This window comes from Bos mutus, chromosome 20 (genome assembly GCF_027580195.1).
Source record: "Bos mutus isolate GX-2022 chromosome 20, NWIPB_WYAK_1.1, whole genome shotgun sequence".
Classification (NCBI taxonomy): domain Eukaryota; kingdom Metazoa; phylum Chordata; class Mammalia; order Artiodactyla; family Bovidae; genus Bos; species Bos mutus.
This window is the reverse complement of record NC_091636.1, coordinates 16,856-88,944: the sequence shown is the minus strand read 5'-3', so window position 1 is coordinate 88,944 and position 72,089 is coordinate 16,856. Positions and strand designations below refer to the sequence as shown.

Genomic DNA, 72,089 nt, shown 5'->3' with positions numbered 1-72,089 from the left:
CTGCAGTTCATGGAGTCACAAAGAGTCAGACACAACTTAGCAAGTGAACAACAGTAACAATCTATAACCAGAACAAATAATTTCAGTAGTTTATATAACATCAAATTTTTGAATGTGTGACAATGAGCATAAATAACTTTAAAAATTATAAGAAGTCACTAAAAACTAAATTAAAATGTACTAAAATGATATGCTTCGGAATCAGAAAGAATTAGGTTCAAATCTTGGTTGGCAGGCTTCCCTGGTGGCTCAGTGGTAAAGAATTTGCCAGCCAATGCAGGAGACACAGGCTTGATCCCCGATCCGAGATCCCACATGCCGTGGAGCAACTAAGCCCATGCGCCTCAACTACCGAGCCTATGCTCCAGAGCCCAGGAGCTGCAACTGATGAGCCCACAGGCGTCAACTTCTGCAGCCCGTGTGCCTTACAGCCATGTGCCACAGAGCCCGTGCTCCACAGGAGAAACCAAGGCAGGAGGTAGATGGGCCCACCAGGGCAAAGTGATTAGAGATTCATTCCCTATGGACTGAAACTCCAAGGGGAGAACAGCAGGACAATTAAGGAGAGGAGGCTGGGCCCTGCCAGGACCACATATTTTTCATTCTTGAAGTCAGGAAGACCTCGCTGACCACGCAAGCGCAGAAAAGCACCTTGGATGCCAAAAGGGGGTTATTATGTTCTACCTAGACTCCTTTTCAGTAAAATCCATCTTGGCTAAGAGATGCATGCACACACATGGGAGGATCCTGAGATACACCAAATACGGATTGTGAACTAGGCAAATCAAAATGATCGGCCAAAGGAAAACCAGAAGAAATACCCCATAAAAGTAATTGAAACTGCCATGAGGGTGTGACTCAGTGACTCTCTCTTTCTCTCCCTGAGTCTGCCCATGTGCCTATCTACACTTACTGCACCTTTTTTCTGTTAATAAATACTTTACTTATTTCACTACTTTTCGTCCTTGTGGAAATTCTTTTCTGCAAAGCCCAGGGCCAGGGCCCTTCTCACTGACCACTGGTCTAGTGGCTAGGATCTGGTGCTTTCACCACTGTGACCCAGCCCAATCTCTGGTTGGGAATTCAAGCCTCCCCACCCCCCCACCAGCTGTTGCATGCTGGAGCCATCTGAGATCAAAACCACCACAATGAGAAGCACCCACAACACAGCAACTAGAGAACAGTCCACACAGCAACAAAGACCCAGCACAGCCAAAAATAAATAAGTAAATAAAATTACTTAAAAAAAAATCTTAGTTGGCATCCTGTTAGACGTATAACATTAGATAAGTTACTTAGCCTCTATGATTTCCAGTTTCTTTCTCATTAAAATAGTTTAAAACAAGAACACCTATTGTCTAAGGTCATTGTGAGCTTTAAAATCAGAGAATAAAGGTAAATCCCTTAGCCCAGTATCTGGTACATAGTTGCTCAATACACAGCTATTTACAGTAGGCAGGTAGCTAGGTATGAACAGAGAAATGGGGGCAGAGGCCAGGCTGCAGGAAAGCACACATCTTGTAAGGGGGAGGGGGAGGTCCTTAGGCAAACAAATGAAAGCAGAAACTTTTAAACTGACAGGAAACCATACATTTTGTGTGATAAGGCAAGAGGAGAAGGGGATGACAGAGGTTGAGATGGTTGGATGGCATCACGGACTCAATGGACATGAGTTTGAGCAAACTCTGGGAGATAGTGAAGGACAGGGAAGCCTGGAGTGCTGCAGCCCATGGGGCTGCAAAGATGATGGGCAGGACTGAGGGACTCAACAACAACAACAAAGGGTGATAAGAGTAGCAGACAAAGAAAGGTAGGGAAGGTGGGCATTCCCTGCATCCAAATACAACCTTTTGCTCACTGTGCTTTTACTACCGTAAGATTAGCCTTACAGGCTAACAATGAGAACAGTAACAGACTTTATTTCCTTGGGCTCCAAAATCACTGCAGATGGTGACTGCAGCCATGAAATTAAAAGACGCTTACTCCTTGGAAGAAAACCTATGACCAACCTAGATAGCATATTAAAAAGCAGAGACATTACTTTGTCAACAAAGGTCCATCTAATCAAAGCTATGGTGTTTCCAGTAGTCATGTATGGATGTGAGAGTTGGACTATAAAGAAAGCTGAGCACCGAAGAATTGGTGCTTTTGAACTGTGGTGTTGGACAAGACTCTTAAGAGTCCCTTGGAATGCAAAGGAGATCAAACCAGTCAATCCTAAAGGAAATTAGTCCCGAATATTCATTGGAAGGACTGATGCTGAAGCTGAAACTCCAATACTTTGGCCACCTGATGCAAAGACCTGACTCACTGGAAAAGACCCAGATGCTGGGAAAGATTGAAGGCGAGAGGAGAAGGGGATGACAGAGGAGGAGATAGTTGGACGGCATCACTGACTCGATTGACATGAGTTTGTGCAAGCTCTGGGAGATGCGGAAGGACAGGGAAGCCTGGCGTGCTGCAGTCCATGGGGTCGCAAAGAGTCGAACACAACTGAGACTGAACAACAACAACAAGCCTTCAGGACAGAAGTACCCATCATGCACCAAGGCCATGACACTTCTGATTTAAGCTAAATAAGGACAAAAATCCCTCTTCCCCTTGGAAAAATGGAGCTGGGATGAAAATCAAGGAAGATGACCCCCAAACTCCTCCTTCCCCAGGAATATTTTACCCCTTCATGTGTATGCTCTTCATAACCAGTTTGCAAAAGAAACAGGATGGCAGCTCCTCACTTGTCTGCCTACTCTACCTCTGAGAGTGTTATCTTTGCTTAAATAAGCTCTCACTTTCTCTTTTTTTTCCACTTTACTTTCTTAACCTCTCTGCACTGTCTCTGAATTCCTTTCCACAAAGAAATAACCTTACATTCACTGGGAATATCACCATTGTTACCAACATGATGGATATATAGGCCTCTGGTAATTGTCAACTACAAACTGGCACTTGCCAAGAGCATGGTCAATGACTGAACAACAAGGGATTTGCCATTTGCCTCTGTGGAGACTGAACCCTGTGTTCTGCAGCTGTTGACCTTCAGCACCCCTGAGGGAGTTGAGGGTGGAGTGAGGCACTCTGTGACCCAGGGAATATGGTGGGACAGGTCTTAGATAGTTGGATATTTTTAGGGAAAGATTTTATGATCCCAATCCCTGCATCTCCTCATATCTAGAACAGCACTAAAGGATGAAGGGATTCTTCATGGTGACATCAGATCCTTGTGACTAGGAGAAAACCTCTTGTAACATAAACGCTTGATTGCACTGACATTCCCCTTCACCAAAACCTTATATATTGACTTCCCCCCACTACCTTTTCAGAGCAGTCTCTCAGAACTCTCTCAGGTGCTGCCTCCTGGGCTGCAGTCCTCATTTTTCCCCAAATAAAACTTAACAATTCTCAAGTTGTGCATCTTTTTCAGTCGACATAGTGAACAGGCCTTCTCTCATATAAGAGCTCTAACAATTCTTTTTTTTTTTTTTCTGCTAATAGAATGTATTTTATTTCTACTTAGTTTTGATGCTTTAACAATGCTATTAATACTTGGATACCTGTTCTGTAGGAACTCTCTCCCAAAGAACTTCATATGTGTCTAACAATTCTTTTAAGTGGGCTGGCCAAGTGCCAATTTGCCTTGTGCAACACTGGTTGGAAGACTCTGGAAATACACAGTCCAAACAGGGCTTAGGCATTTGTTTGGGTCCAGATGGAAATCACTCCTGAACAGTTACTACTGGAAATAGACACACTTTCTGTACTTGAGCATTGGTGGGTATGAAAGTAAACAGGTGAGAAGCGAGCAAGGTAAAGGAGACAGACTTTTATACCACAGACAAGATCAACACTGTACAAATGGAGTCAGTTTCTGAAGAGCAGATGGACGATCTAGTGTGATTTTACATTAGCTACCCAATTCAGCTGTCACTGAGTCCAAGCTCACCCTGCTTGCTTCACGACAGGCCAATAAATCAGAAATGAGGTGCTGAGGAGATGAATCCAGCTAACCAAGAAGATGGCAGACTAATGTCTCAAAATAACCGTCCTATGGGGTCTGGATGCCAGGTTCTTTTATTGATCAGAGATGCAGGGAGGTAAGGAAATAAAGTAAAAAGCCATTAATCTTGCAAATATCTCAGAATGGCAGGCCTCAGGCAGTGTATAGTGTTAGTCACTCAGTTGTACTAGACTCTTTGAGACCCCATGGACTGCAGCATGCCAGGCTCCTCTGTCCATGCAATTTTCCAGGCAAGAATACTGGAGTGGGTTGCCATTTCCTTCTTCAGGAGATCTTCCTGACCCAGGGATCAAACCCAGGTCTCCCACGACTGCAGGCAGATTCTTTACCATCTGAGCCACCAGGGGAGCTTCAGGCAGGGGATGTGTTAATTTCTCCTTTCCTGCTGTCTACAGTGGACAGGGTTATGAACAAAGGCACTTTAGCTTAACAGTCAGGCAAAGGGGCAGGATTCTCTGATGTGTACCATTATGTATGATTAAATTAGAAAAGCAAGTCAAAGAAACAATTCCAACAGGGAGTCATAATTGGCTCTTTCCTGAAACAAGCTAGTAGAACTTCAATTAAATATTGAATTTTCACAAAGTCCTAAAGTTTATGTCACAGAACATCCAAAGCAAGAGACAGTGGGGCTCATAACATAAGGAAGCATACGATCCAGTTCGATGTTAATTTAGTCATTCTTAACATTTCTTCACTCATTCCACTTCCAGAATGTGTTCCCTTGCTGGTTTCTTTGTCTCAAGTCCCACCTAAGCTGTTACCTTTACCTCTGCCCAAGTAGAGTTTGTAAAATATGATTCTAATCCTGACACTCCCAAGCTTTTAAATCTCTGGTGGGTCCCTGTTTTTTGGACAAAGTCCAAACTCTTTAACACAGTTCAGAAAAAAAACTTTACAGTCTGGGCTTCAAACCCTCCAATGGTATCACATTGCTTTGAGTATGTGTTTGTGTGTTCAGTTGCTAAGTGGAGTCAGACTCTTTTTGGCCCCATGGACTGTAGCCTGCCAGGCTCCTCTGTCCATGGGATTTCCAAGGCAAGAATACTGGAGTGAGTTGTCATGCCCCTCTTCAGGTGAACTTTCTAACCCAGAGATCAAACTCACATCTCCTGTGTCTCCTGTATTGCAGGTGGATTCTTTACTGCTGAGCCACTGGGGAAGCCCTTGCTTCTAGAATGGAATCCAAATTCTTCCCAGCACCCTGCTAAGTCACTTCAGTCGTCTCCGACTCTGTGCGACCCCACAGACGGCAGCCCACCAGGCTCCACCGTCCCTGGGATTCTCCAGGCAAGAACACTGGAGTGGGTTGCCATTTCCTTCTCCAAAGCATGAAAGTGAAAAGTGAAAGTGAAGTCACTCAGTTGTGTCCGACTCCTAGCGACCCCATGGACTGCAGCCCACCAGGCTCCTCCATCCATGGGATTTTCCAGGCAAGAGTACTGGAGTGGGGTGCCATCACCTTCTCTGTCCCTGCATCCTGCTGCTGCTGCTGCTAAGTTGCGTCAGTCGTGTCCAACTCTGTGCGACCCCATAGATGGCAGCCCACCAGGCTCCCCCGTCCCTGGGATTCTCCAGGCAAGAACACTGGAGTGGGTTGCCATTTCCTTCTCCAATGCATGAAAGTGAAAAGCAAAAGTGAAGTCACTCAGTTGTGTTTGACTCCTAGCGACCCCATGGACTGCAGCCCACCAGGCTCCTCCGCCCATGGGATTTTCCAGGCAAGAGTACTGGAGTGGGGTGCCATTGCCCTCTCCGTCCCTGCATCCTACCAGGTCCCAAATGAACTGGATCCTCTCTGACCTCACCTCTCCCCACATTCTTTCTCCCCTCCCTCATTCAATTCCAGACACACTGACCATCTTCTTTCCCTAACATGCCTCAGAGCCTTTGCACTGGCTCTCATCTCTGCTTAGAGAACTTTTTCTTGAGTTCTTTGCATAGCTGATTCCTTCTTAAACCTTCCGAACCACGCAATCTGTTACACACACATCAAAGAGTCAGCTGACTTTCTTAACTGTGTTGCATAGGAGCCATTTCTGACTCTGCTCCAGAGAAGACAATTATGACTCCATGTTGGAAACTGTTTCTTGGACTTGCTTTTCATCACATTTGTTACTGTAATCCTACATAATGGCTTGCCTCAAAGGACCCTGCCCCTTTGCCTGACTGTAAACTGAAGTGCTTAGAGAGATAATCTGACCCTACCCACCTGTGTACAGCTACAACAACAAAAAAAGAGATTAACACACCCCTTTCAATGGCTAACCCTTCTTAGAGATGTTTTGCAAGACTAAAGACCCTTTTTACTTTACTTCTTCACTGTTTCTCCCTCTCTATTCTGCCTTTTCACTTTGGTTCCTCATTGCTTTTCTCTCTCAGACTCTGTAACAGAAACTAGTATCCAGACCCCAACAAGATGGTTACTCTGAGACATTAGTCTGCCATCTTCTTGGTCAGCAGGCTTTCTGAATAAAGTCATATTCTTTGTCTCAACAGCTCACCTCTTGGATTCACTGGCTTGTGGTGCAGCGAGCAGAGTGAAATTGGACTCAGTAACAAAAGCACTTATTATAAGCTGTAATTGTCTCACTTCTTTATCTGCAGGCCCCATGAATGCAGGAATCCTATCAGTCAGGGTCACTGCGTTATCCTCAACTCAGGGAACAGTGCTTAGCATAGAGTATGTGCTCAAAAATTTTGTTGGGCATGAATGAATTTCCATTTTCCAGACTTGGAATCAGACAGCTTAGGAGATTCACTTAAAGCAGCAGTGAGCCAAGTCTGATTTTGAAATCCAGGATCTAGACCAGTGCTGTTCAAAGCAGCAGGTCAACAAACAACTTGTTACTGGTATAAGCCTAAGGCAGTGACAGATTGTGCCCAAATGGGGAACAGTACAATGCTACCTTCATCAAGCTTGTGCGTGATTGTTCAGTCGCTCAGTCATGTCTGACTCTTTGCAACTCTCTGCACTGTAGCCTTCCAGGTTCCTCTGTCCATGGGATTCTTCAGGCAAGAATACCGGAGTGGTTTGCCATTCCCTCCTCCAGAGAATCTTCTCGACCTAGGGATGGAACCCACATCTCCTGTGTCTCCTGCATTGCCGGCAGATTCTTTGCCATGAAGCCATCAGGGAAGCATGTTGAGCATGTCTTGCTATGAAAAAAAATATCCACTGAACCAGAAACAGTGTGCCTAGCAGTGTAGTTGATGTACATTCTGCAGTAAGCTCCTATCACATTGGGAATTCATCACAGACAGATGGGACTGGCACCCACCTGCGCCCCACACTTAGATTAGCATTAGTCTGGTGACCACACCGAACTCCTTACTCTTCATGTCTTAGCCAATAACTTCCTATGAAGCACCTGGTTTATTCCTTGCTCCTGCTTCCTCTCATCTGTGGGCTTGTGCACAGGAAGTGCCTGATCATTTGTATTGCAGATGAAGACAATATTGAGAAGGTTTTTTCTTTCTTTCTTTTTTTAATCCTGCTTTTCAAAGACAGCAAATAAACCTTTTTTTTTTTTTTAATAATTCCCCAGTTTTGGAATTTTCACGAGGCTCCAATCTTCAGAAAGCTATTCTTGCTGGCTAGCTGGCTAAGCTCTCAGTCAGAGCTCTGATTTCTGAAGCAGAACTGTGCAAACTATTCTTATTATACACACTGGCCTCACAGTCTAAGGCAGTGACAGCTTTAAAAATCTTGTGATGCTGGGGCCTGTCCTTAAGTGCTCTTAGTCTCTCATTATACTGGTGCAGAGCTCCCTAACCAGAGCCTGCCCCTCCTCTTGATCACTGTGGACTTTCTACCCATGCTTTCTCTTCTAAAACACACACACACACATACACACACACTCCACGCCAAGGTAGCGTGCCAGTAAGAAAGATGTTCTCATTCAAATATTCAGTGAGAGCTTCCTCTGTGTGAGGAACCGTCTTAAGGATTAAAAGATATAGTCCTTGCCCTCTGGGATCTTTCTGAGCTGAGTGAGGAAGTCAGATGAAATATGACGCAAATAGTATCATGATGAATGCTATGAACAAAAGTCCTAAAGTTTTCTAAGATAGCCAAACAGGCACCCTAGTCTAGTCTGCTTGTGTTCACCAATAAGAGCAATGTGACTGCTAAACCACAGTTGTTTCCGACTCTTGGCGACCCTACAGACTATAGCTTACCAGGCTCCCCTATCCATGGGATTCTCCAGGCAAGAATACCAAAATGGGTTGCCATGCCCTCCTCCAGGGGATCTTCCTGACCCAGGGATCGAACCCGAGTCTCTTATGTCTTCTGCTTTAGTGGGCATATTCTTTACCACTAGGCCACCTGGGAAGCCAGAAGAGACATTTAAACAAAGACTTAACTATCAGCATGAATGCTCTGTCCTTCTAATAGTCACCAACAAAGCTCTCCTGTGTCAAGCACTTTAGATGTAGAAAGTCACTTCATTTTCACAAAGGCTGAAGAACCATTTATTTTGGGGCTTGCCTCCCAGCTTGTGGGATCTTAGTTCCCTAACCAGGGATTGAACCTGCACCTCTGACAGTAAAAGGGCAGCGGAGTCCTAATCCAGAGATTTGAGAGTAATTTTTATCCTCATTTTACAGATGAGGAAACCAAGACATAGAGAGGAAAAACTGCCACTCCCAAGTTTCACAACCAATTAGAGATCAGGACCTAGCCCTGTTGGATTGTGATATCTAGATTTTAACCATTGCACTCTGCTCTAATTTTGAAAAAGCTTTGATGAATACCCCTGCGTAGGTGTCCCAGGCCTGGAAGAGACCCATCTGTAATTAGAGTTGGCCCTGATTAAACACAGTGTTAGGAAATACATGATGGCTCCCAGGCCATATGTTCTTCTCCCTCATAAAGTACAATGATTCACTCCTACTAAATTGCCTTTGTTGCCAATAATTCTTGGTTGCTGGAAGTTTCTAGAAGAATGAGAGTTCCCAGGTTGCATCTGAAGGACTTAAACCCAAACTCATCCAGTCTAATTATTTGTGAGCCAACTTTCTGGATGAGACTCCATGCTAGGCTTGTGGATACTAAGCAGGATAAGCCACAACCCAAGCCCTTGAAGAGTTCATCAGGCATTAAATAGACAGGAGAGTAAATGGATCACTGTATTATTGTACTGAAGCCTGTACAGGGACTGGAAGTAGCAAAGAGGAAGTCTTTCCAAAGGAGGGGATTTCTGGGTTGGGTTTTAAAGTATAAATAGGTGGTCAATAGGAACTCAAGAAGAGAGGCTATACATGCAGAGCGTCGAGCAGCAGCATGTACTCGGTTTGCTACAAGCAGTTTTGTCTTATCAGAGTATATAGTGAGGGTTGCGCAGATGCAAGAGATACAGCTAGAGGTTCCCAGCATCACAATGCGTCTTATGTCCTAGGATAGGATTTTATCCAGAGGAATGCACCATGGGACAGGCAAGGTTCTAAGCCCCGAAAATAAAACTGTCTGGTGTGCTTTGGAGAAAACTCATTCTGGCATCTCTAAGGAGGGCAGATGGGATAAAGCCAGCCAAGAGGCAGGAAGGACCTTTAAGAGTATAAATGTGAGACGCAGAGGCTGGTGCTCAGGCGAGAGCAGTGAGGTTAGACAGGAAGGAATAGATATGAGGATAACAGCAAAAGGATGGGGTGACTGGCTGATGCGGACTGTGCGGGGGACAGAGGAGTCCAGGATGACTCCCAACTCTCTGTGTTGGGTGAGCAGGTGGAAGCTGGTATCACCGACTGAGGCAGGGCCTTCAGGAAAGTGAACAGGCAAGAAAGGAGGTGGTAGGAGGATCACGAGCTCCTATCTGAACTTGTTGAGGTTAATGAGCCAGGGGGTGGGGATCAGCAGGCAGAGCAGAGCTCCAGAGAAAGGCACTTCCCTGTTCCCACAAGGAAATACCCAGGAGGACCTGTACCTGGGCAGGGCAGGAGTATGTGACACCCTAGCTGGGGAAGCCTCTAAAATGCAAACCATCAACTACTAAAACCTATGACAAAGCCTGCATTACATCTCCCATCTGAGGAGAGGATGATCCTGGAGGATCAATAGGGCCAAGGCAGAACTCCTAATTTTTCATCCATTTACTCCTCATGACCCCTTTCTTTGAAAGTGACACTACCATACACCCCAGAGCCCTTCAAGCCTCCCTTTTCCTTCTCCCTATCCACTTCATCTAATTTATCCTCAACTACCACTCTGTCTCAAACAGCCCATCATTCTCGATCCCTCATACTGCGTTAGTATCTTCATAGCATTTATACTATCTAAAATGAAAGTCACTCAGTCATGTCCAACTCTACACAGTCCATGGATTTCTCCAGGCCAGAATACTGGAGTGGGTAGCCATATCCTTCTCCAAGGTATCTTCCCAACCCAGGGGTCCAATCCAGGTCTCCCATATTCTAGGCGGATTCTTTACCATCTGAGCCACCAGAGAAGCCCAAGAGTACTGAAGTGGGTTGGCCTATCCCTTCTTCGGCAGATTTCCCTGACCCAGGGATCGAACCAGAGTCTCCTGCATTGCAAGTGGATTCTTTACAAGCTGAATTATCAGGGAAGATCCATACTATTTAAATATACTTTCAAAGTTATATTCTCGAACATACTACTATATAGCAACCTCCTTGTTTACCGTCTATGTCCCTCAGTAGAGTATAAGCTCCAGGACAGTGGGGGCTTTGTCCTGATCTTCACTGTATCCCTCACTGCTAGAACTGTGCCTGGCACACTGTAGGAGCTCCATAAGCATTGGTTAAATGAAGTTCTTGATTGGAGCACTTCTCTCCCTCTTTGCTGCCACCACAGATTCAAGCTTATCCTCCCCTACAGTTCCCAGAGTGCTCTGGGAGCTCCCCACTCCACTATAGACTTGGTAACTGATTCCATGATTCCAGAAGCTTGAGGTGACCAGTCTTTACAAGTCATGGCACGTCTCCAATCCACTCATTTTTCACAAAGCAGCCCTCAGAGTAGCCTTCTATAATCATAGGTCATGTCACTCCCCTGCTTAAAGTCCTCCAGAGGTCCTCCAGGCCCAGCACACCCATGTCTCCAACTCCACTTCTGATCACTTTACTTCTTGCTCTCTACTCCCCACATTCTGCTTCTGTCTCTCCAACCAAAACTATCTTTAGCAGCATCTACAACTCTGTCCTCCCGAGCAGTTTACAAGAATCTCAGCTCATATGCCGTCTCCTCAGAGAAGCCTTCTCTGACCATCCAAACTAAAATGCAGCCCTCCTCTTCTCCTGAAACCCCAGGCACCCTCCAGCACATTATCCTGGTTACTTCCTTCACATCACTTATCACAGCATATTCCTGTTTACTGATTTAACTTATTGTTTCTCTCTTTCTTACCTCCCCCTCAGCCAGCATGTACTGCAGTATTCGGAACATAGTCAAAACTCAATTAATATTTGTTGGACAGAACTGTGTTTCCACTATCATGATGGTGATTATGGTGATGCCGATGACGCTCATACAAATGATGCTCCGCATGGTGAGATGCTGGTTTGATTCTGTAGATTCAAGGACTGACTGGAGCTTGTTCTTAACCATGTAATTAGAGACAGAATCCATTGTTACAAGCTTGGTCTGGGCTTTGCAGCTAGAATGTGTGTGTATTTGTGTGTGTGTGTGTTTTCTTCATACCAGGAGACCCCATAATCATCACTAGGTACCACCTACCACCTGTCTCCATGGAGACACACTCATTAAAGCAGGATGAGGGTGTGTCAGGTCTCCTCTATCACGCTGCATGATGGGGTGGATTGTTTTCGGGACACATATACATATTGAGACAGGAAGTACTCAGGTCAAGAACTTCTCTTGGGGTCTTCCCTGGTGGTCCAGTGATTAAGAAGCCGCCTTGTAATGTAGCGGACACCGGCTCAATCCCTGGTCTAGGAATATCCCACATGCTGCAGGGCAACTGAGCCCTTGATCCACAATTATTGAGCCCAGGCTCTGGAGCCCGGGAGCCACAACTACTGAAACCCATGAGCACTACAGCCTGTGCTCTGCAACAAGAGAAGCCACCACAATGAGAAGCCTGTGAAACATAAGTAAAGAGTAGCCCCTGCTTGCCACAACTACAGAAAGCATGCTCAGAGCAACAAAGACCCAGCACAGCCAAATTAAATCAACAAATATTAAAAAACAAGAACTTCTCTTGGACCTTTTAGATTTTCCTTGCAGCTCCTGCACTTACTCTGCCAGGATGGGTGCTGAGGACATGCTAGGGAAAAGAGAAAATGCAGTGAACCCGACAGCCCGAGGGAGGGATTGGGGCCAACAGCCGAAGGGGCTGCAGAAGATTCTGGCCAGAAACTGAAGCAACATGACCTTTCAGTTTCAGTAACACTGGAGAAAACTTAAAAGAAAAACATAGTGGAACTTACCTCCTATTAGTCCTAAAAAAGGGATATATGTTAATGAACTTTAATTCAGAGAGGGAAGAAATCTCAAACAATTGTTTCATTTTACAGATGAGTAACTTGAACCCAGAGAGGAGCAAGGACTTTCCCAGGGTCATACAGAAATTCCAAGGCTGATCTAAGACTAGAATTCTACTTGTATTTGAAAGTCAAGTGTTTTTCTCACACGTGACATCACAAATGTAAGCCTAATGTTAAAGCTAAATTAAACTAAGCCATCCATGTATGGCCACAGAAACTAGCAAAAGCCTGTATCCAAATTCCTGTGACTCTCATTTCCAGCTCACTTTCCTTCTGGTCCATGGGCAGCCTATCACAAGGCAAAGGTGTCACTTCCCCTTTGACTTCCAAGCTGATGCCACAAAATAAGGCCCGAACCAACAAAAGATGTCTGTTGGTAGACAACAGTATGCACACTAGGCTTAAGCAGACAGTGAATCATATTAGATAGTGAACACTCCTTGGAACCATGTCAAACCAGAAGTCATGGCTCTCACTCAAAAAAAAAAAAAAAAAATTGGGAAAACAGGACTATTCTGTATAGAATTCTGCATTGCAGGTGGATTCTTTACAAGCTGAATTATTAGGGAAGATCACCTCAGGGGTGTGTGTGTGTAATGGGGGGTGGGGGAGGTTAAAGTCTACTACTCAAGGTTCTAAGTTACCAGGTCACATATCTGGGAGCTCAGAAAAATGTATCTACTAAAAATACACATAAAAATATATTTCTAAATAATAAACGTGGAAACAGGGATCAAAATAACAAAAGATAAGGAACTGCAAAGCACCAATCAGACCTGGAATCCAATTCTAAGTAATTACCTTGGACAAAGAGTCTAGATATTTAACCTTTCTCCCTTATCTTTACAATAAGCATAATGATGGCAATAAAAACACAGTCATCCTTTGCTGATCACTTCCTATTGGACAGATAATGAGGTAAGCATTTTACATGCCTTCTTCCATCTCAGCCCTCATCCCTATCCTATTTTTTAGGCATCATTATTCCCAAGGAGCGGAGAAGGCAATGGCACCCCACTCCAGTACTCTTGCCTGGAAAATCCCATGGACAGGGGAGCCTGGTGGGCTGCAGTCCATGGGGTCGCTAACAGTCGGAGACGACTGAGCGACTTCACTTTCACTTTTCACTTTTCACTTTCATGCATTGGAGAAGGAAATGGCAACCCACTCCAGTGTTCTTGCCTGGAGAATCCCAGGGACGGGGGAGCCTGGTGGGCTGCCGTCTACGGGGTCGCACAGAGTCGGACACAACTGAAGCGACTTAGCAGCAGCAGCAGCATTCCCAAGGAGAGTCAAAGAGATGAAGTAATTTGTCCACATTTATAATCAATTTGTAGAACCAAGAAGTGAACAAGTTTGAATTTTTAATCATTATATTTCAAAGGGTGATAAGGATTAAACTTAAGTTAAAATTTAAGAAAAGCAACTTGTAAAGTGCTATCTCTTCGTATCTGCTCCCTAAATGATGGTTTGTGTCCCTTCCAGTTCTTATTCACAATCCTTGTCATAATCTCCACAAAGAAGGTGCAGTAAGGCTCAGTCCTCCATTGCCAACTCTCAAATCATTTACTGCCACAATCACTAAATTCCTGATCAGCTAATTGGGGGAGGGGAGGCCAGGAGAAGACCGTCCCCCGCAAGCTGTCCCTTCCCATTCCAGAGGACTCAGAACCTAGAAGGCACAGGGGAAGGAGTGCAAACAAGGGCATTTTTTTCTCTGGGAGTTAGTCTTCCCTTTGGAAGAAGGGAGCTGAGGGGACATGGAACCACAGCAAAGGGCGCCTTCTCTGCAAGTGACAACTTCTCAGATCCTGTCTCTTCTTCAAAATGAGTGATAAATAATTGCACACACTTCACAAAGATACTGAATTAAATAATTCCCCCAAAGTGCTTAGCAGAGTGCGCATGACTGTTGGTAGAATGGTTACTGAATGGTAAACATTCAGTAAATGGTACTTATTATTGTTATTGCCATTACTATGACTCCCATCATCATCCCAACTCCAGCATTCGAAGTGTCTATTAAGCCAGCGGATTTCTTCGTGAATAACTTTAATTTACAAATGTATTCAGCGGCATTTTTTAAAGAGCGACTCTAGAGCCCTGTACTTATAGCGTTTTTTCTGGCACACTGACCACATTTTCTGCCTCCAGGGGAAGTCTGCAACTTGCAGGACAGCCATGACAGCACCAGCACAGAGTTCCTTCCCCTTCTCTCTCCCCTGCCGGGCGAGGCTAGCGAGTTGGACTTCCGAAGCCCGCCCACATCAGTCTCCATTGGTTGCCTCGTCGCTGGCGTGATTAAAGCCCCGCCCCCTTCTCTCTGGGACCACTCTGAGGCCACCTCCGGAAGGGCAGGGGCCTCGGAGGAGGGCCCGCGATGCATCCTGGGTTTTGTAGTACATCTACAGGACTGTAGCCTGAGAGTGGGTCCTCGACACTCGGGAAACTACAATCCCCAGCAGCCGGGCGGAGAGCGGAGGGAGTGGGGGCTTGCATCACGTGGGAGCTGGGCCTGGGCGGGCTGGTTCTCCGTGCGGCGGCGGCGGCTCAGGGGACCGGGGCCTTTTGTTTGGAGCGGCGGCGGGGGCCCCGGATCGGCGAGGCCGGCGGCCTGCTCCTACTTGCTCGGTCCCGGCCGCCCCTCGAGGGGGTGGGGGGCCGCCCCTTGGGCCGGGCCTAGCTTTAGGCGCCGCCGCCCCGCCCTTGGCCCGCCCAGCCCGGCCCGAGGGGAGGAACTGGCCCGGCCTCCCCGCGCGGCCCAGAGCCACCTCTGGAGTCGTAGCTACTGCCCTCCGCGCGCCGGACTAGAGGCTACCCCTCGCCCCTCAGGCAGACGCCATGAAGATCAAGGATGCCAAGAAACCCTGTAAGATGGGGGTTTGGGTTCGTCGGGTTGGGAGAGCACGTCAGGCCGCGTCTCGAAAGCCCTTGGCCGGGCGGCCTGCTTCGAAACCGGTTGCTCCCGCCGGCACCGCGCGGGATGGGGGCGGAGGGACGTTTTCAGCACCAGGTTCCAGGCTCTCTTCCCATCCCCCTAAGCTCGGCTGGCGAGCACTTGCCGCCCCCCCTGGCCTTTTCTCGCACTTCCTCCCTGAGATCTGGGAGGTGCAAGCGGGAATTTTTGTTTCGGGGTTTGGCAGGCAAGATTAGAGCTACCAGTCCGCGTTCCCAGTTTCCTCTGAAGTAAAGCTGCAAACTGGTGGTCACGGCTGTCAAATTGCGCGGGGACATTCATAACTTTTTTTTTTTTTCAATCTCTGAGTTTTTTGCTTGTGTCCTTGAAATCCACGGTTCCCGGGAGTTGTCACTGTTGTTACAATTAGAGCTTTTAAACACACGTGCGTGTAACCTGCCGGTGGGTGATTACCATAGTGTGTTTTTATTTAGAATGACAAATAGTTCTTCGTTGTTAAAAGAGCAAAACTACCGGTATTCCCGCCACTCAGAGCAGACCTCTAAGAATGTTTTGGTGACTACTCATATAGAGATTTTTTTAAGACTATAGAGCATGTACGTAAAATTTTTTCCCCTATATTTAAAGAGAGTAGGTCGCTTTTATTTGCTTCCTTTTATTTTTAGACTATTTAAAACTTCTATAAATGCCTTATTTAATCACTCAGCCATTGTCATACTTGAAATCCATTCTTCAGGGCCACTAGGAATACGGGATGCATGCTTCTGTCTTAGAAATGTATTGGTATTTTGCCACTTTACAGTGTCATTTGATTCTCCTAACAGTTCTAGGAAATCTCTTGCTGTAAAAACGGAGCGCTATCTTGCCTTTTACCGCCCCTCCGGTTTTTTGAAAACCTCCGTGGAGAGTCAACATACCAAAGCTCTCTGAAATCTGCTTATTGTCATTTAAATGTGAGATAATTTAGTTTTAATTTAATGCTGAGGAAATTGAACTTACTGGGCACCAGAGTAACTTTTCCGAGGCTGCACCGACCTACTCTATGCTAAATAAGGTTCGATGCCCTCGGGCTCCTGACTCAAAGTCCTTCGTTTTTTTGTTTTTTGTTTTGCACCTGTAGGGCATAGTCTGAATACTTAAGGAAGCACAAACCTTTCTGATCTGGTGGTTTTATCTGCCAACTAAAACACGTTTGTTTGTTGTTTTTTTTTTTAATGTTTATTTGGCTGCTCTGGGTCATCATTGCAGCTGGGTCTCAAGTTTCCCAACCACTGGTTGGACCCTGGCCTGCTGCATTGTGGGTGCAGAGTCTTAACCACTGAGCCACCAGCGAAGTCCCCTAAAACATTTTTTAAACAATGATTTTTTTTAAAAGAATGGTAGATAAAGAGTTCTCCTTTATCAGTGTATACAATAGTGATGTGAAGGCTTTAATGACAGTAATATAGAAACACTTCTAATTTAACATTTGCTAAATCAAATGAATCTTAAACAGATGCTGTAAAGTAGAACAGTTGGACATCTTCCTTCAACACATACGTTTTCTCAGCCTGTTTTAGAATTTCCATTTAGGAAAGTGAGTTTAACCTTGACAAGCATATATTCTGACCCCGTGGTATTTTATTTTTGCCACAACAGTTTGATTACTTAGATTGGGCAAACTTGTAATCAGGTGTGGATACCATCTCTGTCAAAGGTGTTTCATATTTAGCAAAGATGATAATTTAGAGTTTATAAAATAAACAGGTTTGAGGACTAATAACCTATTTTTATATGTTTATTTTTTTATCTTTTAACTTTTTGTAGTGGGGTATAACCCTCTGACAAAGTTGTGGTAGTTTCTGGTGCACAGCAGAGCAGCTCGGCCATTCTCCCCCAAACCCACCTCCCATCTAGGCTGCTGCATAACGTTGAGCAGAATTCCATGCCCTATACAGTAGATCCTTGTTGGTTATCCATTTTAAATACAGCAATGTGTATGTGTCCATCCCAAACTCCCTAGGAATCCCTCTCCCCCTTCCCTGGCAACCATAAGATCACCTAGTTTTTTAGAAGTAATTTACTTATTACTACATTGTGGTACGTTGTGAGACCATTAATTATGCTGAAAAAGTCAGTTAATATGATTTAGAAGCCTGAAATAACATTGCCAGTTTCTAATATGCAGAAGATGACTTTAGGTCTACTCAGTTCTTTACAATAAATATAAAGAACGTCTTGTTTTTGTGCCGTGGTAAAGAAAGTATTTCAACTATGAACTGTTGTGGATAAATAAACATACATACATACATACATACATACATACATATATATATATATATATATATATCTGGAAAGTATTATTTCTTTTCTTTGTTTTTTGGCCCGAGCTGCGCAGCATGTGGAATCTTAGTTCCCAGACCAGAGATGGAACCCTTGCCTCCTGCATTGGGAGCTTTGAGTCTTAAGCACTGGACTGCCAGGGAAATCCCTGGACAGTATTTCTAATGTTTCAAACCACTCGGGTTAGCTAAAGAAATATTTATTTTGTTTTGTTTTGAGTTCTTGTGTAGGGCTTCTTTCTTTGATTATAACTTTAGTGAGCACCTGGTATGTAAGGCATGTGTCCATGCGTTGCGTTGTTTACTCCTTAGAGGGGCACTAATAACTCACAGAGTGTGTCTCATACTAGGTAAGCAAGTGACTTTGGTGTGGCACACTTCCTTAACAGATAAGTGTTAGAAAACATTGGGTTTTTTGATGCATCACTAATAATATACCAGCTTATAAACCACATGCATGTATTTAAGCAGAAAAGAAGAAAAGGAATTCATCCTCTAGATTGTATAACTAAAGGGTGAGCATTTGAAATTGTGTATTTAACTCCAGGGGAAGGATGAAGTGAAACATTAATGCAAGTTTTTTGCTAAAACCAAAACGATGGCAATATTTGCTTTACCTTTACTTGTGTTCTTCACTCTACTTAAATAATAGGTAATAAAGGTCTCAACAGTGGTGGTCCTCTGTATCTCAGCTCATGTGACTTTCTAAGTTAAGGGTCAGCCTTTGTTTTGGTTACCTGTATGGCATGCAACATGATTAACAAGGTGATAATAAAAGTTTTATATATAAAGGAATTCCCTGGCTGTCCAGTGGTTAAGATTCCGGGCTTTCACTGCTGTGGGCCCATGTTCTGTCCCTGGTTGGGGAACTTAAGAGCCCACCTGCTGCAGGACAACTAATCCCACACCCCGCTGTGAAGACCCCGGACAGTACATCCCCCCGCCCCCGCCCCGTTTATATGCATATTATAATGTGGTGCGGTATAGGCTTGTATGCGTGCTTTGCTGATCCAAGCAGTCAGATACCTGAAGGTTCTGTCAAGACCAGAGAGGAGTATGTAGCATATGTGTGCTGTTTGCTTCTGTGTAATTTGGCCTGTTTATAAACTGAGTCACTACTTAGGAAGAATCACTTCAAAGGGATGGTAAGGTGCAGTTGAAGGTGATAGTTTCTGATATCCCCTGAGATGTAACTAATTTATCAAAATGGGGGATATCTTCTGAAGCTTGTCTGAGGAATTATAATACTGAAGGTGTGAAAATGGTTTATTTTCTTAGTCTGTCTGAAAACAGCACTTTTATTTGGAATGATTCTTGGGAAGAGTGAAATGCCTTTTATTCAAGAACTTGAGCCATATCTGGAATTTACTAGTGCACGTGTCCAGTTTAGAATTTTGTTCCTTAAAATAATCCACTAATGTTTTGAACATTTTCAGCTTTTGCCTTCTCTTTCTGCTAAAGAACAATTAAATCTAGTTTGGCATAGTATCCCTTTGGGCAAAAATCTACATGGGGCCAGTCTCAATTAAATAGCTTTTTAATGCTTCTCCCCTACCCTTACCAACACTTAAGGAAAGACCAAACTTTTATTTAGTTAGTTAGTTTTGGCCACACCAAGCAGCTTTTTGCTTTGCTTGGTTCCCCAACCAGGAATTGAACCCTGACCATGGCAGTGAAAGCTGGGGATCCTAACCAGTAGGCCACTAGGAAACTCCTGCACAGCTTGTTTGGAAATGAACAGTCTGCCCTTGTGGCTAGAATATCTTCTGTTTAATTATCTGAAAACACATTCAGTTTTCTTCTTTTGCATACATAATCTGCCTGGTAGGTAGCACTCTGCTTAAGGTGGTTCTGGATATTTTTGTTACTTATGGGGGACTGATAGAGCAGTTCTCTTGGGCTTAGGTCAGAAATAGAGTAGAAGCTCCTGTTTTTTGGAGGGTCACATAAACAGATCTTGAGAGATTCTAGGAAATGCTCAAAAGACTGGAGAAGGTAATGTTTATTTGCCATCATCAGAGGAGTTATTTATATTTATAGATTGTGTATTTTGTTCATTAGATGTGTATTTTGGTTCTTTTTTTTTCCCCCCACCTTGACAGTGGAGAGTTTTATTCCCAAAAGAATGAGAAATGCTTAGGCTATACGTAGGAAGTAGGATGCTTTTGTACTGTAACCTACTTTTAACCTGTCCCTAGGCTAGAAGCAACAAAGCTATTGATAGATTTGCCTGATTTCTTTAGAAAGTGATATTTTTCTTACCTCTTGGAGCTATCAGTAGGCCTGTGGTTGTACTTAACTTTGTAGTTTTATTGTAAGTAAATAAACTTTAATTTCGTGGCCATTCTCCCTCTCCCTTTGGTTAATGACAAAGTAACCAGCTTAAATATTTGCTTTAATGGCAATGGCAGTTAGATCACTTGCTAGAATGAAAGGAGTGGATCATAATTAAGAACATGTATTTTCTGTATTCTGATGGCCTCTTCCATACTTTTTGAATGGTGATTGATTCTCTGGCATAAGGAAATAAATTCTAGAACTCTGCTGAACTGAAGGGATCTCTGCAAGAAAGCAGGGAGCTATCATGTTCTAGTTTGTATGTTATGGTTACTAAAACATCATGTTCTGCATTATAGCGTCTCCAGTTACCCCTCCTTTAAGAGCTGACTCTATTTTTTTTACTTATTTAAGATGGCCTCCATTGCTAGCCACCTGACAAAACAGAGAAAATTTAGTTTCTTCAGCATCTTAGTTGTTTATACAAATCTATAGGTGACAAGAGCATAGTGCCTGAACAGAGAAATGTACAGAATCCTTTCTCATTGAGTTGATGTTCCCAGTTTCTAACGGTACACTCATACCAAGTAAATATAAATGCTGAAGAAACAGAGTGGAATTTTAGAGGGAACTACTTACCCTTGACAACTTATGCGTAATGAACTGTTAAATACCTGCTGTTAGGCATTTTGTAATCTATGTATCTTAACTATGAAATTAGTTTTCGTTCACTGTCATGATGATTAAGATCCCAGAGAAGAGAAAGAGACCTTAAGGAAACTAAGGTTTTGACAGGTTAGTGGTTTCTCCAGTGTCAAACAGCCCAGTTAGTAAGAGTACCAAGTCCCAAATCCAGATGATGCTCCCTACCCGAGTGTGCCTATCTCCAGGTAGGTTTACCTTCAACGTTATCAACAGCTAATTTTTATTAACCAGAGGCCCTTAAAGAAGCCTAGTAAGTTTAATGGGCAAAGGAAAAAGTTTCTTATAAGGAGGTTCTTTTCTCTTGGGTTACTTGACATGATTCTAGACCAATTTTATTACATTAAAATCTTTTTAGAAACATTTTCAAAAGGTGATGACATACTACTATTAAGACAAAATTGGTCCTATTTTTTGTCTTAATCTCCTGGAGCACATGATAAGTATATAGTAAATGAAAAGAAATGCCTACTTGTGACAGGTGTGTGATGTATGGTTTCTGCCATACATCAGCATGGATTATCCATAGATATACATATGTCCACTCCCTCTTGAGCCTCCCTCCCACCCCTCTAGATTGTCACAGAGCAAGAATTAAAAGGTCCTTGGGATCCAGGAATCCTAGGTTTCAGGGTTTTTAGAAAATGCACAGAGTAACACTTTGAAGGGAAAAGGGTGAGTTGCACATGGAAGATGTGTCTTACCTCATAAGTTGACTGAGTGCATGGTTCACAGTAAATAAAGTTTGTGGTTAATTAACTAGTTCCTCATTTGTATTTCCAAAATCAAGATATATATTTTAATTTTTTATCCACAGCTTTCCCGTGGTTTGGCATGGACATCGGGGGAACTCTGGTAAAGCTATCATATTTTGAACCTATTGATATCACAGCAGAGGAAGAACAAGAAGAAGTTGAGAGCTTAAAAAGTATCCGGAAATATTTGACTTCTAATGTAGCATATGGATCCACTGGTATTCGGGATGTACACCTTGAACTGAAAGATTTAACACTTTTTGGCCGGAGAGGGAACTTGCACTTTATCAGATTTCCAACCCAGGACCTGCCTACTTTTATCCAAATGGGAAGAGATAAAAACTTCTCAACATTACACACGGTGCTATGTGCTACAGGAGGTGGTGCTTACAAGTTTGAAAAAGATTTTCGCACAGTAGGTATTTCACTCAGAGGCAAAAATTGATACCCGTTCTCTTCAATTTTTAAAATATGGGGCCTGGTTTCTGTCTGGTATGTTCCTTGGACTGGTTCTCTGTGCTGATACAGAGGAAGTATATATTATTGACTTGCCCCCCTTTTTTTTTTTTTTTAATTTTTATTAGGATATTTGCTTTACAGTGTTGTGTTGTTTTCTGCCATACATCAGCATTGATTCCCCATAGGTGTACATATGTCCACTCCCTCTTGAGCCTCCCTCCCACCCCTAGGTTGTCACAGAGCACCAGGTTGAGCTCCTCGTGTTGTACAGCAAATTCCCGCTGTCTATCTATTTTACATTGGCAAGGTAAAGAATCCGCCTGCCAGTGGAAGTGATGCAAGAGATATGGGTTCAGTCCCTGGGTTGGGAAGATCCCCTGGAGTAGGAAATGGCAACCCACTCCAGTATTCTTGCCTGGAAAATCCCGGGGACAGAAGCCTGGCAGGCTATGGTCCATAGAGCTGCAGAGTCAGAGGCGACAACACACACACAGTGCACGTGTTTCATTGGAGCTCTCTCAGTTCTTCCCACCCTCTCCTTCCCCAGCTGTGTGCACAAGTCTGCTCTATCTGTGTCTGTATTGCTACCCTGCAAACAGATACATCAGTACCATTTTTCTCGATTCCATATATATGTGTTAATACATGATATTTGTCTTTCTCTTTTTGACTTAGTTCACTCTGTAAAACAGGCTCTAGGTTCATCTGCCTCACTCAGTTCAGTTCAGTCACTCAGTCGTTTCCGACTCTTTGCGACCCCATGAACTGCAGCACGCCAGGCTTCCCTGTCCATCACCAACTTCCGTGTCCATTGAGTTGGTGATGCCATCCAACCATCTCACCCTCTGTCATCCCCTTCTCCTCCTGCCCTAAATCTTTCCCAGCATCAGGGTCTTTTCCAATGAGTCAGCTCTTCACATCAAGTGGCCAAAGTATTAGAGTTTCAGCTTCAACATCCGTCCTTCCAATAAACACCCAGGACTGATCTCCTTTAGAATGGACTGATTGGATCTCCTTACAGTCCAAGGGACTCTCAAGAGTCTTCTCCAACACCACGGTTCAAAAGCATCAATTCTTTGGTGCTCAGCTTTCTTTTTGTCCAGCGCTCACATCCATACATGACCACTGGAAAAACCATAGCCTTGACTAGGCGGACCTTTGTTGACAAAGTGCTTTTCAATATGCTGTTTAGGTTGGTCATAACTTTCCTTCCAAGGACATGGCTGCAATCACCATCTGCAGTGATTTTGGAGCCCAGAAAAATAAAGTTAGCTGCTGTTTCCCCATCTGTTTCCCATGAAGTGATGGGACCAGATGCCGTGATCTTAGTTTTCTGAATGTTGAGCTTTAAGCCAACTTTTTCATTCTACTCTTTACTTTCATCAAGAGGCTCTTTAGTTCCTCTTCACTTTCTGCCATATGGGTAGTATCATCTGCATATCTGAGGTTATTGATATTTCTCCTGGCAATCTTGATTCCAGCTTGTGCTTGCTCCACTGATCAAATTCTTTCCTTCTTGTGGCTGAGTAATATTCCATTGTAAATATGTACAACTTAATTTATCCATTCATCTACGTGACTTAACTTTTGATTGGACCATTTAAAAACCTTTATACAGTGAGTAAAAATTGGCCAGAGTTGGGCCTGTTATACATAATATTTGGTAAAATCTGGTAAGTTTAGGAACTGCTACAAAGTTACAGTAGACATAGACTCCAGTGAATTTGGTAGTGTGCAAAGCCAGATATAAATGGGGCTTGAAATATTTGCATATTGTTATTCTGTGTTTGCCTGGTTTTTTGAGTATTGATCTAGTCATCTCTCCTAAGGACACCCATCTTCCCAGACTCCAGCTAAAGTCTGTATGTTTTGATTAATAGACACCTGAATGAAGTTCCTGTTACCCCTTTTTTTCTTGGGTTTTATATCATCAACCCCACCAAATTTGAATCTTGAAGTGGGGGGAGGGGGTCATTTGGATGTGGCAAGAGGATTATGCAAGTATTGATTTCTGTGCTGGTAGGGGTTTGCCAAGATTCCAGTCCTTCCCATTAGAACAAAGATTAACAAGTTGATACTTAGATTTACTGAAATTTGTTTTTCTTGAAAATATGCACACTGCTGCTGCTGCTAAGTCGCTTCAGTCGTGTCCGACTGTGCGACCTCATAGACAGCAGCCCACCAGGTTCCCCTGTCCCTGGGATTCTCCAGTCAAGAACACTGGAGTAGGTTGCCATTTCCTTCTCCAATGCATGAAAGTGAAAAGTGAAAGAGGACCATTTAAATATGCCTGTGAATTTCTCAAAGTCATGTAAGAAAAATCTATTAATAGAGCATAAATGATCACTTATATGGCTCACAGAAGTGAATACCTTGTAATTTGGGGTAGCTTAAAAGTCTATAAATTTTTACTAAAAATTTTTTTTTTTAGTAAAAAAAAATGATGAGTAGTACTGATTTGTATTCAGTTTATTGAGTAATCTGACCATAAATTACATGAATTTGAAACCAGTTTGTTTGGATGTGTGATACTTAATGGTTGCCAGTGTTCTTGCCAAAAGGAGTGTCCTTGAAGCCACCTCTTGTCAAGCCATTGGAAATACTGGTATTCAAATTGGAGAGTTCTAATTTTTCTTAAAAGAAATATAAGTATTTTCTAGTGATGAGGTTTTATAATATTTGTTTTTGTTGGTGTTCAGTCATTTATTAAGTTAATATTTGAGCATGTAGTATTTATTAGGTTATTGTGCTAGACACTGAGAACTCAGCTAGGAATAAGACACAGACTAGGCTGTCAAAGAGTACAGTTTCCTAGACCACATGGTTAAGTGAATTACAAATAGAAGTACAGTGCATTATGATTAATACTATTGCTATGAAAAGAGATGCCATGGGAACTCAAGGAGGATACCTGATAAGTATCCTCAGGAGTGATACCTCATAAGTCCTTAGAGAATGGGAAAGCATTATCAAAGCTCAGATCTTTTATAGCAAATATAATCTACTCTTTACTAACCAAAAATGAATTTAATAATTTCACATTAGTACTGAAACTATAATATAAACATAGGAAATTAAGGTATAACTGATTAATTTTGTATATCGGTAAGTAGAAGTAGGTAGATTCTCTGGTAGGGTCACACGGGAGGGCATAATGAAGTAGTTAGATTTAGATGCTTGTATGGACATAGATTAGGGCTTTCCAGGTGGCTCAGTGGTAAAGAATCCTGCCAGTGCAGGAGACGCAGAAGACACAGGTTTGATCCCTGGTTCGGGAAGATCTCTTGGAGAAGGTAATGGCCACCCACTCCAGTATTCTCACCTGGAAAATTCCCTGGATAGAGGAGCCTGGCGGGTTGTAGTCTGTGGCATCACAAAGAGTCGGATAGGACTGAGCACCTGAGCACCCACTTATGTGTGTACATAGATCTTAATTTCTAAAGCCACACATGCTAGATCGATACAGTAAATTTTATTGGAGAATCAAATATGTAAGTGGTGTTGCTATTGTGATATATCACAAGATAAAGTTCCAAACAAAAGTGCAACACTTCTTAGTTTATATGACGGTTGCATTCCTTGTAAATTTAGGATGTATTTAAAACCGTGTAAAAAATACCTTGTACTTATACACATAGATAGATAAAACACTTGTTTACATAGGCTCAGGTTATTAAAAACATTTTCCTACTACTGTCTGAACAAAAATATCTGTCAGAATGTTCAAAGATAATGCAGAAAAAGGGTTAATTCTTTGTTTTGCACAACTGCCCGCCCACTCCAGATATCTGGTACCCCACCCAAGTCCCTGCCCACTAAATGTTAGTTTGATTCTTCCCTCCTCCCCATCTTGATGAAAACTAACATGTCCCGACAGGTTTTCAGAATGCCTCTAGAAGTAATACTACCACTCCTGAGAACCACTGGACTAAATGAAGCCCCTAAGAGATTTTGGGGCTTCAAAATCTCTTACAAAAGAAAGCAAGTAAAAATGCAGGGGTTGTAGCTGGTTTTGAAGTTCTGTGAAGTACATGAAAATTATATACTTAAGTATTTTGAGTGCTGTTCTTTGTTCACTTTATAAAACTTGTTTTGGGGTTTGTTTACAGATTGGAAACCTCCACCTGCACAAACTGGATGAACTTGACTGCCTTGTGAAGGGCTTGCTGTACATAGACTCTGTCAGTTTCAATGGACAAGCAGAGTGCTATTATTTTGCTAATGCCTCAGAACCTGAGAGGTGCCAAAAGATGCCTTTTAACCTGGACGATCCCTATCCGCTCCTGGTAGTGAACATTGGTTCGGGAGTCAGTATTTTAGCAGTCCATTCCAAAGACAACTATAAACGAGTAACCGGAACAAGGTGGTAGCATTTTTGTTCTTAGAGCAGCATTCATATTGTTTTATTCTTAGAAATTGTGAAATTTATCTATCTATCTATATGGTAGCTTCATCAGAAAAAGTGTATTATGCAATAGCTAGAAATGTAGAGTAAAAGTTGTAGTGTTGCAGATAGTACTGTTTTATAAGGCATGTGTGTAGACTCAAACTAAAATCATGAAATGTTTGTATTGGTTAGTGTCAGTTGTCATTAAAATTTCCATAATGAAGCATGAATTTTTATCTGGAATGATTCCAATAATACTTCTATTTTCCAAAACATTTTTCTCATTTTTATATAGATATATTTAAGCCTAAAGCTTACCACCTGCTATTTGATTCATAATAAAGTGCAGAGTATTTGGGGTTTCCCTGATGGCTCTGTGGTAAAGAATCCACCTGCCAATGCAGGAAACGTGGGTTTGATCCCTGATCTGGGAAAATCCCACATACTGCTGAGCAACTAAGCCCATGCACCACATTATTGAACCTGTGCTCTAGAGCTTGGGAGCCACAGTTACCGAAGCCTGCGCACTAGAGCCGGTGCCCCGCATCAGGAGAAGCCAGCACTGTGAACAGCCTGTGTGCCACAACTAGAGAGTGGACCCCGCCATCCCCTCTGTGGTGTTGCCCATGCAGCAACACAGACCCAGTGTAGCTGAAAATAATAGTGTTTTTTTTTTTTAAGTTGAAGTATTTAGCAACCTTGTAATTAATTCAATAGGATGAATTTAACATGAGTTCTTACCTGGTGGCTCAGATAGTAAAGAATCCGCCTGCAATGCAATTTAGAAGAACCAGTTCAATCCCTGGGTTGGGAAAAATCCCCTGGAGAAGGGAATGGCTACCCACTTCAGTATTCTTTGCTGGAGAATTCCATGGACAGAGGAGCCTGGTAGGGTACAGTCCACAGGGTCACAGAGTCAGACATGACTGAGCAACTTTCTTTTTTTCTATAATACCTGAAATATAGATGTGAAATGAGATTTTTAAATTTACCTTATGATTCTAATATGTACTTCATCAACTTTTAAGGAAACTTGACGAAGATAGATTTTAGGATTCTTAAATTAGGTTGTTTTGTGGCAGCGAGGGTGTGGGAGTGGAAAACACTTTATTTTTTGGCCTCTTGGTGTAACGTGAAATCTTAGCTCCTAGACCAGGGAACAAACCCACGGCCCCTGCTTTGGCAGCACAGAGTCTTAACCACTTGACTGCCAGGGAAGTCCCCAGAAAAACTTTTAATTTCAATATAGTACGCCTATTTGAATGGTACTTAAATTTAATTAGTATTCTATTTCTATGGTGACTGAAAATCCACCTCCATTGTAACTCTATGCCAGAGAATTACAGGGAAGTATTACCTACTTAAGTCAATTCAAAAAGATAGAAATTCAGTCTGTTAACTAGATTCCAACAGTGATTCAGGAGTAGAATCTGTTAGAAATTCAGGTGAGATTAAAGGAGCAAAGGTTTTGATTTTAAGGATTAGAGAAACATGATTTCATTTTATGAGCATATTCAAAGAGTATTAGAACCAAGTTAATTTCTGTCTGTAAATGATCTCACTGTATTCATTTCAGAGTCATGTAAATGTTTATGTGTTGACTTAGAGTTACAATTTTCCTTTTAATTTGTGTGGTGCTAACTTTTTTTTAAACACTCGTTTTTCACGCACACAATGACGTGCGTTTTCAGCAGTTACAGTGTGCAGTACCAGGTGAAGACAGAGACACAGAAGGTCTCCCATGTCATGTCGTTTCCACAACAGGATTTTTTTCCTTTGGTTTATTCTTTGATCTGATAAGTTTGGTTTTGCTTTGCATTTTTCTTAGGTTTAGTAAATGTTTTCTATTCATGTGTTTAACTGAATAAGTGAGTGCTCTATCCTTTTACATTGGAGAAAGAATGCAGTGTGTAAATGCAACTTACCACATTTTGTTTGTTTTCTTTAGCCTTGGAGGGGGTACCTTTCTGGGTTTATGTAGCTTGTTGACTGGCTGTGAAAGTTTTGAAGAGGCTCTTGAAATGGCATCGAAAGGTGACAGCACGCAAGCTGACAAACTCGTCCGTGATATTTACGGGGGAGATTATGAAAGATTTGGTCTGCCTGGCTGGGCCGTGGCATCTAGGTAAATTTAACATTTACACTGTAATTAAGCTTGCTTACTTAGGTTTTAGAAAGCAGTGTATCAGGAAGTTGTAAGGGGGCTTCCTTTTACCCAGTTCATTTATAAGTTTTGAATATCTGTGTGATTTCAAAATTAAATTTACATTACGAAGTCTCCCCTCAGTGCGCTGTAGGAAACTTCTATTCGTTCTTGAGTATCCGTCTAGTGTTTCTCTATGCGAATACAAATACATATCCTTATCCTCCTCTTCTAAAAGGTAACTTTTAGAAGATAACGTTAAAATGCCATTATATAGCATTTTATAGCATACAGTATACAGTTCGCTCCCCTTACCATGGTCCTGCACCTACACAATCAGCCATCCTCAGATTAAAAATATGTCCCGAAAGTTGCAAAAGCAAAATTTGAATCTGCTGTGCCTGGGCAGCTATTTACATAGTGCTTATATTGTATTAAGTAATATGGAGATGATGTATATATATATATATATATAGGTTATATGGAAATACTACATCATTTTGTACAAGGGACCTGAGCATCTATTGATGTTGGTGTCCAAGGAGGGTCCTGGAGCCAGTCCTTCATGGATAAGAGGGGTGGTTGTGTCGTCTGGAACAGCAGTATTTCCTAGTCTGTTTGCCTGCTCCCTTACCTCTCTCTCTCTTTTTCCGCCTCCGTCTTCCTCTTTGTCCTCCCTTTTCTGCGTCCCCTCCTTCTTCTCTCTCTTTCATGAATAGCTTCATGGTGTTTCATTGTGTGACGATCAGTTTGATGTATGTTTGGGTTGTTCCCAGTGTCTGCTATGTGCAGGTCCTTGGGTCATTAAGTAACTTTGTACATGTATACCTTATTTTGCACATGTGTAGATTTATCTGTAGGCTATAGTTCCAAAATGTATGAGCTGTTGCTTGTTAATCAGCAGATTTGATTTTGTTTTTCATTTCTCTGCAGTTTTGGGAATATGATTTATAAGGAGAAGCGAGAATCTGTTAGTAAAGAAGATCTAGCAAGAGCTACTTTAGTTACTATCACCAATAACATTGGTTCTATAGCACGAATGTGTGCTGTTAATGAGGTAAGTTTTTTTAATTACATGAAAAATGTGAGTTGGAGTTTTCTGTACATGTAGCAGGATTCTTAAGGAGGCCTCTAGGATTTAGATCTCTTAATCCATTAAATCCCAAGGTACACTAATATATATGTTACCTGCCCAACTGTGATACTTCATTTAAAGGAGCAGATCATTCAAATCGGAAATTAGGACAAAGAGATATTTACATTTATCCAGCAACCTTTTCGGAAATGTATGGCCTAAATATCTTGAAATCGTAAAAGAGAGATTCCCCCTAAACAGTAAAACATTTTGAGACAACTAAATCCTGAAAGTGTGGGTGCTTTGTGTTTTTTCTTCCTGTTAATGTTGCACTTGATGAGAACTTGGAGGTTCCTTGCTGCCCTCGGCTTCTTTACAGTGCTGCCTTGTTGCATATGGATCAAGCAGCATTGTACAGGGCTATGAAGGCGCTGAGGCTGCTCTGCACATGACATTTGAGTGGTGGACACGCACAGAAAGCATGTACTGCTGGGTTTACCTCATAATTGGTTATGTTTGTTAAAGAAGATCATACAGTTCTGCCTTCATGTAGTAGGTGTATGTGCCCATTTAGTTGTTGTAAATATAGTTGGAAATTGTACTTTATGAAGGACTTCTTCATTTGTTCACTCTTTCGTTTATTCATTGAATAAATATTTGCAGAGTATCATTTGCCAGGTATTATTCTGGGCACTTGAGGTAAATTAGTGAAGAAAACAAAAATCCCTGACTTTGTGAAGCTTACAGCTGTTCTAGTGATACAGTAAATAAGTAAATTGTTTAGTATTAGGTAGGAAATGCTATTTTTTAAAAAGGGAAAATTACAGACTTTCCTGGCGGGTCAGGTAGTTAAGACTCTGAGCTTCCATTGCAGGGAGTGTGGGTTCAATCCCTGGTCAGGGAACTAAGATCCTATATGCCAGGTGCAGCAAAAAAAAAAAAAAAAGAGAGAGAAAATTAAACAAATTAAACAGAATTGTGAGTAGACCAAAGATTGGCAGAGGACAAATTAAGTAATTAGGTAGTTAAAGGAAGCCTTTGTTGAAAATGTGACTCTTAGGCAAAGATTTGAATAAGGTGAGAGAATCATGGGTGCAGATCTTTGGGGATAGGGAGGCTCCAAGAGAGAGAACAACTATGCAAAAGCTTGAATTAATGCTCTGAATTATTCCAAATTTAAAATCAGAATTCTGTCTTTTAAGTTTCTTTATAACAGTGTAGTAAGTTAGTTGAGGGAGCTACTAGCAGGTGTTTTAACCTAAAGTTGGGAAATATTTCACTTTGAGGGGCTGACAGTAATCTGGGACCTTTTTTATTAGCTCTTACAGGTCCATTTTTACTGACGAATTAACAGTAATTAAAGCCATACACCACAAGACACCAAGTCACAGGTTCCGAAATACTGTGTTTAGTTGCTCTGTTACATCCAACTCCTGTGACCCCATGGCCTATAGCCCACCAGCTCCTCTGTCCATGGGATTTTCAGGCAAGAATATTGGAGTGGGTTGCCATTTCTGACCCAGGGCTTAAACCCTCGTCTCCTGCATTATAGGCAGATTCTTTACCACTGAGCCATTTACCACTTTACTACTGAGTTCAGTTCAGTCGCTTAGTCGTGTCCGACTCTTTGTGACCCCGTGGACTGTGGCATACCACACCTCCCTGTCCATCACCGACTCCTGGAGTTTACTCACACTCATCTCCATTGAGTCGGTGATGCCATCCAGCCATCTCATCCTCTGTCGTCCCCTTCTCCTCCTGCCCTCAATCTTTCCTAGCATCAGGGTCTTTTCCATTGAGTCAGTTCTTCGTATCAGGTGGCCAAAGTATTGGAGTTTCAGCTTCGACGTCAGTCCTTCCAATGAACACTCAGGACTGAGCTCCTTTAGGATGGACTGGTTGGATCTCCTTGCAGTTCAAGGGACTCTCAAGAGTCTTCTCCAAAACCACGGTTTAAAAGCATCAATTCTTTGGCGCTCAGCTTTCTGTATAGCACAACTCTCACATTCATACATGACCACTGGAAAAACCATAGCCTTGACTAGACGAAGCTTTGTTGGCAAAGTAATGTCTCTGCTTTTGAATATGCTGTCTAGGTTGGTCATAACTTTCCTTCCAAGGAATGAGTGTCTTTTAATTTCATGGCTGCAATCACCATCTGCAGTGATTTTTGGAGCCCCCAAAAATAAAGTCAGCCACTGTTTCACCATGAAGTTATGCGACTGGATGCCATGATCTTAAGTTTCTGAATGTTGAGCTTTAAGCCAACATTTTCACTCTCCTCTTTCACTTTCATCAAGAGGTTCTTTAGTTCTTCTTCACTTTCTGCCGTAAGGGTGGTGTCATCTGCATATCTGAGGTTATTAATATTTCTCCCGGCCACGTTGATTCCACCTTGTGCTTCTTCAGCCCAGGATTTCTTACGGTGTACTCTGCAAACAAGTTAAATAAGCAGGGTGACAATATACAGCCTTGACGTGCTCCTTTACCTATTTGGAACCAGTCTGTTGTTCCATGTCCAGTTCTAACTGTTGCTTCCTGACCTGCATATACGTTTCTCAAGAAGCAGGTCAGGTGGTCTGATATTCCCATCTCTTTCAGAATTTTCCACAGTTGATTGTGATCACACAGTCAAAGGCTTTGGCATAGTCAATAAAGCAGAAATAGATGTTTTTCTGGAACTCTCGTGCTTTTTCAATGATCTATTGGATGTTGGCAATTTGATCTCTGGTTCCTCTGCCTTTTCTAAATCCAGCTTGAACATCTGGAAGTTCACACTTCACGTATTGTTGAAGCCTGGCTTGGAGAATTTTGAGCATTACTTTACTAGCGTGTGAGATGAGTGCTACTGTCCGGTAGTTTGAGCATTCTTTGGCATTGCCTTTCTTAGGGATTGGAATGAAAACTGACCTTTTCCAGTCTTCTGGCCACTGCTGAGTTTTCTAGATTTGCTGGCATATTGAGTGCAGCACTTTCACAGCATCATCTTTTAGGATTTGAAATAGCTCCACTGGAATTCCATCACCTCCACTAGGTTTGTTCGTAGTGATGGTTCATTAGGCCCACTTGACTTCACATTCCAGGATGTCTGGCTCTAGGTGAGTGATCATACCATTGTGATTTTCTGGGTCATGAAGATCTTTTTGTACAGTTCTGTGTATTCTTGCCACCTCTTCTTAATATCTTCTGCTTCTGTTAGGTCCATACCATTTCTGTCCTTTCTTGAGCCCGTCTTTGCATGAAATGTTCCCTTGATATCTCTAATTTTTTTGAAGAGATCTCTAGTTTGCCCATTCTGTTGTTTTCTTCTGATCAGTTCTTTGCACTGATGACTGAGGAAGGCTTTCTTATCTCCTTGCTATTCTTTGGAACTCTGCATTCAAATGGGTATATCTTTCCTTTTGTCTTTTGCTTTTAGCTTCGCTTCTTTTCACAGCTATTTGTAAGGCCTCCTCAGATAGCCATTTTGCTTTTTTGCATTTCTTTTTCTTGGGGATGATCTGATCCCTGTCTCCTGTACAGTGTCATGAACCTCCATCTATAGTTCATCAGGCACTCTGTCTATCAGATCTAGTCTCTTATATCTATTTTTCACTTCTACAGTATAATCATAAGGGATTTGATTTAGGTCATACCTGAATGGTCTAGTGGTTTTCCCTACTTTCTTCAATTTAAGTCTGAATTTGGCAATAAGGAGTTCATGATCTGAGCCACAGTCATTTCCTGGTCTTGTTTTTGCTGACTGTATAGAGACTGTACTGAGCCATTGGGGAAGCCAGTCAAGGGCATAGTTTTCACTATTCACAAATTCAGTATGCAAAAATGTATACTCTATTATTGTGACAGTAGATACAGATTTTCTGCAAATTCAAACATTGCTTTCTCCATCAGTGATTTTCTAGTCTTAGAGGTACCTAAGGAACCAAATTAAAGAGTGACTTGATGGGTTAGGCTGGGTACAGAGAATGCTGGAACCCTGGGAATTGGATGGCTATGCCAGAATTCCAGTCCGTGTTATCTCCAGTGCTAAAGATAAAGTTCTCATATTATTGCTGAGCATAAGCTGCAACATGCTGACCAGTTTACAGCTTTTTTAAAAAACACCTCTGAAATACTTTCTTTGGTTTGTCTCCTTTTGTCTCATCAGTAATGTTTCTCCAAATTACTTTCTTTGCTAGATGTATTATTTATAGCCATTTTCAATAACAAGTCTGTCTCTAGATCATTTAGCTAGAGACTTTCTAAACCATTTCTGTTTTGATTAGGCTTTAGTTTTTAGAGCAGGTTTAGGTTCACAGCAAAACCGAGTGGAAAGCCCAGAGTTCGCGTGCAGCCTTGACCCCACGGATGCACAGCCTCCCCCGCTCTCAGTGTCCAGCCCAGTTTGGTCCGTTTGTTGCAGTTGGTGAACCTCACTGAGAGTCCATAGTTCACTTCTGAGGTCACTCTTAGTGTATATTCTGTGAATTTTGACAAGTGTAGTGACTTGTCCTGAAATAATTTTTTAAGTGTTCAGGATGATGAAGGCATATAGCAGGAATGTAGAAGGCACTAATAAAAGGTAGTAATTGTTTATATTTGTAAATAGATGTAAATACTCATCTGTATTGTATTGTAAAATCTACCTGATAATTCTTTTTTCAAGTTATTTTCCTTCTTTTCTTTTAGAAAATAAACAGAGTTGTCTTTGTTGGAAACTTTTTGCGTGTCAATACTCTCTCAATGAAACTTTTGGCATATGCACTGGACTATTGGTCAAAAGGTCAACTGAAAGCGTTATTTCTGGAGCATGAGGTACGATAGGAAAAACCAAGTTTTGTGAATTTTAATAGCATGCTTTTGTATACAGGTTTCATATATTGTTCTTTGCCTGGTACTTTTAAAGTAAAGTATAAAAATGTGATTTACCTGAATAGTGTATGGTTCCCGCACTTCAGTTGCGTTCGGGGGTGGGGGTCACTGACACCTTGCAGGCTTCCCTTTAGGATGAGAATGTCACAGTTCTGACCAAGAGAGAGCAGTGTCAGATCTGTGAGCTCATTAAATTCTGGGACTGCTTTTATACTTAGTGGATTTGTTACATTGTTTTGTTTTTTTCTCCCTGAGAGAACAAATGTTAAATATGAACAGTAAAAATACATATATAATTTAGTAATGAAAATCTCTTTATTCCTCCTACCACAACCTCACCCCTACCTCCAGAGGTAACCTCAACCACTGTTGACATTTTTGGAGTTCATTCTTTAAGATTTTTTTTTTTTTTCTTTCACTATACCCAGTTACTTTCTGACCTGGCCAAATACCAGTTCACAAAATGTTTTGAATTATGTAAACGTACCTTGAATTGGTTTGTTTCTGATCAGTTAGATACTTTATTAATCATCTTCATAATACAGATTCTGAGTGTCTGTTCTGCTCTCACGAGCTCCCATGTGTTGTTGCCGTAGCTCTTGCTGTACACGTGAGAACGGGCACTCCTGTGCAGGTCCACCTGGCATGCCCTGTGCTGTTGGCAAGCAGAGCCCCAGGAACTTTGTTCAGGAAAAGCAAGGAGAGCACAGAATTGCCATAATAGTCCAGGAAGCTTTAATAACTAGAAGTCACTGTTTATATATTTCAGAGGTCTATATCTTGAGAATACAGGCTTTAAGAAAAATTTTTTTTCAGTAGCTGATAACAGATTGGTAGCTTTCTTCTTTTTTTTTCTTTATTTTTTTTCTTTAAGTGTATAAACATTTGTTAGAAAGTTAGGGAATTCCCTGGTGGTTCAGTGCTTAGGCTTCTGAGCTTCCATTGCTACAGGCACGGGTTTGCTGCAGGAACTGGGACCCCACAGGCTGTGGAGCAGCAGCCAGTAAATAAGCTTTAAAAAAAATAAGTTGTCTGTTCTTTTATCCCAAGCATCCATCCAGCTGCCTGTCAGCTGTTAAGATGTTTGATTACTGTCATAAATGCCCTTGAAATCTTCAGGATAACAGAACATACACCTTTGCTTAAAACCCCTTGTTCCTTGCATTATAGCCACTACCTTTCTTCACACCCCGAGGAAGCCATCCTTTCTGAATTGATGTTCTTAAATAGATTATACCAAATATGTGTTTATAATAACGGTTAATAGTACATGCTAATTTAAAGCTGCACTACATGAATAATTGTTTTTAAATTATACAGGGATATTTTGGAGCAGTCGGTGCACTTCTTGGTCTGCCAAATTTCAGCTAAAGTATCAGGTTTATCTCTGCTAATGTCATTCAAGAGGATCTGAAAACCAGAGGCATTATTACTGAGTTATTTTTCACTGGGAACCAAAGGATAAAAGAGTAGCACTCTTCCTGTTGATTTTTAAATGTCAGAATGGTAAGCTGCTAAATGTTGCCATGTTAAAAAGAGAGCTCCAGTAACATGAAATATTTCTAATTGGATTGCTTTTCTTTCTGTATATAGCCAGTGTTAAATCCTTAAATGCAATACAGCCTCTGATGATTGAGCTTCCTCTCAAAAAGACTTTCTATTTATTTTATGTAGCCACCATTGCAGTACTGTATGTTCAAACATGAATCTTAAAGTCTCAGAAATGTTTCACTCATGAAAATAATTGATTCTGAATATTTGTTACAAATCTGTTCTGTGTGTGTTTTGGTTACTAATACATGGATAGTAACATACCCTGTGTGGAATCTTACTGAAATGGCAATTAGAAATGATCGTTTTTATGTGATTTTAGAAATGTTAAAGAAATATTAATTATTCATTATTGTTTTCCAAACATATCTTCTCCCAAAAAGTGTGTTTATGTGATCTACCCCCAGAAGTATAAGCTCTTTCAAATGCCATAATTTAATAGAAATACTATTATTAAACATTACCTGGAATTTCAGAGTGAACCCTAGGAAATCACCACATAATTGGCGATACTGCATTTTTTGTATTTTGATTATCAGTACATTTATATGTTTATCAGTACATTTTAAAATGATTTTTAATTGGAGGCTTAATTACTTACTTGAAAATCTGTTCGTTGAGGTTCCAGAATGCTTCAAATGGGGCGTAGTTAGTTTATGTGTATTGGTAGGGTTCTGTGCTCTTTCTACACCACATCTATCTTAGGCCCAGAGTTAGCCATTTCTGTTTACTTACGTCTGAAGCATCAAAGCTAAAGACTTTCTTCTTTTATGAGCAGCAACAAAATCATTTATTCTAAATGGATGTTAAGGAAATCTAAAGGTCAATGGTTTTGAAACTGGGAATCTGAGGCAGTATTGCAGAATTATGAAAGGATCATTGTATATTCTGGTAATAAAAACATAGTTCCAAAATTTGTATATCCATTTGCCTTGGAATTCTATATTTTGAAGTCATTTTTAAATAATGCTATAAATTTTTTCAGATGTTTACTTTTGCAGTAACGTTTTGGAGATCCAATAATAGTTCAGCGAAGTTTTCTGAGACTGTTAGTGATGATTTTAGGTAGTTGAAAGACTTGGGGAAATTAGGAAAAAATAATTCACTTCCTTAAATTACATCTGGATGTAATCTGGATGTATTTTGAAAATCTGGATGTACTTTGAAGAGTTTAAAACTTGTTTACAGAAAGGAAGAAATGTTACAGTGTGTTTTTACAGTACAGTTTTGCTCCATAAAGAACAATTTTCAGTTGACTCTCAAGAGCTGCTTGATAAAGATATTTCTCAAGTTTTGCATTCAAATACTTAAAATTCAGTTTTTCTTTCTCTGTAGACATGAACATATGAATAAGAGTAATGTTCAGAGGGGAAAGCATGTGAAGGTAATTTTTTAGAATTTAGAATGTTTGGAACTTTGAATTCATTTCAGTCAGTGGTCATTTTGAAAATCTATAATGATTAAACATTTTCTGCTTAAATGTTTCCATTTTGTGACTAGATATTTCAGCCAAAAGCTATCTGTTTATTTTAGAATTTTGTGATTTGGGTATCTGTACAAAAAGATTTTGCTTTAAAATGATAGCTTTAAGTTTTACACTTGTGACAAATCGTATGTTAGCAGTTACAGGTTTGGGGCTGTCTTTAAAAGAAACGGAATGGTAAAAGTATATAAAATTTAATTTGATCAATACTTTGGTTAATTTGGGACTATGATTCATACTTTTTGTCTTTTGAACCTGAAGCTCTGCCTTCTAAAATGCATATAAAGTGAACGACTTGGCTTTTCTCTTGTATAGTCTAGAATGACTGGAATAACTAATAAGTATTTCTAATAAGAACATAGAGTTGTGATGAAGGCTGCCAAGATTCTAGTTTTTTATTACAATCCCAAGAAAATGCTTGTAAGCATACAGTGGTAAATAGGTTTGGTTCTAATCCCAGTCAACTTAATGCTGCAGAGCTCCTAAGTACTTGAACAGTGCTAATAGAAATCAATATGAGAAATCAATGTCTAGTAGACACATTTAAAAAATAAAAAGAAACAGATGAGATTCTTTTAAATTAAATATTTTTATTTAATGCAGTGTATGTTACCATTTCAACATGTAATACATTTAAAAAGTTACCTAGGACTTTTTTAAAGGATTGTTGCTACTTAGTCTTCAAAGTCAGCATATACTTCACACTTATAGCACAACTCAGTTTAACCTATTTCAAGTTTTCAGTAACCACATTTGAGTAGTGGTTATTGTACTAGTGTAGTTTCTGGAACTAGCTCTTAGAACTATGAATATGGGAACCTAATTTTTAAAAAACAAAAAGAGGGAAAAGAAGTACCTTGTTTGGCCTAGTTTATTTTACTCAGGCTGTATTTCTGACCATTCCAAAAATTATCTTACATTGTATCCTGCCATCTCATTATAGTATGTATCAGTCTTCTAATGATACTAATAAAATTACCCAAGACACATGCCTGCCATCCTCATCAGTCTGTCAAAATATGTATTTCCTTCACTGAAGTAAATGTGATGATTCCAGTGTCTTAAACTCCCCCCGCCACCCCTGAATCTTGTCTAACTGAACTTTGAGAAGCCAATTCTAAAGAACTAAAAACAGACCCTTTTAGTTCTTCATTGAGTTCCGTACACACAAAGAGAATCGTGTTTATAACTTTGTCTTTGATTTTCGTTTTTAAACCCCGGCAGTAACATTTTCAAATGCAGGGGGCACTGCCAGCTTGTTTTGGGGCTGCGTGAAGAGCACAAGGTCTTGAACCTTCCACCACCACTACCACCATCCCTTCCCATAGAAGATTACCTTTTAACTCGACTTGGAGAATTAATGGCCTTCTGTTCTACACCCTAACTTCTCCCAAGACAGCGTACTTGTAGACCTCCTTGTTTCTTGACATGAGTGTCCCCTACTCAGCTGCTGTAGTTTAAATAGGTGGACTGTTAGTTTAGATAAAGTTAGTGCCATCGCCAGTGATACATGTGGTGTCTTGACAGTCCTTCTAGAGGTTCAGATTGTTTGCCAAATGTTAGACTTTATAAAGATTCCTGAATATTTTTACCTTTGCGTGCAAATGTGTTTGTTGTACTTTAAGTACCAGTTCCTAAAAGACCATTTCTGTAAGAAAAATTATGTAGCTCAGAGGGAAGAGGTTTCTTCTATGTTCAGTGGTACTCTTGCCTTCTAAGAGCAGTCCACCACATCTTGCCTTGATTTCTAAGATTACATTCTTGGGTGGAAAGCTTAGCGAGGCAATAGTTTCCAAATGTCCTTTATAACCACTCTGCTGATTATATGCAAAGTTTTTTATATCTTGTTTATTTTTTTTCTGTTGAGCACTTTATGCTTTTTAGTCTGTTGCATTTGAGAGTGGTTTAGAAAGTTTTTCTCTTCTAAAAGCCATGTAAAAACCGATAAAGGATAATCACTAGAAAAATGAGTATGTATTATTTTGTATTTAACTTATTTGTTTTGTGGTATGTATAAGCAAAATATTAGAAATGTACTGCATTTTTGTAATAATACTTTTGACCTTAATTTAACATGATTTTCATGAAATGTCTCTGATGTCCTATTTTCCCAATAAGGTTGATTAGGGTGTTTTATTGTAATATGGAAGGAATTCAGCCAACTGTGTTTCTGTCATGAGATAATAATCTCAGAAAGTAATGTGCTTTATCTATATTACTGCCTGTTTTCAGTATTTGAGACAGTTGCTTTATATTTCTACTGAGCCTAGTAAAAGATTAGCAAAGGCCTCAAAAAATGAGTAATTTTTTTAAAGATATTTTAATAACCTATTGAAAATAATGGTTCCATGAAAAGTAAACCACTCCATCTTTTCAGACATATAATTTTGTTTTAATTTATTGTAATTGGAGGCTAATTACTTTACAATATTATGGTGTTTTTTGCCATACATTGACTTGAATCCACCACAGGTGTACATGTGTCCCCCATCCTGATGCCACCTCCCACCTCCCTCCCCATCCCATCCCTCGGGGTCATCCCAGTGCACCAGCCCTGAGCACCCTGTCTCATGCATTGAACCTGGACTGGCGATCTGTTTCACATATGGTAATATACATGTTTAAATGCTATTCTCCCAAATCATCCCACCCTCGCCTTATCCCACAGAGTCCAAAAGACTCTTCTTTACGTCTGTGTCTCTTTTGCTGTCTCACATACAGGGTGATCATTACCATCTTTCTAAATTCCATATATATGCGTTAGTATAGTGTATTGGTGTTTTTCTTTCTGGCTTACTTCACTCTGTATAATCGGCTCCAGTTTCATCCACCTCATTAGAACTGATTCAAATGTATTCTTTTTAATGGCTGAGTAATACTCCATTGTGTGTATGTACCACAGCTTTCTTATCCATTTGTCTGCTTATGGGCATCTAGGTTGCTCCCATGCCCTGGCTATTATAAACAGTGCTGCGATGAACATTGGGGTACACGTCAGACACATATACATGTTCAGTGAGTTCCACTTCCACAAGTTTAAATGCGTTATCTATCTCGTGTCTTCAGTGGGTGTGGGATCATAACTTGGCATTGTATTAGAAATAGCACCAGGAGCTGATGTAACGTCTTTGAATGTTATCTTATTTGTGAAATGAAGGTTTAATTTGTTAACACTGGGGAATGACTGGATAATCATCAGGATCCTGAGAAAGATAGTTAGTTGCTCCATTCATGGAAGCATTTGAGATGACAGCATTTGAGATTGTTCAGCTATGTGGCATCATGTTTTATAAAGTTTGTTTTATTTGTATCTGTTAAGAGATACTAACTTTTGGATTCTCACTAACAGAATGGTATTAGTTTTGATATTGCCTGTAATGGCCAAGTAATAGATACACCTTAAAAGTACTATCAAGGGTTTTATATATATATATATATATATATATATATAAAACGTGTATATATGTGTGTGTGTGTGTGCTTTAATCTGTAAAGCTATCTAGGATTTTATTGTGCTATAACTTCAAAATTATATGGGCATTATTAGAACTTTTACATTGTACAAAAAGAAACATACCACTAAATTTATGGATGTTTGAATGTTAAATACATTTGGGATTTTCTTCAGTAATCCTTTTCTTTAGTGTCAACCCCCTGGACTATAGCCCACTAGGCTCCTCTCTGTCCATGGGATTCATACTGGAGTGGGCTGTTATTCCCTTTTCCAGAGGATCTTCCCGACCCAGGGATCAAACCCAAGTCTCCTGCATTGTAGGCAGATTCTTTACCATCTGAGCCACCAGATTTTTGATCATTTTGAGTGGATACAGATGTGGGATAAACCCCTCCTAGAATTATTTATTGCTTTTGTCAAACACAATTCATAGTGGGATTTATAAAACGCAATGTTAATAACCTGTGAGTTGAAATATAATGGATTATAGTTATCTACATCAAATCTGATAAAGACCTAAAATACCTTTATCTTTTGGATTACCTGAGAATAATCAGACTGGGCATGTATCTGACATTTCCAGCTTAATAAATTTAGCAGTGAGTTGATTTTGGGACTTCAGGTATTACAATTGGTACTGAATGATGTGTTTGAGAGGAAGTCAATTTTTTTTTCCTTAAGAAAACCCCCTAAGTCTTAACATTCTGGCTCTTTCTGTAGTCAAGAGGTTATCTCTCTTTTTAGATTTTCAGTCTTTTTTTGCTGTAGCTGCGGTTAATTTTGTGTTTAAAGAACTAATGAGGAATATATTTTTCAAAGGAGTGAATAAAGTTAAAATTCAAGATTTTGAATTGTATAAATATGCAACTACGTTTCAAGATTTGCTGTTGTTTTTTTTTTTTCTATTTCTTAACATCTTCCATACATTGCAGTGCTTACAGTTTTCAGTAGCTTTCAGAGAAAACATTTCAGTTTTGTATAATTTGTGGAATGTACATCAGTAATGCAGATCGTCTGAGATTATTTTAGCTATACATCGTATCTGAATCATGGATCTCATTCCTAGCAAAGTAGGTAGTCAGCACAGGTTTTAAGCCATTTTGAAATCTGCTGCTTTTTTCTGAGGTGCCCTTTTTAGTTAACATTTAGAAACAAAAGATAACTATATAGACCTAACATCATATTCTGGTCTCCTTGTCCCAAATGTAATTAATGGAATATGGATGTAAGTCAGGTTAAGATGTTTTGTCATTTTTTAAAAATACATTGTGTGCTCTGACTTTTTATTTGAACTAAAGTGAAATGATATAGTGATTTGACTTTTTAACTGAAGTTGAATGGTACTTGTCTTAATTCTGTCCACTTACAGAGTCAAATCATACCTAGAATATGTTTAATTATACAAGCCATTTCCATTTCAGTTGCCTTATTCTGTCTATTGCATTGTTCTTGCCAAGTCTAACCTCTGTTATGTTGAAATTATTCTAACACTGAACCTGTGATGTAAAAATGTATGATGTGCTACAAATTTTATTCATAATAAACTAAGTTATAGCCTATTGTAACCTATAAAACATTTCTTGTAAATCATCTAATTTATTTTTTCATTTATGTACAGTTTATGTAAAAATTTAAAATATTTGTTGTGATCTGTTCTATAAACATTCCCTTTTTCTTTTCCTTAAGTCTTATCTGCATGAAGGAAACTTGGGTTTTGCTTGTTGTATTAATTGGCCAACTTAAGTACTCTCTACCTTCTTTTCTATAGTTTAACTTTTTCTAGTTTTGTTCATATTCTAAATAAATGTTAAAATCATGCTTTTTATTTCCTACTTTGCAAATAAATTCTCTAAGTTATTTACCATGTTATCTTTTTGTTTCTTTATTTTAGGTATTTTACTCCCACATTTCTACTTCAATTAAATACAAGGTTTTAACTGAAATTAACTACAAAGATCATCTGTAGTTGAAGGCTACATACATAGTTTTAAGTGTTTCATTCAAAATAAATTTATTCCAGGAGGGAAAGAAAGGTCTTATGTTGGCTTTTATATGTATAGCTGTATACATTTTGAAAGGAAGACATCTCTTTTCTGTTGACATGTTCTTTAAAGGCTTGTATTGTGTATTGAATATGGTTAATTTTTCTGCACCTAAAAGTCTTGATAATCTCCTATGCAAAAAGCTTAATAAACTTTTAAAATATTGCTATGCTTCTGGTTAGAGGAGTTTTTAAGTTTTGTTTTCTAAAATAAACTTAGAAAACCTGACTCCTGTATTTTAACAATTTTAATAAAGAGTCCTGATCCCCTGTGTTTTCAGATTTCTTAGACACCTCTTCAGGTTTTCAGGACAACTGTTTAATACCTCAAAAAATGTATTTCAGTGAATTTTAAACTACTGGTTTTTGTTTAGTTTTTGACCTCTTTTTTGTAATCAAGTTTATTGAGATATGGTTTTAAGTACAATAATATATGTGTGTGTGCATATATAAATGTTTATTTGGCTGTACCAGCATGTGTGATCTTTAGTTGCAACATGTGGGATCTGGTTCCCTGACCAGGGATTACAGCTGGGCCTCTCCCATTTAGAACCCAGAGTCTTCCCTGGACCACCAGGGAAGTTCCTGAAGTACAGTAATACTTCACTTCTTACAATTAAGTGAATATGGTAAGTTTATGTACTCACGTAACCAGCCCTCCAAGATACTTCCATCATTCCAAAAAGTTCTCTTGGCCTCTGTCCTAGGCAGTCCCTTTGCCACCCCATCGCCTGCCAACCACTGATCTGCTCTGTTACTAGATTCAGTTGATTTTCTCTACAGTTGTCATGTAAGTGGGCTTGTACAGTATTTACCCTTTTTTCGTTTCCCAGTCCTCCATTCCTCCCACCTCTAAGGCTTTCTAGAGCTACTACAGGCAGACCTCAGAGACATTTTAGGTTCTTCCTAGGCAACTGCAACACAGCAAGTTACATGAATTTTGTTTCCCCAGTGCCGTGTGCAGTAGCATTATGTCAAAAAAAAAAAAAAAGTGTGAATACCTTAATTTTAGAATACTTAATTGCTGAAAAATGCTAACCATCATCATCTGCATCTTTACTGAGTCATAATCTGCTGGTGGAGGGTCTTGCTGCAGTGTTGATGGCTGCTGACTGATCAGTGTGGTGGTTGCTGAAGGTTGGGCTGGCCTTGGCAATTTCTTAAAATAAGACAACGGAAGTTTGGTAGCACTCTGAACAGTGAAAGTTGCTCAGTCGAATCTGACTCTTTGCAATTCCATGTGCATGGAATTCTCCAGGCCAGAATACTGGACTATTCTGAAGGAAGGTAGCCTTTCCCTTCTCCAGGGGATCTTCCCGACCCAATGATTGAATCCAGGTCTCCCACACTGCAGGTGGATTTTTTACCAGCTGAGCCACAAGGGAGGCCCAAGAATACTGGAGTGGGTAGCCTATCCCTTCTTCAGCAGATCTTCCTAACACAGGAATCAAACCAGGATCTCCTGCTTTGCAGGTGGATTCTTTACCAACTGAAGTATCAGGGAAGCCCACGGTGAAATTTCTTTAAAGTTGGAATCAGTCTTCTCAAGCCCTGCCACTGCTTTATCAACTAGGTAATAATTCTGAATGCTTGGTTGTGGTTTGAGTAATCACTAGGAATAGATTCTATCTAAGGAAACCACTTTTTCCTCATCCATAAGAAGCAACTCTGCATCAACATTTTATCATGAGAGTTCAGTGATTTAGTCCCATCTCCAGGCTCCACTTCTGTTTCTCTTCTTTCCACACATGGTGTTTATACACACTGGCAGTTACTTCCCCTCCCCACCCCTTGAAGTTTTGAACCACTCAAAGTCATCCATGAGGATTGGAATCAACTTCCAAACTACTGTTAATGTAGATATTTTGAGCCTTTGCCATGAATCACAAATGTTCCTAATGGCTTTTAGAAAAAAATAACCACTCACACTATGTCAACATATCCTATTCCTTCTCCTGACTCAATGAAATTTATAGTTCAGCCAATTCTGGACACTTAAGAAAACTCATTACTGTGCTTTCATGGGTTTCTTCCATAATGCTACTTTAATCTGAAATCTTCCAGTGCTGTGAAGAAAGGAAGGCTATCTTGCATCTCAGATATAACTCAATAAAGCTGGAAATTTTTTTTTTTTTTAAAGCAGTCTAACATCAAAATTCAGATTAGAGATGTCCTAGAATCTTTTCATACACTAAGAGCCGAGTTTGGGCATAGAGAATCCAAGAGTTAGGAGGACTTTCAGACTGTTGGTTTAAGCTCACGATTTTATAGGGACGAATAAAGTGCAGAGAAGTCAGACTGTCCTATGTCACATACAGGTACCTGGCAGAACCAAAACATAACTGTCTCTCATCCCATTACAGTGCTTTAAAAAAAAAAAAAAAATCCTCTTCCTGTTGGGCAAGCAGCAGAGTTTTATACAAATAAAAATTTTAAATAATAGGTTATAATATCCAAAGAGAAATCAAAATAGAAAAACTATAAGTACTCTAGAAAAATCACAGATAAAATATAAATATCTCCCTAAACAAATATAAACAGACTAAGTTTGCCAATTAAAGGAAATTGATTGGGTTTGAAACTGAAACAATAGCGAGAATTCCTTGGCAGACCCCAGTGGTTAGGGCTCTGCACTTCCACTGCAAGGTGTGTGGTTTGACCATCGGTCAGGGAACTAAGATACTATTAGTTATGGGGTGCTGCAAAAAAAAAAAAAAAAAAAAAACCAGTAAGCTTTTTGTAAAAGATGTTAGTAAAAGGATCTGGACAGTTTGAAATCAAAAGGGTAAGTAAATAAATAAATAAATAATGCAAACACTAACCAAAAGAAAGCTTCAGTCATTTCAATTCAGGTGCTCAGTCATATCTGACTTGTGGCTTCCCGGTCCTTCACCAATTACTGGAGCTTGTGGAAAGTCATGTCCATCGAGTCGGTGATGCCATCCAAACCATCTCATCCTCTGTCATCCCCTTCTCCCGCCTTCAATCTTTCCCAGCATCAGGGTCTTTTTCCAATGAGTCAGTTCTTCACATCAGGTGGCCAAAGTATTGGAGCTTCAGCTACAGTGGAAGCTCATTGGAAGGTGATGACCTTCCAATGAATATTCAGGACTGATTTCCTTTACATTTGACTGGTTTGATCTCCTTGCATTCCGACTCTCAAGAGTCTTTTCCAACACCACAGTTCAAAAGCATCAATTCTTCAGCGCTTGGCCTTCTTTATGGTCCAACTCTCATATCCATACATCATTGCTGGAAAAACCATAGCTTTGTCTAGACGGTCCTTTGCTGGCAAAGTAATGTCTCTGCTTTTTAATATGCTGTCTAGTTTTGTCATAGTTTTTCTTCCAAGAAGCAAGCGTCTTTTAATTTCATGCATGCAGTTACCGTTTGCAGTGATTTTGGAGCCCAAGAAAGTAAAGTCTGTCACTTCCCATCTATGTACCATGAAGTGATGGGACCAGATGCCATGATCTTCATTTTTTGAATGTTGAGTTTTAAGCCAGATTTTGCATTCTCCTCTTTCACTTTCATCAAAAGGCTCTTTAGTTTCTCGTTGCTTTCTGCCATAAGGGTGGTGTCATCTGTATATCTGAGGTTATTGATATTTCTCCTGGTAATCTTGATTCCAGCTTTTGCTTCATTCAGCCTGGCATTTCACATGATGTACTCTGCATATAAGTAAAATAGGCAAGGTGACAATATACAGCCTTGATGTACTCCTTTCCCAATTTGGAGCCAGTCCAGGTTCCATGTCCAGTTCTAACTGTTGCTTCTTGACCTGCATACAGATTTCTTAGGAGGCAGGTCAGGTAGTCTGCATTTTCCACAGTTTGTTGTGATCCTTACAGTCAACGGATTTAGCATAGTCAATAAAGCAGAAGTAGATGTTTTTCTGGAATTCTCTTGCTTTTTACATGATCCAATAGATGTTTGCAGTTTGATCTCTGGTTCTTCTGCCTTTTCTAAATCGAGCTTGAACATCTGGAAGTTATTGGTTCAGTTTATGTAGTTATAAAAGCCATCAGAGGGGATGAGTTCATTATGTAACCATAAAGTGAACCAAGAAGACAATCACAGTTTAAAATATATATGCAAGTAATTAAATGGCTAAATAAATAGAAGATAAATGTAAAAGTGATGAAACTTTCAGGCATGAGACTGTCATCATGGTGAGAGATTTCAACACCTCTCTCAAGTATTGCTAGTTCAAGAAAACAGAAAATCAGTGAAATATGGGCTTGAACAGCAGGGTTAAGCTGAATTTGGCACCCAGCAATGAGAGTGCACATTATTCTCAAGCACACATGGAACATGTACAAAAATTGATCATGTATAGGCCATAGCATTAGTCAATAAATTTCACCAGATGATCAATACCAAAAGAAGATTGATTATATTCTTTGCAGCCAAAGATGGAGAAGCTCTGTACAACCAGCAAAAACAAGACTGGGAACTGCCTGTGGCTCAGATCATGAACTCCTTATTGAAAATTCCGACTTTAGTTGAAGAAAGTAAGGAAAACCATTGGACAATTAAGGTATGACCTAAATCAAATTCTTTATGATTATACAATGGAAGTGACAAGTAGATTCAAGGGATTAGATCTAATAGAGTGCCAGAACTATGGATGGAGATTTGTAACATTGTATAGGAGGTGGTGATCAGAACCATCCCCAAGGAAAAGAAATGCAAAAAGGCAAATGGTTATCTGAGGAGGACTTACAAATAGCTGAGAAAAGAGAAGTGAAAGGCAAGGGAGAAAAGAAAAGATATACCATCTGAATGCACAGTTCCAATGAATAGCAAGGAGAGATAAGAAAGGCTTCTTAAGTGAACAGTGCAAAGACATAGAGGAAAACAATAGAATGAGAAAGACTGGAGATCTGTTCAAGAAAGTCAGAGATACCAAGGGAACATTTAATGCAAAGATGGGCACAATAAAGAACAGAAGTGGTATGGACCTAACAGAAACAGAAGATATTAAGAAGAAGTGGCAAGAGTGCACAGAAGAACTATACAAGAAAAGTCTTAATGACCCAGATAATCACTCACCTAGAGCTAGACATCCTGGAGTGTGAAGTCAACTGGGCCTTAGGAAGCATTACTATGAAGAAAGCTAGTGGAGGTGATGGAATTCCAGCTGAGCTATTTCAAATCCTAAAAGATAATGCTGTTTAACTGTTGCACTCAATATGTCAAAAAATTTAGAAAGCTCAGCAATGGCCATAGGACTGGGAAGTCAGTTTTCATTCCAATCCCAAAGAAGGGCAATGCCAAAGAATGATTGCCGGGAGCCACCACGGGAGATCCCACCCATAACAAAGGTCATGCGGAGAAGACCTGACAGGCAAAGGCGGATCAGGACTCGAGGGATTCCCTGGATCTGCTCGAGCATCTACCCGGATACCAAAATCTGTCTGTCTACTGTTTATTATATCATGCCTTTTACCAACTCTTCTGACATTAACAGGGGCTATCCCCGACTGTCTTTCTTTGAAGGAAATCAACTTAGAGCTCTAGTTAATAAGTCTCCTGGACATAATAAGAGTGTTTCAATTCAAACCCCTCAGATGGCTTTCTAACTTGCCTGACAGGTTTATCCGGACTCTTACAACTAAGCATGTGATTGTTTACAGCCTCCCAACCACGAGAGGCACGGAAAGCTTAAGACATTCTAACAATATAGAGCTTTTCAGGGAGTTAAAAATTATTAGAATAGAACTGGTGAAGGATTTCATTGTTGAGCCAATGCTTGCTGCCAAGTTTCCATATCCCTTACCTACCGTGTCCCTGGGAGTATATTAATTGATATAGTCGGTATATAGAGAAAAAAAGTAGTAGCCTTGATGTTAACAACCTTAGACCCTTGAGTTAATAAATTCTTTCCTTGTTATCCCCCACTGCACCTTTGTCCTATAGGAATGCAACTTTATCTAGTGCTTTCGGAGGGTGGCGCCAAACTTTAGAAAAATCACCTTTAGAGAAAATACGTTTTTTGGCTAACTAACCTTTATCAGAGAAAAAATGTTAACAGGCCTCCTGGCCAGAAGATGATGTAAATCACCTAAAGCCTTTTGCATATGATAGGTTTGCAGAAAGAAAGCCTGGTCTCGATAAGGGTCAAGGACTGCTGACCCTGCATGACTCCACACTCTGTATTATCCTCTATGTACAACTGAGGGTATAAAAGCTCCTTTTAAAAATAAAGTTATGGGCCTTGCTCACCGAAGCTTGGTCTCTCCGTGTCATTCTTTTTTTTCCTTTTCTCTCTTTTTCTCTCTCTCTCTTTTCAGGATGACTCTTTGGAGCACAGAGGCTCTCTGAGTTCACTTATCTGCCCAGGCTTCTAAGACTCGATCAGGAAGGTGCCTAGCATCTTCAGGGGAGGGGACGCCCTGTGTCTTCACCCCACCGAGAGGGCTCCTGTGGCCTCCGTGAACAGAGCAAGTCGTGTCACGGACTTTATTGGCTTTCTGTGTAAACCAAGGAAGATCAAGCCTCTTTTTCTCCCCTTTACCTTTCCTCTCTCGCCAATGCTGTTCCTGCTGAGGGTATCCCTGGATCCTGCCGGGGCTGGACCCTGGTAAATGATCCTCCCAGAGCAGGGATCAAACTGTAGTCAGGTTTCTCCACTGGAAAGTGACTGTCCTCTGACCCTTTCATTCTTTGGAAGGAAGTCGCCGTGCAAAACTCACTTTTTCACCAGTTACTTTCGGAAGAGTTTAATGTGCATGCCTTTCTGACTATAGTTTAGTAGGAGACTTCTGTTTCAGTTTCAATAAATTAAGGAAAACTAAGACTTTGGGTAGAACATTATAACTGAATAATGTGGATAAATAAATAAATAAAGTGGATTTAGAGAAAGTTTCCATGGGGAGAGTTGTTGGAAGAGGATGTTTGCTATGACCAGTGCATTCTCTTGGCAAAACTCTGTTAGCATGTGCCCTGCTTCACTTTGTACTCTAAAGGCCAAACTTGCCTTACTCACCAGGTATCTATTGACTTCCTACTTTGTATTCCAGTCCCTTATGATGAAAAGGACATCTTTTTTTGGTGTTAGTTCTAAAAGGTCTTGTAGATCTTCAAAGAACCATTCAACTTCAGCTTCTTTGGCATTATTGGTTGGGGCATAGACTGGGATTACTGTGACACTCAATGGTTTGCATTGGAAACAAACCAAGATCACTCAGTCATTTCTGACATTGCACCCAAGTACTGCATTTCAGACTCTTGTTGACAAATGGGGCTACTCCATTTCTTCTAAGGTCAGTTTTTACTCCAATCCCAAAGAAGGGCAATGCCAAAGAATGTTCAAACTACCACACAATTGCAGTCATTTTACATGCTAGCAAGAGAATGCTCAAAATCCTTCAAGCTAGGCTTCTACAGTATGTGAATGGAGAACTTCCAGATGTACAAATTGGATTTTGAAAAGGCAAAGGAGCCACAGACCACATTGCCAACATCAATTGGACCACAGAAAAAGCAAGATAATTCCAGAAAAACATCTACTTCATTGACTATGCTGAAGCTTTTGACTGTGTGGATCACAACAAACTGTCGAAAATTCTTAAAGACATGGAAATACCAGACTACCTTAGCTGCCTCCTGAGAAACCTGTATGCAAATCAAGAGGCAACAATTAGAACCAGACATGGAACAATGGACTGTTTTAAAATTGGGAAAGGAGTACGTCAAGGCTGTATATTGTCACCCTGCTTCTTTAACTTATATGCAGAGTACATCATGAGAAATGCCAGGCTGGATGAAGCACAAGCTGGAATCAAGATTTCTGGGAGAATATCAACAACCTCAGATATGCAGATGACACCACCCTTATGACAGAAGCAAAGAGGAACTAAAGAGCCTCCTGATGAAAGTGAAAGAGGAGAGTGAAAAAGCTGGCTTAAAACTCAACATTCAAAAAATTAAGATCATGGCATCTGGTTCCATCACCCCATGGCAAATAGAGGAAAAAAATGGAAACAGTGGCAGAGTTTATTTTCTTGGGCTCCAAAATCGCTGCAGATGATGACTGCAGCTATGAAATTAAGAGATGCTTGCTCCTTGGAAGAAAAGCTATGACAAACCTATACAGCGTATTAAAAAGCAGAGGTATTACTTTGTAGAACTTCCATGGTGGCTCAGACAGTAGAGTCTGCCTGCAATGCAGGAGACCTGGGTTAGATCCCTGTGTCGGGAAGTTCCCCTGGAGAAGGTATTGGCAACCCACTCCAGTGTTCTTGCCATGGATGCAGGAGCCCAGCAGGCTACAGTCTAGTGGTCACAAAGAGTCAGACACAATTGAGCAACTAATACTTAATTTGCAGACAAAGGTCCGTATAATCAGAGTTACAGTTTTTCCAGTAGTCACGTACAGATGTGAGAGTTGGACCATAAAGAAGGATGAGCACTGAAGAAATGATGCTTTCTAACTGTGGTGCTGGAGAAGGCTGTTGAGAGTCCCTCAGATACCAAGGGAGTCCTGAATATTCCTGGAAGGTCTGATGCTGAAGCTGAAGCTCCAATACTTTGGCTACCTGATGCAAAGAACTGACTCATTGGGAAAGACCCTGATGCTGGGAAAGATTGAAGGCAGGAAGAAAAGGGGATGACAGAGGATGAGATGGTTGGATGGAATCACTGACTCGATGGACATGAGTTTGAGCAAGCTCTGGGAGTTGGTGATGGATAGGGAAGCCTGGTGTGCTGCAGTCCATGGGGTCACAAAATTGGACACGACTGAATGACTGAACAATAACAGCAACTGGGAGGATCATGCATGATGCAGACCAGCTAAGCCCTTGTGCCACAACTACTGAGCCCGTGTCCTGCAACTGCTGAAGTCCTCGTGCCTAGAGCCTGTGCTCTGCAACAAGAAAGAGAAGCCATGCACCACAATGAAGAGAAGCTCCCACCACAGCTAGAGAAAGCCCATGCACAGCAATGAAGACCCAGCACAGCCAAAAATAAACAAACAAAACAAAACAAAAGCAGGCAGTCTGCTTCTGGTTCAAGATGGTGGAGCAGGAGGACATGCTCACCTCCTCCTTCGAGAACACCAAAATCGCAACTAGCTGTGGAACAACCATCGACAGGAGAATGGTGGAACCCACCAAAAAAAGATACCCCACGTCTAAAGACAAAGGAGAAGCCACAGCAAGATTGTAGGTAATTTATAAGTAAATTAAAATTATTTATAGTTTTTGATAAATAACAATTAAGAGCTTAGCTTATTATGAAAGAAAACATGAACTGTGATAATTTTTTTCTGTATATAATACAGAAAATATATATATCATACACAGGTAACCAAAAGTTGAATATATGGTATTATGCTATTTAAATAAAATCAATAGACAAAAAGATTGGGATGAAATATATTACATCATTAATTGTGGCTGTCTTTGAATGATGGATATATTGTTGGGCTTATGTTCTTAGCATCTAGAATGATGACAGCAATATTTTTAGTATTAAATAGGTTTTTACTTCACATTACTTCAACATGGTTATACAAGATCTCTGAATCACCCAAAATATATTTCAAGTGATGTGATACAATAGCATTTCCCCCTCATTTTTTTCCTCTAAACCTTTTTTTCCTTCAGAAGCATATTGTGCTTGTTCTTGTGTTTTGCTGCTCAATTGTGTCCAACTCTTTGCCACCCCATGGACTGTAGCCCACCAGGCTCCTCTGTCCATGGGGATTTTTCAGGCAAGAGTACTGGAGTGGGTTGCCATGCCCTTGTCCAGGTGATCTTCTGGACCTGGGAATTGAACCAGGGTCTCCTGCATTGCAGGCAGATTCTTTACCAGCTGAGCTACCAGGGAAGCCCCTGTAAGCAAATTACTCTATTCTTATTCCTGTTTTAGTTTTCCAGTTAAGTATATTTTACATAAATTTCACCTCACTAGTACTATTTTTTAGGGTCACATTGAATTCTAATTCAGTTCCCCAGGTTATTAGACATCCTGTCTAATTTTGTTTTCACAATTTTTCATCTAAATACCTAATAATCACAGGTAGTATCCATTGTAAAAATCCCAATTCAAAACCATAATTACCATAAATAAGCAATGCAGTCAGTAAAATTCAAATCTGAATAGGGTCTCCTTATGAATCTGTTGTTCATTCACTCAGTCATGCCCAACTCTTTGCAACCCCAAGACTGCAGAACTTATCCTTCACTATCTCCCAGAGTCTCCCCAAGCTCATGTCCATTGGTGATGCCATCCCATCATCTCATCCTCTGTTGCCCCCTTCTCCTGCCCTCAATCTTTCCCAGCATCAGGGTCTTTTCCAATGAGTAGGCTCTTTGCATCAGGTTATCAAAGTATTGGAGCTTCAGCATCAGTCCTTCCAATGAATATTGAGGGTTGATTTCCTTTAGGATTGACTGGTTTGATCTTGCAGTCCAAGGAACTCTCAAGAGTCTTCTCCAGCACCACAGTTTGAAAGCATCAATTCTTCGGTGCTCAGCTTTCTTTATGGTCCAACTCTCACATCCGTATATGACTACAGGAAAAACCATAACTTTGACTAGACTGTCCTTTGTTGACAAAGTATTGTGTCTGCTTTTTAATACACTGTCTAGGTTTGTCATAGCTTTTATTCCAAGGAGCAAGTGTCTTTTAATTTCATGGCTGCAGTCACCATCTGCAGTGATTTTGGAGCCCAAGAAAATAAAGTCTGTCACCATTTCCATTTTTTCTCCATGTATTAGCCATGGGGTGATGGAACCAGATGCCATGATCTTAGTTTTTTGAATGTTGAGTTTTAAGTCAGCTTTTTCACTCTCCTCTTTCACCTTCATCAAGAGGCTCTTCAGTTCCTCTTCGCTTTCTGCCATTAGGGTGGTGTCATCTGCGTATCTGAGGTTGTTGATATTCTCCCAGCAATCTTGATTCCTGCTTGTGAATGAATCTTGATTCATCCAGCGGGGCATTTTGCATGATGTACTAAATGAACTCTAAATAGCTAATGAACCAAAGGGTAAAGTCCTTAAAGCCTAGGAATTTAAAAATGGAAAAAAAAAAAAAAACGCCTAGAAATAATTTTCTCTCTTTATACTTAATACAGATTTCATCTTTTGAAAACAGAGATTTCAAATAAACCAATTATTTATTTTTCTGCGAGGCATGCAGGATTTTAATTTCCCAACCAAGGGTTGAAACTGGGCCTCCTGTAGTGGTAGTGTGGAGTCTAAACCACTGGACTGCCAGGGAAGTCCCTATTCTTTTCTTAAAATTTATTTATTTGGCTGCACTGGATCTTTGTTGGGCACACAGGAGCTTCGATCTTTATTGCAGTGTGTGGGATCCAAAAAATGCCATTATAGATATAATGCTTCCCTTGAATATACCTGTACCCTAATTTTAAAAGGCTATAGGCACATTTGGGTGTATTTACTTGAGGTGGTAATGTCCTCTTTTTAAATATGGTGTGTTCAAAAGACACTATTGGAAAAGCTAAATTTAGTCACAAGTGACAGCAATATATGTGGAATACAATGACTGGTTAAAATTGCCACTCTCTTTTCTTCCTCAGAGAATTGTCTCTTTTAAAAAACTGAGTTTAAATATGTTAGAATATTAAATAGCATTTTACTGTTGACAGAAATATATAAGAAAATCAACAAAAAATGATAGTGCTATGAAAATAATTGTGTAAATACTATATTCATTTGATATATAAAACTTTAGATAATTAGTTTTATTAAAGTTTGTAATTTAAAATTCTTAGAATAAGAAAATGTTCTTCTTTTGATTAGATATAATAATTGATACCAGCCCAGAGTTATGACCAAAGATGTCCAAAAAAATCTCTGCATCTTGATACATGTAAATTTACTTCATTTTAATTTATATATTATTAGTTTTCATAAATATAGCCCAATTTATCTATTCTTCACTAATAGATTAGGTTTTATTTCCTAAAATATTTCAAAGTTGCAAAGAATATTACATATCATACAGTCTACTTTTGCTCATGTGCAAGAATTTCTATAGGGCCTATAAATAAATTTTCTGGTCTAGAAGCATATTTTCTTTCTTTTCTTATAAGTTTTTTCCTATGAAATATGTCAAACATACTAACAAACATCGTATGATATCTATGCATCATTTAAAAAACAAAACTTAGTGTCATACCAGTATATCTACTGCCTTGCTTAAAATAATGTTTGAGTTATAAAAGAAGTAATTTAAAAATAATTTTTAAAGTTAAAATTAATAATAATGAAAGCATTTCCTATGAATATCTATGATCTCCATCCATAGTCTGTAAAGGGAAATTTATAGCTTTTAATATGTTTTTTGAGGAAACAAGAAGATTTAAAAATAAACACAGTAAGGATTCAACTCAAGAAATTGAAAAAGCAGAACAAATCACTAAAAAGTGGGGGATAGGCTCAAAACAAGGACATGGAGATGAAATAATAAGGACATCCCGTAAGGAGATGGAATAAGGACAAGGACATGTGATGGGATAAAGGAAATAGTCAAGATTAACAAACCCAAATCCAATGTTTGGAAAAGACTAATATGGTAGATTAAGAAAAAAGATAAAGATATAAATAAGCAAAATATGATATTTCCTCAGAAAAGTCTGAGAATCACTAAATGGTACATTTCTCTTAAATAAAGATTCTTTAAAATAGAATGCAAACATTAGCACCTTCTTCCTCAGAATGAAGCTTCATAACAGGCCAGTGCCAACTAAAATGCTGTACAGAATGCCTTCCTGTTCAGAGAAGACAATTAAATATGATTAGTGGTTCATGGTTTCCCCGAGAAAACTGTAATTGTTAGAAAAGAACACTCAACTGACTGTGACATTTCTATGATGAATCTTTGTATGAGGCCTTTACTTGTGTTGACATATTTTAAAAATTACTTTCCACATTGACCAGGTTTATGGAAAAATATTTTAAGAATAATAATGATGATGGTATGATGACAATAAATTCACTTCTCTACTTCACTTTGACCTGGTACACCTTTCTCCTTTATATACAATTATCTTTCTTTTTTACTTTCAAAATATCCATGATCCCAACTTCCAGACATCTTCTATATTTAGATTATTTGCTATTGTTCTCTTCCTTTTTGGCCATGCTTGCTTCTGGTTTGTTTCGAACGGTCTCATCTAATCTGTTCCTACTTCTCAGAGAGCAGTAAGACCTTAGCAGAGACAGCCAGAGAATCTTTGAGCATTGGTCCTTGGTCCAGAAGAAAATTACTATCTCCACCTTGTAAAGGAGCAGTTGGGAACCAGATGAGTTAGGATACAGAATCACTTCCTTCTTTGTGCAATACTTCTTTCATTCTATCATCTTTATTTTTTTATATAAAACTTCTAATAGTTTTCTTATTAGATTAAAAGTACCCTCAAAGCATAGACATGGGAAAAGGACATGAACATATCCATAATTACAGAATCCTTGCACAACCAACCTCAATACTCCGATGAATCTCTGTCTAGATCCAATTCAGAGAGATTAGAGAAATAAAGGTGAAAAAGCAAGAAATTAAAGCACTTTAGAATAATTTTATCCATGATATAGGTAAGGGCTTCTTAAACAAAACATAGATACAATTAAAAGGGAAAGGGTTAATAAATTGGACTACATTGAAATTAAGAATTTCAGTTCAGCAAAAGAAATGCAGAAAAGTAAAAAAGCCAAACCACAGAGTGAGAGAGAATATTTGCAACTCATAATCATCACAGTGCTCAGAATACATGAAGAACTCCTACATATCAATAACCTGAAGCAAAAGATAGGCACTTCATGAAAACGAAATGCAAATGGCTAACAAACAAAAAGTTAACTAAACTCAGTAATCAGGAAATACAAATTGAAACCACCGTGAGGTACTATTACATGACCATTGAATTAAAAAGTCTGACAATACTAAATTTAAGTGAGACTATGGGGCAATAGAAATGCTGTTAGAGTGATAATGACACATAAACTGGTGTGGCCACAGTTTAGAAAACAGTATGATATGACCAAATGGGTGATTACATAGATTTTTAATTTTTAATCATTTGTTTAATTGTACATATGAGTTTTATGTGCCTTTCTATATTTGTCATATTTCATAATTTTTTAAATAGTTAAAAGGTAGTAAATAAGCTCTTTGATCTGAATGGAAACCAAATTTTAAAAAATAATGTTTGGCTCATGGAATATATTTTAAAGGGGAAACAAGGTGCTTGTTTTTACTAAAATATTACTATTACTACTGTCAAGAACTTTAAAAGATCTGTGGAACTGCTATGGCTTGATGGGGAAAACTTTACTCCATGGAATTTACCAGGCCGGAATATTGGAGTGGGTAGCCTTTCCCTTCTCCAGGGGATCTTCCTGACCTAGGAATTGAACCAGGGTCTCCTGCATTGTAGGTGAATTCTTTACCAACTGAGCTATCAGGGAAGCCCATAAGTTGTTAAGAACTTTAAATGATCTGTGGCACTGCTATGGCGTGATGGGAAAAACTTTATAGGGATCCAAGCACTCTGAAATCAAGAATCTAGTTCATTACTGTGAAGAATTTATTAAGAAAAATTTATTTGACTAGGAAGTTTGTACGAATTTCCCCTTTTTCCTAAGAGGATTAACCAAAAATGTATTTCTTAAAAGTTACTATCACTGCTGGACAGAAGTATACTGATGATAAGACTGGACCTCTGAACAATTAAAAATAGTTCAATTTTTAATTGGACTTTGACAGGTATGAGAAAATATTGTGTTAAAGAACTCAATAAGGTCAATACTAATTATCGTTCCAGATTTTCACTGTCAACAAGTGATGGCCTGAAGATTCTTCCACATAGAAAATGCCATGATACTTCTCCAAATAAATCTTACATTAATTGAAAGAATATAATGGATTATTACCCACTGGAACTCACATGAAACACCCTTAAAAATGACTTGTTTTCAGGAATTTCATTTACATGTTTAGGATTAGATAAAAATATATATGACCTTGTGGCAGAAGAATAATTTTATTACACTTCAGATCAGATCAGATCAGATCAGTTGCTCAGTCGTGTCCGACTCTTTGCGACCCCATGAATCCCAGCATGCCAGGCCTCCCTGTCCATCACCAACTCCCGGAGTTCACTCAGACTCACGTCCATCGAGTCAGTGATGCCATCCAGCCATCTCATCCTCTGTCGTCCCCTTCTCCTCCTGCCCCCAATCCCTCCCAGCAGCAGAGTCTTTTCCAATGAGTCAACTCCTTACATGAGGTGGCCAAAGTACTGGAGTTTCAGCTTTAGCATCATTCCTTCCAAAGAAATCCCAGGGCTGATCTCCTTCAGAATGGACTGGTTGGATCTCCTTGCAGTCCAAGGGACTCTCAAGAGTCTTCTCCAACACCACAGTTCAAAAGCATCAATTCTTCAGCACTCAGCCTTCTTCAAAGTCCAACTCTCACATCCATACATGACCACAGGAAAAACCATAGCCTTGACTAGACGGACCTTTGTTGGCAAAGTAATGTCTCTGCTTTTGAATATGCTATCTAGATTGGTCATAACTTTCCTTCCAAGGAGTAAGCGTCTTTTAATTTCATGGCTGCAGTCACCATCTGCAGTGATTTTGGAGCCCAGAAAAATAAAGTCTGACAACCAAATCTAGAAGGTCTGGTATAGCAGAAATTACTTACTCTATTTGATAATTAAAAAGCTGTAATTTATTTAAGCAAAAAAAATTTTTTTCTTGATAACATGTACCACATGTTTGATAAAGTATAGCAGAACTGCACAGTATTTTATTAACCAAGATGGCTGGAAAATAGAATAGAGTGGATGGTAGTTTCCATTAGAGGGAAAGGCAAAAGGAAAAAAAAAAAAGTGATTCTTTTGGTACCTCAATACTGTTTAACTGGAAATCATTTTCTTTTACTAAGGGCTGTAATAGGAAAATTTCCTCTGTTAGGTTATTTATAACATGATACATATTCTAGACAGGAGGGGAAAAAAAAAAACTTTTATGGAGTAGGAAGCAATATTTCAAATTACATTTTTTGTATTTCCAATATGTGAAAATTTCTCATGCCCTATGCTTCATTTAAAATAGGATCTGTGGTGGAGATTCTGATCGACTTTATTGGAGTTTAATATTCATCTCTATTTTATCCTGAATGGACACATGAGGTTCTTGAATCAGAGACAGATGATTATTACTTACATCAATCATAATTGTGCTAGTTCCTCTTGCTCCAATTCTTTCCCCTGGAGAGAAATGAGAACCAGATGTCACCCTAGCACTGGGGCCTATAATGTGGGGGAGGAAAGATGAGAGAAGAAATCCAGGCTTTTATGCAGAAAAAAAAAAGACAGCTGTTTTCTCCCCCTCTAAGAGGAGAGAGGAAAAAAACCCTCTGGATCCTGGGTTCTCACTCTTAAGCCTTTTATAATGTAAATCTCTCGGGGGATTAGGTAATTTCAGTGTCTCCAGCTTTACAAAACACGTCTCCAAATCCCAGTTGGGGTGAGGCACCCCAACTTAAAATGTTAACATCTATCTCTAAAGTTAGATAACTCTTTTGAACTCTGATTACTTATGTAGTGGGAAAATATCTTCTACAGCTTCCTTTGAGTCTGGGATCTCAAGTTGCCATAATATTTGCCTGGAAAACCCGAACAGTGCAGAAATACAAAAATACTTTCTCTCCATCTCACAGTGTTCCAAAATTAATTTTCCCTCTGCCTGGGTGACATAGTTACCCAGCTAAAAACCTCAGTTTCCAGTTGCTTTCAGATAGGTATGGCCTGGTGACTGAGTTCTCACCAGTGGAAATTTTACTTCTGGGTTGGATGGCATCACTGACTCAATGAACATGAGTTTGAGCAAACTCTGGGAAGTAGTGAAGGACAGGGAAGCCTGGCGTGCTGCAGTCCATGGGGTCACAAACAGTTGGATATGACTTAGTGACTGGACAACAACAACAGTGGTGCTACATAAATACAAAGTTGACACTCTGACTATCTGGAGTTTGTGCTGTACGCAACAAATGTTGCATATTACAGCATTTCCCTCAAAAATGTGAAAATCCTGTAATTAGCAGTTTCAGTGCTTGCATGACCCACTCCAGTGTTCTTGCCTGGAGAATCCCAGGGACGGGGGAGCCTGGTGGGCTGCCGTCTATGGGGTCGCAGGGAGTTGGACACGACTGAAGCGACTTAGCAGCAGCAGCAGCAGCAGCAGCAGTGCTTGTATGAAGAACTAGAAAGTTATACTCTTAACATCTGACAAACAAATGATATTGACAATTTGTTCAGGTAATGCATATGAACAAGCTGAAGTGTAAGAAGAGATTGTTTGATTCAGCTATGTTGTAGTTTCTCATTTCATCCATTTAGCATCTCCTATGTGAATGGCATCCGGTCCCATTAACTTCATGGCAAATAGATGAGGAAACAATGGAAACAGTGAGAGACTTTACTTTCTGGGCTCCAAAATCACTACAGATGGTGACTGCAGCCATGAAATTAAAAGACACTTGCTCCTTCGAAGAAAAGTTATGACAAACCTAGACAGCATATTAAAAAGCAGAGGCATTACTTTGCCAACAAATCTCCATCTTAATAGTCATGTGTGGATGTGAGAGTTGGACTATAAAGAAAGTTGAGCACCGAAGAACTGATGCTTTTGAACTGTGGTGTGGCAGAAGACTCTTGAGAGTCTCTTGGACTGCAAGGAGTTCAAGCCAATAGCAAAGGAAATCAGTCCTGAATATTCATTGGAAAGACTGATGCTGAGGCTGAAACTCCAATACTTTGGCCACGGATGTGAAGAACTGACTCATTGGAAAAGACCCTGATATTGGGAAAGATTGAAGGCAGGAGGAGAAGGGGACAACAGAGGATGAGATGGTTGGATGGCATCACCAACTCCATGGACATGAGTTTGAGTAAGCTCCGGGAGTTGGTGATGGACAGGGAAGCCTGGCCTGCTTGCAGTCCATGGGATCGCAAAGAGTCGGACCTGACTGAGTGACTGAACTGAACAGAACTTATGTGAAATTACTCTTTGGGAATAGAATAAGACAAAGCCTGAGGCTAAAGGGAACAGTCATTTTCTTGAATGTAAAAAATGAGAATTAGATGTATAGCTAAATGAGCTTTCTCAACAAATAGTGACAAATCCTCTCAGTTTTCCTCTGAGAATGTATTGATTTCACTTTCATTCCTAAAGGCTGTTTTCACTGGGTAAACAATTCTGGGTTGATGTTTTTTTTCAGTTCTTGAAAAATATTTGTTTCCTTCTAGCCTTGGAGGTTTCTGATTAGAAAGTCACTGTCATTTGGATCATTGTTCCATCATTGTTCCACCATTGTTCTTTGTACTTGCTTTTTTACTTTGTCTTTAGGCTTCAGAAATTTGCTTATGTGTGCCTTAAATGTGTTTGAATTTATACTGTTTAGAGTTCACTCAGTTTCTTGAATCTATAGGTTTATGCTGCTGCTGCTACTGCTGCTAAGTCTCTTCAGTCGTGTCCGACTCTGTGCGACCCCATAGACGGCAGCCCACCAGGCTCCCCCATCCCTGGGATTCTCCAGGCAAGAACACTGGAGTGGGTTGCCATTTCCTTCTCCAAAGCATGAAAGTGAAAAGTGAAAGTGAAGCCGCTCAGTCGTGTCCGACTCTTAGCGACCCCATGGACTGCAGCCCACCAGGCTCCTCCATCCATGGGATTTTCCAGGCAAGAGTACTGGAGTGGGGTGCCATTGCTTTCTCTGCTATAGGTTTATGCCTCTCACTAAATTTGTGGAATTTTCAGCCATTTTTTTTCAATGAATACTTTTCAGCCCACATTCTACCTTTTTTGGGGGTACTCTGATAACACCAATGTTAGATAGTTTTTATTTTAAGCTTCTTGAGACTATGGGAGTTTTTTCAGCCTATTTTTCCTGCTGGCCAGAATGGGTCATTTCTAGTTTTCTGTCTTCATGTTCACGGAATCTTTCCTCTGACATCAACATTCTACTATTGAGCACATTCATTGAGTTTATTTTACATATTATATTTTTTATTTCTACAATTTCCATTTGTTTCTTCTTTATATTTTCTGTTTCTTTGCTGAGACTTTCTATTATTTTTGTTTTTTTAAGAGTACTTGCAATTGCTCAGTGAAGCATTTTTGTGACTGCTTTACACTTCTTGTTAGATAATTCTAACATCTGTATCATGCCATTGTTGGCACTTGTTAATCATCTTCTCTCATTCAAGTTGAGATTTTCTCTTTGTATAATGAGTGAGTTATTTTTCTATCTTTTCTGGACATTTGGGGCATTGTGTTCTGAGACTGTGGATCCTACTTAAACCTCTTGTTTTAGGTTTAGAACCGGGGAAGAGTATAGAAATCTAGGCTATCCACAGGGCCTTCACTGATATTTAGTTTTACTGGGAAAAGGGCTGAGGGAGGAGCAACTTGTTATCATCACGTGGGAGAGAAACTCCAAGGTTTCTTCTCGGCCACCTCTGTATGTACCACCTCGGAAGGAAGACAGAAGAGTGCTTCATTACTGCCAGGCAACAGTGAAAGCCTAGTGTTTTTGCTCAGTATTTGCTGATAAGGATGAGAGTGGAAGCAAGACAATTTTATGCAGTTTGGCCAGAGCAGGGCAATTTTTTAAAAAGTTTCTTTCTTGCCAGACTGTTTTCTCATCCTCTGTCAAGAGAAAGCAGGCCTGGGTTGGGGGGTGAGGGGGTGGTGCCTGCTTTTTTTGTCTAAATGTGTTGGCATTTCTGGGTTGTCATCTCCCAGCATATATAAGAGACAAAAGAAAACTCAGGAAACAACACAGTACGTCGTTCATTAAGTCTCGGGGACCCTGGCTATTACACCTCCTCTACTCCATCTTTCAGAGTCTTCTTGCATTCATTTTATATTAATACTTAATGCTCAGGGTTTTTAGCTTGGAAAACTCAGCAGTGGCCACAGGACTGGAAAAGGTCAGTTTTCATTCTAATTCCAAAGAAAGGCAATACCAAAGAATGCTCAAACTACCGCACAATTGCACTCATCTCACACACTAGTAAAGTAATGCTCAAAATTCTCCAAACCAGGCTTCAGCAATACGTGAATCATGAACCTCCAGATGTTCAAGCTGGATTTAGAAAAGGCAGAGGAACAAGAGATCAAATTGCCAACATCTGCTGGATCATGGAAAAAGCAAGTGAGTTCCAGAAAAACATCTATTTCTGCTTTATTGACTATGCCAAAGCCTTTGACTGTGTGGATCACAATAAACTGTGGAAAATTCTGAAAGGGATGGGAATACCAGACCACCTGACCTACCTCTTGAGAAACCTATATGCAGGTCAGGAAGCAACAGTTAGAACTGGACATGGAACAACAGACTGTTTCCAAATAGGAAAAAGAGTACGTCAAGGCTGTATATTGTCACCCTGCTTATTTAACTTGTTTGCAGAGCACATCATGAGAAACTCTGGGCTGGAAGAAGCACAGCTGGAATCAAGATTGCAGGGAGAAATATCAATAACCTCAGATATGCAGATGACACCACCCTTATGGCAGAAAGTGAAGAGGAACTAAAAAGCCTCTTGATGAAAGTGAAAGAGGAGAATGAAAAAGTTGGCTTAAAGCTCAACATTCAGAAAATGAAGATCATGGCATCTGGTCCCATCACTTCATGGGAAATAGATGGGGAAACAGTGTCAGACTTTATTTTTTTGGGCTCCAAAATCACTGCAGATGGTGACTGCAGCCATGAAATTAAAAGACACTTACTCCTTGGAAGAAAAGTTATGACAACTTAGATATCATATTAAAAAGCAGAGATATTACTTTGCCAAAAAAGGTCCATCTGGTCAAGGCTATGGTTTTTCCAGTGGTCATATATGGATGTGAGAGCTGGACTGTGAAGAAAGCTGAGTGCCGAAGAAGTGATGCTTTTGAACTGTGGTGTTGGAGAAGACTCTTGAGAGTCCCTTGGAGACTCAACCAAGACTCAATCAAGGAGATCCAACCAGTCCATCCTGAAGGAGATCAGTCCTGGGTGTTCATTGGAAGGACTGATGCTGAAGCTGAAACTCCAATACTTTGGCCACCTCATGTGAAGAGTTGACTCATTGAAAAGACTCTGATTCTGGGAGGGATTGTGGGCAGGAGGAGAAGTGGACAACAGAGGATGAGATGGCTGGATGGCATCACCGACCTGATGGACATGCGTTTGAGTAAACTCTGGGAGTTGGTGATGGACAGGGAGGCCTGGCGTGCTGCGATTCATGGGGTCACAAAGAGTCGGACACGACTGAGCGACTGAACTGAACTGAATGGGAGGAACAGGGAGAAGTGATTCTGCTCCATCTTTCCTGGAACCAAAAGTTCAGTCCTCTTAACAGATGATAATGCTTTCTTCCCTGAGTAATTCTGAATAATTATCCTCACCTGGATTAATGAGAGGAATTTTTCCAGCACAGAACAAAATCTTGAGACACATCTATTCTTCTAAAGAAGCCAAGGTGTCCTTCCCCAAGGGTCTCTGCTGCCTGGTATGCCCACCATTTACTAGTTGAGGAACAAGAAGGGAATATTAGTAACAGTAGATCCAGGGAATAGGGAAATTTATGAGAAGATTAGGAGTGATTTATCAGCTTTTTTAAAACTCCACTACAGCCCACACTTCAGTGGATAATAAATAGGAAAAGGAATATGTGTTTGAAAGGGAGTTTGAAAGGTTCACAATTAAAGTATTACATACTTTCTCCCCCAGAACTTCTCTCCCCAAGGCAATGATTAAATAAAGAAAAAAGAATCCCTTCCTTTGTTTGTTGTGGTTTTTATTTAGATCTTTACTTATTTGGACCTGTAAATTCTCACTTTTGGTTAAAGTGTCATAGATCTCTGTGTAATAACTACAAAACCAGCTTGTAAAGATGACTAATGTGAGCAAAAGTTGACATTGATGGTCATTAAAGACCAAACTTACCTAACCATCAAGGTAATGAATAATGTTAATTGTTAATCTTCTTGTTCTATGGCTATTTCTTGGTTGAACAAACAGGTCTCTCTTAGGTTTGATGATTGATATGCCTGGAGCTGGATGTACTACATAGTTTTTTGAAGATCTGCCTTTTCTTCTACTTTTGGTATTTTTTAACTTAAGCTGCTAGCTGGCCTCTTTACCACAAGAGCTCTTTTTGCAATATGAGTATTGAACTGGTTATTATGAGCTTTCTTATTATGACAAATATCCAGGCTTGTAAAGAACTGATCTCTTTTGTGAAATGTACCTTCCACTTCTGGCATGTTTTTCTCATGTATTTTGACCTTCTCTGCCTCTGGTAGCTTCTGTTCCTTGTCGCTCTGCTCATGATTTATTTGCATTGGCTCCCCTTGTAGAGGTTCTTCCTTCGGATGATGGAGTTCATCAAGCAGTTCTACTCTCTGCTCTAAGATTTGGCATTCATTCTCCAGCAAGGTTGCAATCAAATGCAATGAATATGTGTCTTCTTTCAATCTCTTCACTTGTTCCTCCAGCTCTTGCTTAGCTGACTCATTATTTGTTTGAGTTGGGGAATGGGTGCCATTATTTTTAAGAGTTTTGATGTCATTCTGAGATTTCTGATAGGATTTTATTAGTTTGCTGAGCTCAGTATGTTCCACACTCCAGTGTTCTGCTTCTTGTAGTAACCGCTCCATGTTGTTCCTCAGTCTGATATTTTCTTCTTGAATGTGAGGGAATCCGTGCTTTGCTTTTTCCTTACTTAGCTGAGTTTCAGGAAGGGCTTTTTGTCCTTTTGAACAATTTACCAAATCCCCTGAACAGTCTTGCACTGTGTCCTCAGAGTTCTGGTTGTCCAACCTCATCTCCTGTTTCTTTGCATTCTCTTTTTTCCCTAGGTCCAAACTAGCAAGCAGTTTTTTCACTAGTTCTTTATTTATTTCATCAAGTTCTATGATTTTTTCTCTAAGTTCTGACACCTCAAACATATTGGTTTCCTTAAAAGGTTCTTTTGTTTCTGTGACCTTCTGTTCATAACTTGTCACATGTTTAACAATATCTTTAATTTCTTTTAAGAGGCTTTCAAACTTCTTTGCAATTCGCTGTTCAGTTGCTTCGTGGTCACTACTTTTTAGTGAAGGAAGAGAACTGCAAGAAACTGGGGGAATTGATCCAATTTCAAATAAGGCAATCATAATCCCAGGGTCCAAAGACTCTTCATTGAGATCAGGAGGCTTAAGTGTTTTGGAGAGGGTGGGCACTTCCATCTCAGCTGAATTAGTAGGGCTGATGACCAGGTCACAAGTGAAGTAGAAAACCTTAGCGATTCCAGAAAGGAGAGGTGGTGGTCCTCTGTGCAAATGGGTAGAAAATGTGGAACTAAGCAGAACTCAGAGACCAGAGTTAAAAGGTCTGAAATCAGGAAGATGATGTTTAGGTGAAAGGTAACATCTCACACAACCTAAGAGGAAGGAGGGTGGGAAAGGGGACTAGGAGCTAGGGCTCCATTTCTCTTCTTCCAGGCTTCTGGTGGTTATTCCCTGACCCTAGCAACCAGGTCTTTATTCTGTCACTGCACCATTGTGGCCTGTCTCTAGATTCTGTCTCCTTTGGGTCTCAACAGAAGCTTCTTAAACTCCCACCTGGTGACTCAAGACTAACCTAGAGCTAGACCAGTCTCCTCCCCACCCCCCGCCTTTTTTTTTTGTGGGTGGGGAAATGTTTTATTCATCTCATTCAGTGACTTTCATATTCATCATAGTCATTGACTTTCCCCTTATCCCCACCATACACAACCTGTTTTCAACTGTGGTATGTTTTTGTACCACTTAAGTGCGTGGCTGAGAGAAGTTGTCCCTGGGGAGAGTCCCTATTCTTTCATAGCGCCTGGAGCCCTTATTGCTCCCCTTCTAGGAGAGGTGCTTCTGCAAAAGAAAGTAATCCTTACAAAATAGAACACAAAAATTGCTTCAGTCTTTCTGTGATTTTAGGGAGATAATGTTAGGAATAGCTCCATTAAAAAATGTTCTACTCTAATCAGAAAATATCTGATTGTTTTTTTCCAATATAAATTTATTTATTTTAATTGGAGGTTAATTACTTTACAATATTGTATTGGTTTTGCCATACATCAACATGAATCCACCACAGGTATACACGTGTTCCCCATCCTGAACCCCCCTCCCTTCTCCCTACCCATACCATCCCTCTGGGTCGTCCCAGTGCACCGGCTCCAAGCATCCAGTATCATGCATTGAACCTGGACTGGCAACTCGTTTCATATATGATATTATACATGTTTCAATGCCATTCTCCCAAATCATCCCACCCTCTCCCTCTCCCACAGAGTCCAAAAGACTGTTCTATGGTTTTTAACAACACAAATACAAATTGAGAATTTCTTGGCTTTGAATGCAGGCATCCTTTAAGACAAGCTTAGTAAGCTTGCTTCTGAATCATTTACATCAGGTGTTATAGAGTAATTACTTTTTACAAGAAATTTTTAAAAATAGAAAAATTTACCTAAAGTATTGAAACAGTTCAATCCTGTACTGGCTTATAGAAAAGCAATTGAGTATTAAACCAAGTGCATGCTTCCCTGGTAGCTCACTGGAAAAGAATCCTCCTGCAGTGTGGGAGACCTGGGTTCGATCCCTGGGTTGGGAAGATCCCTCGGTTGGGAAGATCTCTTGGAGAAGGGAACAGCTACCCACTCCAGTATTCTGGCCTGGAGAATTCCATGGACAGAGGAGCCTGACAGGCTACACTGCATGGGGTTACGAAGAGCAGAGTCAGACACGACTGATCGACGTTCACTTTCAAACCAAGTGCACTCTTATCTCTTTGTCCTTAGGAGTCAGGGCCTTGAGCATATTAAGTTCAATCAAAGAAAATGTTCCTCAGGTGAGACTTTTTCCCTGGCCTTCAATATCTTGGTAGTAGGCACTTTACTAACCAGAAGTTTGCCTCCAGTCTTAAGGGAAAACTCATTATTTAGCAGTTTTTTTTTTTTTCTTTCTTCCTTTCACAGCTCCCAACTCACATTGACTTAGTTTTCCTGAGTGGCAAGCTCATCCTCCAGCTAGCTGGGCTCAGGGCCATCACCTTATAAATATCCACAGATGCAGTTGGGTTGGTCTTTTTTTTTTTACTTGAAGAAGGAAACACTTTTTCTAACCCACACAATGATACCACAGTGGCTAGAGACTGCCCTTATGCTTTAAATCCATCTCAAAGGTCCACTCTTTGGTTGATGTTTTGGTGTTTTCCCTTTGACTCAAGTCATTATTTAAAATACATTTTAATAAATCTCCAGGGCAAAGAAACTTTTTTCCTGATCTGGTAATTAAGTTCTAGCTTTATTTTGTTGTAATCAGAACATATAACATTTCTTCTACTTTTGAAATTGACATTTTTTAAAAAAATTTTATTTTATTTTTAAACTTTAAAAATTGTATTAGTTTTGCCAAATATCAAAATGAATCCACCACAGGTATACCCGCGTTCCCCATCCTGAACCCTCCTCCCTCCTCCCTCCCCATACCATCCCTCTGGGTTGTCCCAGTACACTAGCCCCAAGCATCCAGTATCGTGCATCGAACCTGGACTGGCAACTCGTTTCATACATGATATTATACATGTTTCAATGCCATTCTCCCAAATCTTCCCACCCTCTCCCTCTGCAACAGAGTCCATAAGACTGTTCCATACATCAGTGTCTCTTTTGCTGTCTCGTACACCGGGTTATTGTTACCATCTTTCTAAATTCCATATATATGTGTTAGTAAACTGTATTGGTGTTTTTCTTTCTGGCTTACTTCACTCTGTATAATAGGCTCCAGTTTCATCCACCTCATTAGAACTGATTCAAATGTATTCTTTTTAATGGCTGAGTAATACTCCATTGTGTATATGTACCACAGCTTTCTTATCCATTCATCTGCTGATGGACATCTAGGTTGCTTCCATGTCTTGGCTACTATAAACAGTGCTGCGATGAACATAGGGGTACACCTGTCTCTTTCCCTTCTGGTTTCCTCAGTGTGTATGCCCAGCAGTGGGATTGCTGGATCATAAGGCAGTTCTATTTCCAGTTTTTTAAGGAATCTCCACACTGTTCTCCATAGTGGCTGTACTAGTTTGCATTCCCACCAACAGTGTAAGAGGGTTACCTTTTCTCCACACCCTCTCCAATTTGTTTGTAGACTATTTGTAGACTCTATTATTTGTAGACTTTTGGATTGCAGCCATTCTGACTGGCGGGAAATGGTACCTCATAGTGGTTTTGACTTGCATTTCTCTGATAATGAGTGATGTTGAGCATCTTTTCATGTGTTTGTTAGCCATCTGTATGTCTTCTTTGGAGAAATGTCTATTTAGTTCTTTGGCCCATTTTTTGATTGGGTCATTTATTTTTCTGGAGTTGAGCTGTAGGAGTTGCTTGTATATTTTTGAGATTAGTTGTTTGTCAGTTGCTTCATTTGCTATTATTTTCTCCCATTCTGAAGGCTGCCTTTCACCTTGCTAATAGTTTCCTTTGATGTGCAGAAGATTTTAAGTTTAATTAGGTCCCATTTGTTTATTTTTGCTTTTATTTCCAATATTCTGGGAGGTGGGTCATAGAGGATCCTGCTGTGATGTATGTCAGAGAGTGTTTTGCCTATGTTCTCCTCTGGGAGTTTTATAGTTTCTGGTCTTACGTTGAGATCTTTAATCCATTTTGAGTTTATTTTTGTGTATGGTGTTAGAAAGTGTTCTAGTTTCATTCTTTTACAAGTGGTTGACCAGATTTCCCAGCACCACTTGTTAAAGAGATTGTCTTTAATCCATTGTATATTCTTGCCTCCTTTGTCAAAGATAAGGTGTCCATATGTGCGTGGATTTATCTCTGGGCTTTCTATTTTGTTCCATTGATCTATATTTCTGTCTTTGTGCCAGTACCATACTGTCTTGATAACTGTGGCTTTGTAATACAGCCTGAAGTCAGGCAGGTTGATTCCTCCAGTTCCATCCTTCTTTCTCAAGATTGCTTTGGCTATTCGAGGTTTTTTGTATTTCCATACAAATTGTGAAATTATTTGTTCTAGCTCTGTGAAGACTACCATTGGTAGCTTGATGGGGATTGCATTGAATCTATAAATTGCTTTGGGTAGTATACTCATTTTCACTATATTGATTCTTCCAATCCATGAACATGGTATATTTCTCCATCTATTAGTGTCCTCTTTGATTTCTTTCACCAGTGTTTTATAGTTTTCTATATATAGGTCTTTAGTTTCTTTAGGTAGATATATTCCTAAGTATTTTATTCTTTCCGTTGCAATGGTGAATGGAATTGTTTCCTTAATTTCTGTTTCAGTTTTCTCATTATTAGTGTATAGGAATGCAAGGGATTTCTGTGTGTTGATTTTATATCCTGCAACTTTACTATAATCATTGATTAGTTCTAGTAATTTTCTGGTGGAGTCTTTAGGGTTTTCTATGTAGAGGATCATGTCATCTGCAAATAGTGAGAGTTTTACTTCTTCTTTTCCAATTTGGATTCCTTTTGTTTCTTTTTCTGCTCTGATTGCTGTGGCCAAAACTTCCAAAACTATGTTGAATAGTAATGGTGAAAGTGGGCACCCTTGTCTTGTTCCTGACTTTAGAGGAAATGCTTTCAATTTTTCACCATTGAGGATAATGTTTGCTGTGGGTTTGTCATATATAGCTTTTATTATGTTGAGGTACGTTCCTTCTATTCCTGCTTTCTGGAGAGTTCTTATCATAAATGGATGTTGAATTTTGTCAAAGGCTTTCTCTGCATCTATTGAGATAATCATATGGTTTTTATTTTTCAATTTGTTAATGTGGTGTATAACATTGATTGATTTGCGGGATATTGAAGAATCCTTGCATCCCTGGGATAAAGCCCACTTGGTCATGGTGTATGATCTTTTTAATGTGTTGTTGGATTATGATTGCTAGAATTTTGTTAAGGATTTTTGCATCTATGTTCATCAGTGATACTGGCCTGTAGTTTTCTTTTTGTGTGGGATCTTTGTCAGGTTTTGGTATTAGGGTGATGGTGGCCTCATAGAATGAATTTGGAAGCTTACCTTCCTCTGCAATTTTCTGGAAGAGTTTGAGCAGGATAGGTGTTAGCTCTTCTCTAAATTTTTGGTAGAATTCAGCTGTGAAGCTGTCTGTACCTGGGCTTTTGTTTGCTGGAAGATTTTTGATTACAGTTTCAATTTCCGAGCTTGTGATAGGTCTGTTAAGATTTTCTATTTCTTCCTGGTCCAGTTTTGGAAAGTTGTACTTTTCTAAGAATTTGTCAATTTCTTCCACGTTGTCCATTTTATTGGCATATAATTGTTGATAGTAGTCTCTTATGATCCTTTGTATTTCTGTGTTGTCTGTTGTGATCTCTCCATTTTCATTTCTAATTTTATTGATTTGATTTTTCTCCCTTTGTTTCTTAATGAGTCTGGCTAATGGTTTGTCAATTTTATTTATCCTTTCAAAGAACCAGCTTTTGGCTTTGTTGATTTTTGCTATGGTCTCTTTTGTTTCTTTTGCATTTATTTCTGCCCTAATTTTTAAAGATTTCTTTCCTTCTACTAACCCTGGGGTTCTTCATTTCTTCCTTTGCTAGTTGCTTTAGGTGTAGTTAGGTTGTTTATTTGACTTTTTTCTTGTTTCTTGAGGTATGCCTGTATTGCTATGAACTTTCCCCTTAGGACTGCTTTTATAGTGTCCCACAGGTTTTGGGTTGTTGTGTTTTCATTTTCATTCGTTTCTATGCAAATTTTGATTTCTTTTTTGATTTCTTCTGTGATTTGTTGGTTATTCAGCAGCATGTTGTTCAGCCTCCATGTGTTGGAATTTTTAATAGTTTTTCTCCTGTAATTGAGATCTAATCTTACTGCATAGTGGTCAGAAAATATGCTTGGAATGATTTCAATTTTTTTGAATTTACCAAAGCTAGATTTATGGCCCAGGATGTGATCTATCCTGGAGAAGGTTCCATGTGCACCTGAGAAAAAGGTGAAATTCATTGTTTTGGGATGAAATGTCCTATAGATATCAATTAGGTCTAACTGGTCTATTGTATCATTTAAAGTTTGTGTTTCCTTGTTAATTTTCTGTTTAGTTGATCTATCCATAGGTGTGTGTGGGGTATTAAAGTCTCCCACTATTATTGTGTTATTGTT

At 39.9% G+C, this 72,089-nt stretch overlaps 2 protein-coding genes across 2 annotated transcripts; one reads left to right on the top strand and one right to left on the bottom strand.

The window, feature by feature from the left end:
• The first annotated feature begins 14,995 nt into the window (after positions 1 to 14,995).
• PANK3 (pantothenate kinase 3) lies at positions 14,996 to 42,718 on the top strand. Its single transcript, XM_005905568.2, has 7 exons — positions 14,996 to 15,353; positions 21,519 to 21,871; positions 26,025 to 26,278; positions 28,251 to 28,427; positions 29,379 to 29,502; positions 34,189 to 34,314; positions 35,692 to 42,718. Exons 1-7 carry the CDS (start codon positions 15,326 to 15,328, stop codon positions 35,740 to 35,742), a joined length of 1,113 nt encoding a protein of 370 aa, XP_005905630.1. The 5' UTR covers positions 14,996 to 15,325; the 3' UTR covers positions 35,743 to 42,718.
• A 22,327-nt stretch (positions 42,719 to 65,045) lies between these two features.
• Positions 65,046 to 66,164, bottom strand: SPZ1 (spermatogenic leucine zipper 1). The gene has a single exon (XM_005905567.2). It carries the CDS (start codon positions 66,159 to 66,161, stop codon positions 65,046 to 65,048), a length of 1,116 nt encoding a protein of 371 aa, XP_005905629.1. The 5' UTR covers positions 66,162 to 66,164.
• Between the last annotated feature and the right edge of the window lie 5,925 nt (positions 66,165 to 72,089).

Coding starts and splice junctions, on each gene's coding strand:
- PANK3 (XM_005905568.2), top strand. CDS start 15,326: ATGAAGATCAAGGATGCCAAGAAACCCT. Junction 26,279..28,250: donor AAACGAGTAACCGGAACAAG/GTGGTAGCATTT, acceptor TGTTTTCTTTAG/CCTTGGAGGGGGTACCTTTC. Junction 28,428..29,378: donor GGCTGGGCCGTGGCATCTAG/GTAAATTTAACA, acceptor ATTTCTCTGCAG/TTTTGGGAATATGATTTATA.
- SPZ1 (XM_005905567.2), bottom strand. CDS start 66,161: ATGGAAGTGCCCACCCTCTCCAAAACACTTAAGCCTCCTGATCTCAAT.